Below are 72,089 nucleotides of genomic sequence, written 5' to 3' on the forward strand. Positions count from 1 at the left end.
TATCCCTAAAAATCTAAAAATTTCCTTTTATAAATGTAGTTAATTGTCCAAAATACCCTTTTGCTAAAATTTGTATGATTATATAATACATATTATCCCATTGTAATATCATACATTCTCAAATCATGTCCATTGATTAATTCCATCTGTTGGTCCAGATCTGTGCATTCTGACACACAATAGTTTGTAAAAACAAAATAACATAGACATATATATATATATATATATATATATATATATATATATATATATATATATCATGTTGTTTGATTGTGTTTATTATGGTTTATTCTTTATTTTATAACAAGATGAAGTTCAAAATTTGGTAAATGCTGATGATGTATTACAAACCGAGTCATTTATGAAGATAAGCTTGAAGTTGGTGTGGAGTGCATAGTTCTTGGCCTCATAGTCATGTTATACCAACATAAGGTAACACACATTACTAGGGTTGTAAACGAACTGAACATTCAACAAACTGTTCGTGAAACAAACAGAACGTTCGACGAGAAGTTTGTTTATTTAATAAATTAACGAACATGAACACAAATTCTCGTTCGGTTAGTTAAACGAACAAACATGAAAAATAGTCATGTTCGTTTAATTATGTTCATGAACGTTCATGTATGTTGTTCACTTATGTTCGTTTATGTTTGTTCATATATATAAGTTCATTTTGTGTTCATATATGATTAATTATGTTTGATTACATTACTACATTATATGTTCATATGTTCAATTATGTTTATTTATCTTTGTTCATTTATGTTCGTTCATTTAAGTTCGTTTAACATATTCACGAATATAAATGAACGAACATGAACAATGTAATTTGTTAAATTAACAAACATGAACAAGAAAACTTGTTTGTTTATTCATTCGTGTTCATTCATTTGTTCGGCTAACTTAAACAAACGGACATGAACAAGCCTCCGTTCATATTCGTTATGTTCGTTTATAGCCCTACACATTACTACCGAATACATTATGTGTTTAATGCGATATATGTATTACAAGTTAATAAATACCACTTAATGAAACAAAACCGTAAAAACTTTCAAAATGTATAGTATAATATGGTGAAAATAACCACCGGCCCAGTTTTAAAGGTGGGCAAGAGGTGTAGCCGTACAAGGCCCCGAAAAAAATAGAGCCTGGGTTTTAATTAAGTTATGTATATATATACATATATATATATATATATATAGGGTTAGGTTCATTTGAGACCACCTATATTTTGTGAGACCGTGAGACGCATTTTTTTATTTTTTTATTTTTTTATTTTTATTTTTTTTAGTTAATTCATGTTCCGAAAATAATATTTAAAAAAAGAATTTTTTGATTTTTCCATTTATTTTGCATTTTAAAATTATTTTTAGAATATGTACAGTGTAATATTCTATTTAGAATATTTCACGTATTTTTCAAAAAAAATAGAATTTTTTTTTATTTTTTTATTTTTTTTAGTTAATTCAAGTTCCGAAAATATATTTAAAAAAAGAATTTTTAGATTTTTCCATTAATTTTGCATTTTAAAATTATTTTTTAGAATATGTCAGTGTAATATTCTATTTAGAATATTTCACGTATTTTTCAAAAAAAAAACGGAATTTTTTTTATTTTTTTATATTTTTTTATATTTTTTTAGTTAATTCAAGTTCCAAAAATAATATTTAAAAAAAGAATTTTTGGATTTTTCCATTTATTTTGCATTTTAAAATTATTTTTAAATTTGGTCTCACGGTCTCACAAAATTAGAATGGTTTTAAATGAACCTGAACCTATATATATATATATATATATATATATATATATATATATATATATATATATATATATATATATATATATATATATATATGAATTTATTCAAGGTTTTGCTTAAAAACTTGGTAGCTCAATTAGCATAAACTCATCCTCTCTTTTGAATCAAGCATAGATGGTTGGATTCTTGTGCACAACATTTGATATTTTAATTCAAATTACAGTTTTAACCATTATTTTATGTCAATTGGCATAAGCGCATCCTCTCTTTTGAATCAAGTGTAGGTGGTTCGATTCTTGTGCACAACATTTTGATATTTTAATTTCAAGTTACAGTTTTGATCATTACTTTATCCTATGTTTAAAAAATCAGTTTTCAGAAGTTAAGTAATTAACCGTTCGAACTTTTTATAAAATTCAATATGTTCCTTTTTAATTAATTTATTTACTTTTAAGTTTTACGTAACGATACTTCACCGTTTTAAGTTTGTTTTCCTTATATATCAAAAAATTGTATTGAGGACCCTATTTTTTTTTCTTGCACAAGGTTCTTAAAATCTCTGAACCAGCCCGATAACAACAATCTAAATGTCAAACCATAACCGGCCTTCATAACAAAGATAATTTGATTTGTTTTATTGTACATGAGGTTGCCTGTTTCTTTTCCCTATAACACCAATTTACCAAATTATACTTAAATTAACAAGCACGCTTATCAACGGGTTTTTCCTATATTTTCTTTCCCTCTAACCAACGGGAGTAAACACCAATGCTTCTTTAGGTTTGTACTCGGGTACCCTATGCCCCGCGCCCTACATCAGATCAAACATATAATCAACTTCAAATGAACATATGAGCATTTAGCCTAATTAGCAAGTAGTCCCTCTCCACTGCTTAAATGTTTAATCTCCTCTCATCTTATATTATTTCTAATTTATGTTTCAAACATGCACTTTAGTTCGTTCCAGTGTCATACTGTTTTGCAAAATAGTGTTTACTGTTTTGCAAAAAAAGTGTTTCGGATATATGCTCGGGACGACCTAATAAAGCAAAATGCACTTGGATATGAAAAGCATTCAAATTGCACATCTTCAAACATTTTATTACATGCATCCTAAATTTTGTGTGACAAACCTTGACCGTGAGAAACGTGAGATTTTTATCATATCCTTGTGTGTATCTGCGATGAGGAGAAATATTTAAACATAAATGTATCACTCACATCGTAACAATATACTATATGTTCTCATTTATGTTTAGGAAAGTATTTTTTTTTATTTGGTAAGGAAAAAATACCCTGCTATCTGGTCATCGACCTTCCAACTCCTCCACTCATCGATAACCTTGTAGCCTAACGATCGTGTCCATGCTTCAGTTCCGGTGTAAGGAACACGTAGATCATGATCACCACTGCACGAGTATATGAAATTTATAAATTTTTTATTTTTTTGTTCCATTTTTATGATGTAATATGATGCATGATGGAAAAACTATATAAATACATGAGCGTTACTCTCGTATTCTATACTCGTTTGTTTGTTACACAAGACAAGTCAAAACAAAATAAAACAAAACAAGCTAGACTTGAACTAGCACCTCATGTTAATGGGACGAGATTGTATATGACCTTAGGCTAAGGGCCGTGGTGCATTTTTTACCAATGGTAAAAAGGTGTCACGTAGACGCCATACCAACTTTCATGGTTTTTACAATTTTCACCTATGGACTAGGGTGTGGTAAATGGTTTACCTATGAGTTTTTTTTTTTTATTTATTTATTTATTTATTTATTATATATATATATATATATATATATATATATATATATATATATATATATATATATATATATTTTCAAATTTCAATAAAAAATAATAACTTTTGTAAAACCCATACTAAAAGTAACATAAAATTAAAAATTACATTTTAGAAATCCTAAAAATATAAAATAACATCAAATTAAAAATTACATTAGAAACCTAAAAAAATGAAGTGAAATTTAAAATAAAATAAAAAACCCTAGAAAAAAACACGACATCGAAATTTCATTTGTGGTTTAGTTTATATTTTTCGCAAATCGACTGCTTCACTGCTTTAGCCGCCTCTTGATCTTCGGGGTCGAGATGTCTCACATCTTGCATTAACAACGAATTCTATGTGAGTCAGACGGTTTCAACGATATGCCTCTCCAAAGTTGAATTCAATTGTGCCATTTATGTCATCATTTTTTCCAATCTAACTGACTGCTCGGTTCTGACTAACGAATTTGAAAAGTTACTTTTCTTTTTCCTTTTGCTCGAGCTTTTATTTTGTCACTTCCCATTGGAGGAGGAGGCGGGCATATTTCTTCGATCTCGTTGTTATCATCATTAAGATTAACGCTTACATGACCATCCAATGAGACTTGTTGTGAGCTCGAATATGAAGATGTTCAGCTTCTTTTGCAGGATTAGCAGTTTCTTCATATGTTGCAAGTTCCCTCCACCTAATGTTTCTTTTGACAACTTCCCACACACGAATAAACTTAAAAGACTTTAGCATATCATCTTGGAATGTAGTGTGTGTGTTTTTTTTTCAACAAACTCACTTCACTTTCTCCGCTAGTCCATTGCTTTTCAAAGTTTGTGTAAATTTCATTCCATTGTGTGACGAGTTTGTTCATAAGATCCCATTTGTATTTATATTGGTCAGAGGTCTGATACTTTGGATTTTGACCCATTCACGTACAAAGTTGCTCAGTGATAACCATAATTGATCACGATTTTGACCCTTTTCCGTGCCATCATCTTCGGATATGTCGAGCCATGCCTTTGCTAACTCAATCTTTTCTTTTTGTGTCCATCTTCTTGGATCAGCCTTCCCTTTCTTTTGTTGTTGAGGTTTTTGTTGTTGTTCTTCGTGTTCGGGATAAAAACAATTTCGATTGAAGGTGTGAAAGATAGTTGGGATGAAAATTGGGTTTGAGATGGTTGGGTTTGGGGTTAAGATAGGAAATGGAATTGTTGGGGCATTTGGAATTGTGATTAATAGTTAGAAACACTATCCATTTATGGCTGGTAAGGTGGTGGTGATGATGGATCGTAGCCGAAAAGTACGAAAGAGTTGTTAACATTTTGGTTTGGAACATTTTGTTTGGAAGAGTTTGGATTGTTGGAAGACGTTTTCAATGAAAAATGTTTGTTGAGAGTGTATATAGTATGGTTAAATTTTAAAAAATTGAATTGTATATACAGTAGATTTTTTTTTTCTTAAAAAAAGTCAATTTTGCCAAATAGCCATTGCCACCCGTTTGGTAACGTTCCGTTCTCCCAAACAGTCAAAATTTCGAATCTTCACACCTGGTAGAAAGCCGCCGCCAGTATTTCACCGACGGTAAAACGACCTCACGTCCTAGTTTTCACCGGAGATGAGCGATGAATTATGACACGTCGGATACCGCCAGTAAGCACTTACGACACCTTGTAGCCTTATAGGTTTAAGAGAGATGTGTCAATGATATGACTTAACAAAGATATCTAGTTGATTATCTACATCTAACCTCTCCTTTACCTACGACCTAATGGGAATTGACTTTATAAGATGTGATTTAGGGTTGATGTGGTGAAATATGGCCTTATTGAATGTTCAAGGACTATTCTGTAACTAATTAAATTCGATGTCAAAACTGATCCCAATTAGGTCGTAGGATATATATTAGCGAAGTGGTTGTTTCCTTGTCCTTTTCGTAGGCAATAATGAAGCTATAATGAATCTATAATTGTTAGCCATTCTTGTCCATTTTCATTTGATTATTCCATTCTTCAGTTCTTTGTTTTCTTCCACTGTTACAAGAAATTGCAATCATAAAGAGGGTGGAGGGTTTCAATCAAGAAAGTTTTCTTGTCCCTACTTTCAGTAATCAATCAAAGGGATGAAATATTTTGATCGGGTGACGACTCAAGTTCAACTTTATAGAGGTCATATCAATCAAGACAGAGGGATTAAGAACATGGGTGTGATGTTTTTTCTGGGTTTGTTTTCAATCTATAAGTTGGTAATATTTTGTCCTGATTTTATGGGATTTGTCATTCGTTTCGGTTTGGATTCCACAATTGGGATATCTCTGCAAAAGAATTATGCTTTGGGATTGAGTAGAGAATCAAGCACACAGTTCACATACAAAAAGAAACACAAATTTTTTACCCGGTATTAGCACTAGTGTGTAAAAAACAGAAACGAAATTGTGAAAAATAGTAAAAGGAGGACATGACAGAGTCACTATCCTTAAGGATAAGTAGCTCACACTATTGTATATTTGGGTTAGTCGGGTAAGATCTTCATAAGACCTCCTCGAGTTTAGAGAAGTTATGCAATGATCCCACAATCCCTTCTCATGAACGCAATAAGTTGCATTTTTCTATGATAATCTTAAGGATGTGAAAATGTGATTAACAAAATAAAAGGAAAATAAATGCCTTTATAAACTTAATTCGTGTTAGTATGTTAGTATCTACAGTTTAGGCCCAAAGCCCTTAGGTTTAGGTTAGGCCAAGGGCCCCTTATGTATTCCTATTTATATGAGGTTTAACTCTCACTATTCATCAAACAATCTATTCTATAACATGATATTAGAGCTTTAGGTTAAAACTCTACTGTTGACCATAACCCTTAGCCGTCACCCTCTACCTACGTCAGCATTCTCTCATAGTCATCTGAGGTGCCTTCATTATGCTCTTTATTTTTCCTTTTTTTTTTCTCTCATCCTAAATAATAAAATAGTTATCGGCACCAAACCAGAGCTCTTTCATCGGCTTCTTCAGCTGCCTTGTCTTATGCCTCTTCCTTGAATGGCCCTGGAGCCTTTTGCCTCCTCCTCAACTCGCATCTTCTTCAGATCTCTTTTCTAAGTCAGTCGGAATCGGCTCCATCCACCGCAGCTCGAACCCTCTTTCTGTTCTGTTTTCTTTCGCGCTGCGTCAGACTCCTCTACTCCTTTGTCGCCAATTATCACCATCGTCGTCCCTCTCTTCTTCTATAGCGGAACCGCCACTAGCCGATGCTTCTTCTCTTTCTTTCTCCGAAGAGCAGTCGTTGTTAGCCGCCAGCATTAGAGCTTTGCCAACGTTGTTGATGATGTCTTCATTTATGTTTTTTAATTTTTGTTCTTTTGTTTATTTTCCAGTTTAATTGACTTCTCTCGACCAAAATGTGTGTGTGGGGGGGGTGGGGGGGGGGGGGGGGGGGGTGTTTGTATGTAAGCATCTAGGGTTTAGACCCAAGGCCCTTGGGGTTTCCTATAGGGGGTGGGTTTGCTCTGTAAAATAGCTCGAACCCGGGGTGCTCGTTGAAATATGCGAGTAGGCTTCTGATTAATCATTTGCCGTTTCCAAAAAAAGGCCCTTAGGGTTTAGGTTAGACCAAAAGCATTTATGTATCCCTATTTATATGAGGTTTAATCCTCACTTTTAATTAAACAATCATTCTGTAACAATTCCTAACAACCATAATGGTTTATGAAAAGGTGCAACCTTTCATAAAAAATAAAACCTACCAGAACAGTTTTTCTCTTGAAATCTTGAGTGGAGCTTAAACTAATAAACCCAGTAAAGGTTTCTTCACCCACCTAGGTAGGATTTGTCGCTAGTCATAAAGACTATATTTTCAACATCCAATGTATATCGATGTATAAAATTCTTGGCCTGGGCCGTGGGAAATCAGTGAGTGAAGGGTATTTTTTCAAGGTGTTTTGGGTAGCAAAGAAACAAAGTAATAACCCCTCATGTGATGATATATAAGTTCATCAGTAAGAATAACTTCACTCTATGGAGGAGTAAGATCTCAAAACAAATGGTAAACCACACAACGCCGAACCCACCCCAAGGCCCATAGGTCAATCGATCTCGGAGCACTTGCAATTTTTTGGGCAACCTGGGAACTCCTGTATCGAATATCGCACCTCAACCACTATGCTTCCATCGCAGGGACAAGATTAAGATATTTGTTTGACCAAAACAGTGTTTATGTTATGGCTTCCTTTGCCGGAGATAGTCCCGTAACGTAACTGTGGATAATGGAGGATTTTAAATTTAAACGAGAAGAAAACGTGTATTCTACCATTTTGCTACTTCATTCGGACTAAGTTGACAAAATTTGAGACTGTTCTTCCCGTTGAGAAGGTTCCTCATGATATACTCGACATACAATCTATAAATATAAGGATAAATACAGATTTCTAGTCTATAAAACATGTTACTAAATATTAACAAATAACGACAATAAAAGCATACATATTTTGTTGATTTGATTACCTGGCTAACGCGTATAAGAAAAGCATAGCAAGGTTACACTAGAGATGGGTATACCTGTAAATAAGAGGCTGTAAGTTTTTTGTGGTAGTCAATCACGGTTACAAGTTCTGAATTATATTTTACCCTGCCCGTACATATCTCCCATTTTCCAGCTTTACTAATCTGAAGTATCCATTAAATGTTTAACTTCACTTTCAATCGGCATAATCTAGCTATAAAGGGAAACCTATTATATCTTACCGGGTCGGCGTGAATTGCCTTTGGAACTTCTTCGTTGTTTAGCCATGTAATTGCCACACTATCGTCCTACAAAAGTAGAAAAACACATAAGGCTAACAAATGGGGCCCACTAAAAGTATCTGACTTCATGATTATGTTTGAATGACTTACTGAACATTCGAATTTGTGTGGCGTTGAGAAGCTCCAGCCAAGACGGCGCATAACCAGGCTTCACCGCAGCTTTAAAAGGCCATCGCCCAAACATTCTGGTTCGCACAGGAAGTGGCCTTTCAGTCTCACCCAATTTCCTAAAGCTCAGTCGCAATTTTGTATTTTCATGTCTAATCTTTTTTCCAATAAAGCATGGTTTGATAATGTTATCCACGTTTAGACCATCAAGATGCTGGATATGCACGCGTTCAAATCCAACGTAAACAAGTGTGTCATAGAACACACGTAATTTAATTTTTTTTTTTTAAGAATAAAGAAAGAAAAAGACGATTACTTGGTAAACTTTGTCAAGCTGGAATTCACAATCTAGGCTTGGAGGTTTGTAGAAGTTCCCTTCACACACCTTTGTAACATCCTGTACGTGCTTAGGGTGAAGTTATGATAACAATCTTTAATTAAAAACATTTACACTACTACTAACTTAAAACTGTCACTGTTCTCTAGGTACTTATCACTACCAAGTTCAGGCTATAATCCATATTACATTAATTCCTTACTTCTGTTAGAAATTTCTTGAACATACCTCCAAAGTCAAAGGTGCAACTGAAGAGCGAAGGGTTTGTCTTTTAAAGTCGAAACGACTAGTTCATAACTTCTTTAGTTGATTTGTATATTCTTAAAGTCTTTCCTGGAATTATAAATATATTAACCCTAAACCATTTACTACAAAAAGACCCCATGGATGTCAAATTTTCAACGTAAATCCATGTCAATTTGGAACTTAAAGCATGATAGGTTTGAGCTACGTACAAAGTCAAAGGATCCGTTGTTGGAACATTGGAATATTACCTGATATAATTCATCCGAAATGAGGCCCATCCCATGTGCGAATGGAACAATAGCATTGTGATCAAACACTTCATCGCAAATTCCATTTCCGATAATGTAACCCTGTATAATTATCTAATGAATTTAGGTCAAGGCAATAGCTGAGAGTGTGTATGTGTGTGTGTATCACAACGTTTTTAATGGGAGATGCACCTTGAAGTTGAGAGTGGGTTTATCACCAGCTTCAAGTCCTAAAAAAAATTGAGAAGGGCATTATCATAATTTACTCAGAATAAACCTGGTTTGTGTGGGTCCAATGCACAAATATTTACCTTTCATCACTTGATCAGATAATAGAGGGATGTAAATTCCAGCAAATGCCTCACCCGCGATGAAAAAAGGATTTGAAAGGTATTCAGGATATAACTTGAACCACTAAATTCACACAAACCCCAAATGCAAATATGTTAATATCTGAAAATAGAATACACGTGCTAAAAGGTGCATGTTGTTTTTTTTTTTTTTTTCTCGAGAATACCTCAAGGAGAAATTTGTGGGAATCTAAAGTCGTTATTTTATCACTTGTGATATAGTCGGATCTATTCCTGGAGTAAGACATTCCAACTCCAACAGGAGAGTCCAAAAATATCATACTTGAAACCTTGCAAACACTACTAGAAAACTTGATCAATAGCTACGGCACAATCCGTAGCTATTCCGTAGCAATAAGCGGATAGCTACGGAATTGCTACGGAAAAATGGATGTAGCATAATGGCCCGTGGCTAAATTATAGCTACGGATTAGCTACGGAACCGCTACTGAATAGCTACGGAAAATTCCGTAGCTACCATAGCTACAGAATAGCTACGGAAAAAATAGCTACGGAATTCCTACGGAATAGCTACGGATGCACATAGCTACGGAATAGCTACGGACCTAAATAGCTACGGAATAGCTACGGATGCACATAGCTACGGAATAGCTACGGACCTAAATAGCTACGGAAATCCGTAGCTATTCCGTAGCTAGCTTCGTTTTTATTTTAAAAAAAAATAATTTAAAATCTTCCAATTTTTTTGTCAAATACCACATTCAATTCAGATTTGTCCCAAAAACCATATAAAATACATCAAAAAACATCCCAAATACCAAGTTTGACACATTTTATTCCATTGTCCAAAATACCATACAAAAGTAAGCACAAACAAACAATATCAAGTGTTTACAAATTCAATTGTTCCAAAATACTTATCAATTGTCCTAAGGTGGATTATCGAGGGGAGCATCGGGTTGATTTCCATACATATTCAGCATCCACATAACCATTTCCATTTGTTCTTTCATTTGTTGTTGTTGTTCTATGGTAGAAACTTCTGCACACAACCTATCAACCCAAAAAAATTATAACACAATTCAATACTTAAACAATAATAGCAATGTACTTTAGTTTATTATAACAATGCATTTTTTTATAATACTTATAGCGATATACATAACTTTTAATCTCCAACCTTCATTTGCCTTTTGTTTCGATAATGATGAATTGTAACCACCTACAACACAAGACACAATTCACTTGAAGTTTTTAATTTATTTAAGAGAATGTTAAGATATACCTCTGTCTTTGATTCATAGAATGCTTGCTGCATGCTTTAATATATGTTATATAAACCTGCCAAATATATAATAAAATTGCTTGGTAGATTGTAAAAAATAATAAACTATTGTAAAAAATAATGAACCATTGTATACTCACCTTCAAAATAAAAGAACATTAGTTTGGCACGAAGAAGCAGCTGCAAAAACTCACGGGCTAAAGGAAGCACCTGCCAAAATAACAACCTACTTTTGTATCATCCCTTCCTGTCTAAGAACATATTGGGCAAAGTGCCTCTTCAACTTTGTACAGAAATCAACCAACTTTGTGCGCATTTGTACATCACTCATTGTCTTTATATATCAATATATGTGGTATTCTTTAAATAATTCTAGTTGTCTATTGTACTGTTGATCTTTGTCGCATCCTTTGTGATTTGTTGTTGTTTCTATTATCTCCGTTCCTCCTAATAAATAACACTATGGAGTTATATAAAACCTACAAGATTTACTATTTCTATCATTTACTTTCCATAATATTTTAAAGATTCATCTAATTTTGTTTGTTACTTTGTTTCCTATTTGATATTTACAAACCTTCCGTGTTTGTAGATCATAACGCTATAATTTTCATTTCACCCGGTTTGTAGAATTGTAGTACCTAATGACAATTAAAATATCAATCAAGAAATACCACAATGATAAATACAAGGTATTGCAAATATTAAAATATTAAATTATAATAATAGTTCACCTAATTTCAATTAAATATCAATCTGATTAACATGCAAATGTATATAAATTGATTAAGTTATGACATTAATGAAAAAGCTTGGAATCTAAATCATATTTTCTTGGACTCTAAACCACCACCGGCGATTGGAACTCCTTCGGACACATTCTAGGCAGAATATGAAGTGCCAGCACTTGTTGTCCCGCCGGTGAATCCAAAACCCACAACCGTGGTAGAGATGAGACCACATCCACCGCCAAAATCCCAACACCGCCACTACGCACAATGCATACCCTACCACCACCAGGGGCAATGTGCTCCGCCCCTTTATACACAAAGTAATATATAAAAAAAAATAAAAAATAAAAAATAAAAAATAAAAAAAACTAGGGTTTTACCTTTCTTGGGGAAGAAATCGAGCAAGGAGGCGGTGAGATTAGGAGGGCAGATGCGCCGGCGAGATGGGGAGGGCAGATGGAGATGGCGACACAGACTGTAGATTAGAAAAACGGAGAAGCAGGTCGACGAACGCAACTGCATCTTCGTCGAACAAGGCTATGTGTCCGTGTGTGTCTTCGACTTCGTCTCCTTGCAGCAGCGACTATTCTTCGGAGATGGAGGCAGCAATCGACCGGACGAGCGGTGGTCGCGTTTAAGGAGCGGAGGACGGGAAAAAATGAAGGAGAAAGGAGGAGAAGTCGGAGGCGGAAAAGGGAGAAGAAAGGAGGAGAAGAAAGGACGAGCGGTGCTCCTTTAATCTATTATTATTATTATTATTATTATTATTATTATTATTATTATTATTATTATTATTATTTCTATTATTATTATTATTATTATTATTATTATTATTTCTATTATTATTATTATTATTATTATTATTATTATTATTATTATTATTATAATATTTATTATTATTATTTCCATTATTATTATTATTATTATTATTATTATTATTATTATAATCTTAATTTTTTTTTTTGAGAATTTTTTTTACATATTTAAGACACGAACAGTTAATAGAAGTGTGAAAAAAACGAAGAAAAAACGAACATTGATTTTTTTATTTATGATGATGATGGTGATGGTGATGGTGTTGGTGCTGGTGATGATGGTGGTGATGGTTGTGATATTGATGATGGTGATGATGATGGTGGTGGTGGTGAAGATGGTGATGATGGTGATGATGATGATGATGATGATGAAGGGGGTGATGATGGTAATGATGATGATGGGGGTGATTATAGTGATGATGGTGGTGATGGTGGTGACGGTGATGATGGTGATGGTGGTGATGATGATGGTGATGGTGGTGATGATGATGGTGGTAGTGGTGGTCGTTGTGACGATGATGATGATGATTGTGGTAGTGGTGATGATGATGATGATGATGGTGAAAATGATGTGATGATGATAGTGATGATGGTTGTGATATTGATGATGGCGATGATGGTAATGGTGATGGTGATAGTGATGACGGTGGTGATGGTGATGGTGGTGTGATGATGGTGATAGTGATGATGATGGTGGTAGTGATGGTGATGGTGATGGTGGTGATGGTGGTGATGTTGATGGTGGTGGTGATGGTGATAGTGATGGTGATGGTGATGGTGGTGATGGTGATGGTGGTGTGATGATGGTGATAGTGATGATGGTGGTGGTAGTGATGGTGATGGTGATGGTGGTGATGGTGATGGTGGTGATGGTGGTGATGGTGATGGTGATGGTGATGATGGTGATGGTGATGATGGTGATGGTGATGGTGGTGGTGATGGTGATAGTGATGATGGTGGTGATGGTGATAGTGATGGTGATGGTGATGGTGGTGTGATGATGGTGGTGGTGATGATGGTGGTGATGGTGATGGTGATGGAGATGGTGGTGAATAGGTGGTGATGGTGATAGTGATGGTGGTGTGATGATGGTGGTGGTGATGGTGATGGTGATAGTAATGGTAATGGTGATGGTGGTGTGATGATGGTGGTGGTGATGATGGTGGTGATGGTGATGGTGATGGAGATGGTGGTGAATAGGTGGTGATGGTAGTGGCGGTGGTGGTGGTGGTGGTGATGGTGATGGTGATGGTGATGGTGATGGTGATGGTGATGGTGATGGTGATGGTGATGTTGATATTGATGTTGATGGTAATGGTGATGGTGATGGTGATGGTGATGGTGATGGTGATGATGGTGATGGTGATGGTGATAACGGTGATAGTGATGGTGGTGGTGGTGGTGATGATGATGATGATGATGATGATGATGATGATGGTGGTGATGATGGTGATGATGATGATGATGATGATAGTGATGATGATGTTGATGTTGTTGATGATGATGTATATGAGTTTGTGAGATGTATGTGAACGTATTCATAAGCATTATAGTGTTAAACAACTAAACGAGCAATGAATCTCGTATGTATACACGACTTTATAAATGATATTAATAGCTATAGATTGGTGAAAATATAGATAATCATGTATAATAGAGGTGTGAAAAAAATGGAGCGAAATAAAATGACGTTTGGTGCCCGAAAAATCAAAAATAAGAAAAATCCGTAGCAAATCCGTAGCTAATTAGTTACGGAATAGCTATGGAATTCTAACGGAAAACATATTCTGTAGCTAATCTGTAGGTAATTAACTACGGATTAGCTACGGAATATGGTTTCCGTTAGAATTCCGTAGCTATTCCGTAGCTAATTAGCTACGGATTTGCTACGGATTTTTCTTATTTTTGATTTTTCGGGCACCAAACGTCGTTTTTTTCGCTCCATTTTTTTCACACCTCTATTATACATGATTATCTATATTTTCACCAATTTATAGCTATTAATATCATATATAAAGGCGTGTATATATACGAGATCCATTGCTCGTTTAGTGGTTTAACACTATAATGCTTATGAATACGTTCACATACATCTCACAAACACGTATACATACACATATACACGTACACATATACCACAACTCATTCATGTATATAAATATATATAAAAAAACATAATCCATCAGAAGTTGGTGAAAAATATAGGCATTACAATGTTAAACTGTGAAACGAGTACTTGATCCCGAAAGAGCACACGACTTTATGAACGATATTAATAGCTATAAGTTGGTGAAAATATAGATAATCATCTATAGTAGAGGTGTGAAAAAAACGAAGCGAAAAAAACGACGTTTGGTGCCCGAAAAATCAAAAATAAGAAAAATCCGTAGCTACTTAGCTACGGATTAGCTACGGAGTTCTAACGGAAAGCATACTCCGTAGCTAATCCGTAGGTAAATAGTATTTGTAGGTATCCCGTAGCCATTCCGTAGCTAATTAGCTACGGAATAGCTACGGATTAGCATATGTAGCTATTCCGTAGCAATTCTGTAGCTAATTAGCTACGGAATAGCTACAGACTGACGTCCGTAACTATTTCGTAGCTATTCCGTAGCTATTCCGTTACTAAATTAGGGCATCCCATTCTGTAGCTAATCCGTAGCAATTCCGTAGCTAATTAGCTACGGAAAATTTCCGTAGCTATTTTTCGTAGGAAAACCCTATGTTTTCTAGTAGTGAAATTAGATTCGCAACTAGAATTATAATTTTTGCTGTTGATCAACTTTATGTAATTAGTAACATTATGAAGGGCTAAATTTATGTAATAGCAACATACTTTTATTTATTTTTGTATCATAACATTCCACTTTCATTGTACTTGCATTTTCCTTTTCTTATTTAGGCGTGTTGTACATTGAAAAATCTAACCAACTTTACTATTATACTTAAAAAAAATTTCTGATTTAGACATTACATTTTAAAAAATTCTAACAAATTATGAGTGAAAGTTGCCTTGTATTTGGATAGCATTGCTTTAATTGGATAAATTTTTAATAATACAATGTAGTAGGAAGGAATAAAAGTAGGATACTAAAATAAACTAATCAATGAAAGTGTGTTGCTATTTCTTGCATTCAAACTGATTATCAAATTAGTTTTGATGAGATCGAAAACATTGGTATATATAAACCTTGTTCCATGCATAAGGATTTATATGAAGCTTCGGCATGCTTTCAGTTTTCTCAAAATCAAATGGACCTGCAACACAACATCCCGTTGTTCTTAAGACTGATTAAGCAATCTAACACCCGTGAATAAAGGTTAAATTATTTTAACCTTGTGATGGGATGTATACTATTTTTTTATTTGATTGTTTGATATATTTTTTTGGAAAGGGAACTTCCCTAACAAGGGTTTTGGGTCAGCTTTCGTGCACCGACTAATCCCCCGGTGCAAACATGAGGCTATGCCTCATGCCCTCGAGTCACTGCAGGCGAACCACCATGGCGACAGGGACTAAGTAGTGTCAGGATATGACTGTTGATATTTAATTGAGATTTGTGTGGTAGGTGAATTAAAATAGATTGGAGAGAGACAGAGATTTCTCAAGATAAACATTTAGGTAAGTTAAATTTTAAAGTATTGCTATCTCTGGTGGTACTTGAACCTTTGTTTGAGATAAATGATGAGTCTTGGTGACTTTGAGGAAATTACCACTTCTTGAGGGACGAAAGCTCTATTCAAGAAAGAGATAATTATTTGAATGTTGAACAAATAAAGAGTAAAATTTGTAAAGGATGTGTATAAATACCTATAAGATGATCGCTTAAGGTCTCTAATGGTGATGATGAGGGTTTAAGAGAGACAGGGAGAGCAACACTTGATCTTGGTGAAATTTTGAGTACATGTGGAGTGTAGGGTGAAACCCCTATGTAGGAACCTATTTTTTCATTTATACATAGTTAAGAACTTAGAGAGATTTTTAGGATTTAAGAAGAAAGAGCTTTTTGAAAGGTTTGTATAAATTGTTGATTCTATACATTGTCTGACCCTTGAGTAACTCACTAGACTTTATATCCTAACATACTATTCTGGACATGTGACTCGGGTGCTAGGTTTCGGTGAGATCTTATAGAGATGATGAGATGAGAAGAGTTACAAAGAGAATAAACCTACAGATGGCCTTGGAGATAGTGGACATTCTACTTTTAGTTTGTATTTGATAGGGATTGATACGCATTGTACATTTATTAAAACATTTATTAGCTTAAACATTTTGAGAGATTTAGGATTTTCCACTATTTACAAAGATTTACTCTAAAGTTAAGATATTACTATTTCCCGAACATGCCCTACGAGGGGTGTTTCATGTTCTTTTTGGAGAGACTTTTTGTTGTAAGCCAAATACTTTTTCACAAGAGTTCTAAAGAACTCTCAATTTGTGTGCTTTTTTATAATTCGATTCCTCAAAAGCTACTAACTTGACCAACTATAGGTAAGAGCACCTTTCACTTGAATTATTATGTACACATGTTCCTCCCTTATTTTCATCCTTTCTGCCTTCCAATTATGCCATCATCTATGTGTCTTGTTAACATGACATGGTGTCAACATATCCCTTATCTTTACAAACTTGTAAACTGGATTATAATTATATGAAAATAAATCAAGATAAACATGCTTCTAATAAAACAGTGATGAAAAGTGTAGTATACCTTGTCCGAAAACAAACCCATCAAAACTGGAGCAACCAGGGCCACCATTGAGCCAAAGAACCACTGGATCCTTAGAAGGGTCTCTTTCTGAAAGCACATAATAATAATATAATTTTTTCCCATGGTTTTCATTTAGTGTCACATACCTGTAAACCCATCAAAGATTATGCAAAACGAACAAAAAAACATCAAGAAAGCTCAAATCTTTTCCTAAAAACATCAAGAAAGAAGGGAAGAAAGCAAACATTAAGAGTACCCAGCGTAGTGTTTGGAGGGCAGAATGCCATTAAACCCAGGAACTTGAGATACTATTGCATTCTGAGGGGCAGATTGTGCCAAGAAACTGGTGAATGATAGATAGATTAATAAGAATAGGTGGATTGATGCCAATATCTTAATCATGTTAAGATAGTCAGTTTGAGGGTTTCAAGAAAGAGAAAAGGGGGAAAGACTCTTGAATCTTTTTTGAAGTTTTGTGGGAAACTTTCTCTATTCACACAAAGGCATCCTCCTTATTTTTAGGACCCAAGTTGACAAGTATTGTTTTAAAGTTGATAAAAATAATGGGTTGGATGGGTTAGGTATCGTGTTAAATGAGTTCCAATTACAATCATTTACTTTTATGTTCTAAACTAGGTTAATTTGTTTTGGTTTAAATAGTTTAACAACTTTACAATATGGCAAAATGGATGGGTTGTACCAATCGAGTAATGTATTAAATGAGTTTGCGTTAAAACCGTTTGTTTTAAGTACATATAAAAAGGGTGAGTTTCTTTGTAAAAATATGTTAATTTTGCTTTCTCCTTGTAAAAATAGGGTTGTTTCCAATGTTTTAAAAACCGATTTTTTTAGTTGAACCGGTATGGTGACCGATTCCCGGTTCAACCGCCGGGGCAACTGGTTTCTATAATTTTCATATTTCTTCTTATTTCATACACATACATACATATATAAATCATGAATTTGACGCTTACTAGTTCAAACATTAAAAATATACATAAAATAAGCTGTAGATTAATCCAAATACATTAAAATAACACATAACCATAAGTTTTAGTGTTTTACATCAATCCATATACGTCAAAATATATATATATATATATATATATATATATATATATATATATATATATATATATATATATAATACCAAAACAAAATATAGTTTTAGATGAATAAAACATATAAAAAAAAACATTAGAACATTTACTATATGTTTTTATTTAGAGAAAACTAAATAGATTTGAAAAAAAAAAAATCACCAAAGTTTATTATGCAAATGGTTCTTTCCCATGTTTTTTTTTTTTTTTTTGTGGTTTAACCAGTTCAACCGGTTTATTTTTACCGGTTCAACCAGGTTTTTCTAAAAATCAGCCGTTTCAATCGTTCATAAATCACCATAAAACCGATGATAATTGAACCACCCTCTCCCTCGGTTCCCGATCCAACCTGCTATTCAAACCGATTTCAAAACATTGGTTGTTTCATTTCTCTTTGTAAAAATGGGGTGGTGGCCCCCATCAATCCACCCAACGTTTCAATCTTGTTTTCATTTTCAACCCTTTAGTTTTAAAGTTTTAAACGTTTAACTATAATCTTTATATTACTTTCAGTTTTAATATAAACTAGAGAAGTGTCCCCCACTTTGTGGGTGTCGGAAGCCTTCAATTTTTTTTTGTTATAGTTAATGCAAACTCAATTAGAGTCATTAATGAGCATGACAATACATTGTTGTTTTCAAATTTGGATCCATGAATCACCCAACAAATAACAGTAAGGCTCTTTTGGCAAATGCATTTTATTCACAACATTATTTATTAGGGGAAATGTGAAGGTCCATCTTCCCTGTTCTAAAGTGTTTGGTATTGCACCAATAAACGAAAAGTGCTGCATTAGTAGGAAATAACTATATAATGTGCTTTGATATGGTTTCAATAAAATATAAAATAGTAAAATTATTGGAGATGAGTAATGGATTCCTATAATAGTTAAATACATAAAGGGAGTTTCACTTCAAATGTTACTAAATATATCCGTTGACTCAATGAACGGATAAACCATATATTAACTTATTTACTTAACACATTTTGTTAAGTTGGAACTCTTAAATCCATTTAAATATATATATATATCTAGATCAACTGATTGGTGTCTGTACTATGAATGTACCTTACCATTCTTAAATTTCATTTCATTTGTTTGATTCTTGAATTGATATAGATATATAATCTGCCAATTGCACTTCAGATTTTCACCACCAAAGTTTCACGATTTGTCAACTTTGGTCCCTCAGCTTAGAGTTGGCCCAACTCCTGTTGTTACGCTTAGCATTTGTGACCTAACCTTTGATTACCCTAAACAACAAATTCCATCTTTAGATTCAAAGCACCAGAATGGAATTGGAAAAGTAAATTCAACACACCTTCACAATGTTGATTGAAGAAATCCAAATCTCATTTCATTGCCAGGTAGCCATACAGCTGTCGCTTGCCACCTGGATAAAACAGATTCCGGATGTGATCCCACACATCTCGGTAAAAAGAAGGAAAGTATATGTTTTTCTTGCCTTTTATAGCATTCTATTGGTTTTACAAATGTAGCAAAATAACAAATTGTTTTTTTTAACTATTTTTTATCAAATAGTGTTTTGTTTAGATTTTAATGGTAATCATAAAAAGAAAACCAATGTATTATCACACATTTTAATTCAAGTTGGAACTTATCAGCAAATAAAATGGGGGTAAAATGGTTATTTCAAAAGGTTTAGCATCTGCTTTTCACTATAGGAAACCTATAGTAAGTGTGGAAAAATATAGTAAAGGAGAATCTGGTTCAAGCATTTCATCAAGCAGTTGGGATACATTGTGAAACTCAACTTCAAAACTCAATATCAACCGGTTAGGGCATTATTAAATTTCATGTGTAATTGGAGACCTTTTCTATTAAACTGTAATCAATTGAAAGAGAACAATTAACTTACAATCGGTTTCTTCAGATATCTCTTAAATGAGCCCAATTCCCAAATGTCAAAATTTCTGAAAAAGTTCAGTGATATTGATCAATTTTTCTTACTAGATTCAAATTATATCAGAGATCAGTTGACCTCACTCCTCCCCATCATTCATATATTCTAGCATTTGTACCATAAATCAACAATAAAAAAAATTAGGGTTTCAGTAGAGGAGACGTTAATCAGGAAACTGAAAGTTTTGATGAAGAAGGGAAAAGAAGAGGGAAGCAGCAACCAAAGAAAAAGTAGCGAACAACGCTTACTCTCTGACATCATCGTCTTCTTCGACTGTTAGCCAATTTCTAGATATGTATTTATTGCAATACGCGTCGACATGATGACGAAAGCAGACAGAAAACGTGACATCCAGTTTGTCGGTGATGGAGATGGAGATGGAGATGGTTGCTTTTTCTGAAACTGGAAGGATGGATTGAAGCGGCGATGTGGAGAAAACTAAGATAAGTGGTGGGCACTAATATCTAAAAGACGGTGGAAGGAGCAGAGATAGAAGAAGCTTTGAGGAGGGGTCTTTATTTCAGGCGACAGATAGTTTGAAAAAAAAAATTAAGTGGTCCAATAGAATTAATTCACTGTTCCTTAAGGAACAACAAATTAATATGTATATAAATATTTTATCTTAATTATTATTTATATATACTTTAGCAATTTTGCTTGATATTTATTTTAAATGAACTATACTAAGCCCAAATAGAAAGGGAAAATACTGGCTATAGGCATAAAGTGAGGGGTAAATTAAAAAATTTAGATATGAAAAATTAAAATTTCGGATATAGACATGCGTTCTGCGGAGGATCCTCTGCGGACCACCGCGGAACCATGAATCCTCCGCGGAGAAGGGTAGTTTTGTAATTTCACCCTCATCTTTTTGAAAAAAATCAGACCTCCTCTTTAGTCCCCCCACTGGTCCCCAATTCCGGTTTGGCAAATATATCCCTTCGCATCGATTGTTGATATCGAGGATTCCTGCGACGACTTCAAATCCGGCGACAACGACATCAGACGATGTCATTTGCCGGCGATTGGGTATATTCGACTTAAAATCCAGCACCGATGGAGGGTAATTTCCCCGATATTTTAGCCGATGGATTCGACTCCCGGGTATTTCTCACATTCCCCTCTTTTGATAAATGTCGTATATGATTCAAATTGTTACGAAAACCCAATTGATTATATATATATATATATATATATATATATATATATATATATATATATATATATATATATATATATTTGGGATGTAAAGATTCATAGGTTTGATTTTGGGGAAGATCCATTCTGCTGAGATATACATCATTCCGCAGAGGATTCTCCGAGGAGTGATGTATTCCCTCCGCGGAATGATCTAAGTCACCAAAATTGGGTCTCCGCGGAGGCTAGAGGTCACTCCACAAAGGGTTCTCCACAGAATGACCTCTAGCCTACGCGGAGACCCAATTTTGGTGACTTAGATCATTCCGCGGAGGGAATACATCACTTCACAGAGGGTTCTCCGCAGAATGACCTCCGCCCTCTGCGGAGAGCCATTTTTGGTGACTTAGATCATTCCGCGGGGGGAATACATCACTCTGCGGAGAATCCTCTGCCCTTTTATATCCCTTTATATATATATATATATATATATATATATATATATATATATATATATATGAGGAATTTAGTTATATATAAAAAGTATGTTGCTATTTATTTTCAGTTACTAACGTTTTATATAAAATTAAATGTTATGTTTTGTAGCACGATGATCACAATCAAAAAACGGATTTAACTTTAAAAGGCATGGTGGGTACTATTATTAAAGACTATTTTCTGTGCCTAACACAATCACAACGACTATTATTTGAAGCTTTGCCGTTTGGAATATTCTTAGGAATGCATATCCCACATGGTGGTCCCTTACTAGCGCATTTGATGATGTTGCACGAAGTAAGGTCTCAACAAGTATTTGAAATGAGGAGGTTTCTTTTTGATATACATGGGATGAAGTTGGATTTTGGTGAAACTGAATATATTCTCATTGTGATTTAAAAGTTGGTCCTTATGTGGATTTACTCTATGATGAAAAAGGTGGGTCAAATTCAAATCTTCATGCTCGGTTGTTCACAGACATTTTTGATGCACGTTTACGGCTAAAAGGTTTAGAAGACTACATTATGTCCCCGAATTATTTGTCACTTCGGGATGAAGATGTTGTAATGCTTATCCAGCTTGTTTTTATGTTGAAAGGTCTCCATGGACGGGACTTTAAAACGGGCATTCCCGCGGCAGTATACAAGCTTGCTAATAATATAGATGATTAGAACAGGTATTATATTTAAAGATTGTGTATATATACAATAATAGTAATTATAAAAAATAAATTGAAAATCGCGGGTTTGCATGGGGTACATATTTCTAGACCTATACTTCGCGGTTGATGCATGGAATGTTTAAGAAAATAGAAGAATTTAGACTATTCAAGTTGGTCAATCCTGAATCCAAGAAAGTACACAAGTATATTGTTCCCGGTTTTATGCTTCCGTTTAAGGTTAGTTTCTAATGCATTTAAATAGTTATCATAGTTCTGTTTATGCTTACATTTTTTTTACATAGATATGGATTTTGGATACGTTCCTTGAGGAAACCCAATTTTATATACACACGCAGACATAATTGCCACAGATGAGGTCGTGGAGAAGTAAAACACCGTTAACTTGGGTTCAATGTTGTCGAATAATCAACGTGTCTTTGGTATGCTTTTAATATTAAGGATTATATATATTTACAAATTCCAATGTTTTTCATGTTAAACTAAGAATTTGATTTTTGTAGCCTAACAACCAACATATTTATGTCGTGGCAAACCCGACGGAGCTGATGTTGTTGTTTTATGTTTGCTATGTGAACTGGACTCTTAACCATGAAGAGTCTTCCCCACGGTAACATACTCCGGTCCGAAATAGTCTAGATTCTCCCCCACCGCAACATAGTCCGATCCGAAATAGTCCACCTGTTGTTGCCTTGCCTCCTTGAAGAAAGAAGTACAAGTCAAAAACATCTTTGACTGAATCTGGCACGCATGCTTCTTCCTCGCAACATGTTTATATAGAAAGAACTTATATTTCAACTAACACATCAAAATGGTTGGTAAAGAAGAAGAAGACGAGCACAAAGGAATTAGTGAAGCGTCTACTAGGCGTTGTGGTTGACTTATCTTCTAAAGTAGATCGTGTATTAAAGAAAAAGATGAGCCAGACACAGGGTTTGGAGAGGAAAAGGAAGAGGAGGAAGAAACATATTACCATGGTACACAGTTGAACCATGATGATTTAGGTAGTCATGGTTTGGAGGGGGAAATTAGGTATACTCCTACGCATGTTGAGTTGTCACTCGATGTTGGTGAACATCACACAAAAACAATGACTCTTATTGGTAGGCCACATCGAAAGAGGGGTGTTCCTTGGTATCAGCGGACTCCGTTCATAGCGGTACAAAACTCATATTTTAAATTTGGTATATTTATAAAATATAACATTATTGATAATTATTTAACATGTTAATTTTTTAGATGCAATCTGTCACACCCCCAAACCAGACGGCGGAAACGTCCGGGGGTGGATGACTTCATTTGTGGTATCACAACACATGCATTATAGTAATCAAAGTAAAAACAACCATTGCATTAATAAGTATAAGTTTGACATGTGTTTAATCAATGTATATTGACACCAAAATAGTTATAGCAAAAGACAGAAGACATGACTCAAAACAACTCCATCTTCTCAAAAGCTCGGGGAGTACCCGTTTACTGATTCCCTGAGAATACAAGTAATTTGAAAAGAGAGTACCAACATAAAGTTGAGTGAGTGCATATGCATTTATGTTTGTAAGTATGTTTCCTATTCTTTGAAATGTAAATTATTCCATAGAATCCTATATTTTCTATTGTATATGAAAAGTAGTTTTAATCTCATAAAACCATTATTTTTGTAAACCAATGTTCTGTATTTGTATTTCTTTGTAAAACCTGTAGAAGTGAGTGTGCATGGCTTCACTGATTGTTATTGTATACAGTAATGTAATACTGTAAATTGTATCTTGTAAACTAGTACTTTGAAAATGTACTCATGTTTAGTTAATTATACACTAACGTATTGTTAATATCTTTTTGATGAGTTATTATAACCATACTATGACTAGATGGCCTGAAACAACGCTTTGAAGGCGTCAAAACTGTTGATAACAATTGTAACTCATAGACGTGCATGCCCGACTGTAGCTAGCAGCCCAAGTGCGGGATTGTCAATCCTAATATAGATCCATATACACTTGTTTCGATCCCCGACTGGAGATTCTGGTTATAATATCAGGACTTTAACTATATTGCTTAAATGAATAAACAACCTGAATATATTGCCTTATAAAAAGCATATAAACATTACGTGTATAATAGTAATGAAAACCCAATCATTCTGAAATATATGATTGATAGTATGTTCCTTGTTTAGTATACTTGGAATATATTTCTAAGTTGTACACCCTTGTTTACTGTTGAATCAAATCCTTATTTTTTTCAAATAATATACTCTTGTATACTTGACTTGTGAGTTAGTGTTCTTGAATCATAAATTATACCTATTATAATTTATATGTACTTTCTGTATTGATACTAATTATTCAAGAATGCAACCCCTTGCTCGATATGTTACAAAGGGTATTGAAATTGAATGAAATAACCTTTATATTTATATACATATACAAATATATATAACTAAAATTTAAACGACATTCGGACAAATAACCGATACCCTAAGCCTACATCTAAACAAGGAAAAGGAAATAGAGTGAGTTATCAGTCCTAAGCTCTTTAAATCTTATATATATATATATATATATATATACACACACACACACATATATATATATATATATATATATATGATTTTGGGGGAATAATATAAGTTTATAAAACATTTTTAAAGAATTTAACATTTTGAAATACTATTGGAGACTTGATGTCATTTTAAAACAATTTGAAACCGTGTGATTTAAAGATAATTGAAATCCATTTGTGAAATATTTTGAAACTATTTGTTGGTAACACAAAATCCTTGTGTTAGACTTGTATTTCCCCCCCCCCCCCCCCCTCCCCCCCCCCCCCCTTTAAAACTGTAAAAATTATGAAAATACGGGGGTGTGAACTCACCTTTTAGAGGGTGATTCGATTGATGACTTGATATACGACGTTTATTTCCACAAGTGAAATCTTGTAGCAAAACAAGTCATATATAACAATTTGTATAGTACATATGCTACCAATTAGCTAATATAATCATTGGAATGATTGAAAATTGGACTAATTTGTAAGTATAACTTACAAATATGTGTGTTAGAAGCTAAAATGGAGGATGTATTGAGCTCACGGCCAAGAGGGGTTCATGGCCCATGAAGGTTCACAGCCCTGAATGTGTTCATGCCCCTAATGTTCTTGATGAATGAAGAACACCTGAAGATCTTAAGAAAGTTTCTAAGAAGATTCAAAAGTTTTCAGATGGGTGTTCTTTGCGTGTTCTTCATGAAAACTAGTGAAATCAATGGGTTTCAGCCTAGTATAAGAAGATTGAAGGATGCTCTTGAAATGATAACAAGATCAAGAAATGATACATGTTAGATATTATAATGAACTAGTGATTATCCCTTGAATATGATGAGAAATGATGAATTTAACATGTTCTTGAGGAGAGAGGTTGTTCTTGGTTGATGATACTTGAGAGAAAATGGTTGGAATTTCGTTTGAAAGTGTAGAATGAAGTAAAAGTTGGCTGAAATTTATATATATGCGAGGGCCGTGAACCTCGTTTGCGGTCTGAAGCTGATTATGACCCAAAGCCGTTCACGGCCTCGTTCATGGTCCGAGTTCTCAGTTAATGATCACGGCTACGAGGCTGTTTGTCCGAAGGGAAAAGAAAGAATAGGATGTGAATGTTCTCGGATTTCACTGATTCCCTTCTTAACACTTCATCTTCTCAGGATTTTAACATGCAAAGGTTATTATTCTAACCTTAATAAAAATACAAACAATAAAAAGGACATTAGTTGACGTAAGTTTGACTTTGATTGACTAGGGTTGAGTGTACAAGTATAAAAATAACGGGGTGTTACACAATTCACACCAAAAGTGAAGAAAATCACCAAAACAAGGAAAAAAAAAAGCAATGGACAGTCCTGAAAAAGCAAATAAAGACATTGTGAATGAAGAGAGTAATGATGTTTCAAATCAGCTCTTGTTGGACAGTGTTCATGTTGCCAGTACGCTGAGTTTTTGGAAAGAATGGATAATGATCTCTTCCAACCTCAACACCAAATATAGGATGCATATACTCCCATTGGATGTGGAGTTTTGGTCGAGGTTACTTGTAGTTATTGACTCTCGGTGGTTACTTTATTCGAAACATTCGTTAAATTTAAATTTTAACTACTTTTTTAGATAATAATTTATATAAATAATTGTAACATTTTTATCTTAAAATGTACAACATATTGCGATATGGATTGCCCTGCTCGTGGAAAGACGACCAACGAACGCAAGGTGGACGGTATATCCTCAAGAAATCAATTTGCAACTCAGAAAATCATTTCTTTTTAGGCATGTAGCAAATGGTGTCAGAGGTCGTCATAAATGGAAGGATGTGGATATGGTTAGTTAAGTTTAATAATGATTTATTTATATATTAAATATTACTCAATTTACGACTATTTAATTTATGTATTTTTTGCAGGTTCTATTCCCCATAAATGTTGTTGCTACCCATTGGTTTATGGCAGTGCTATATTTAGATACCTGGAAAGTAGATATTTATGATTCAGCACGATCCATGAATTTCTTTTCAAAATACCTTACTGGTGGAGAATTCAAAAGTTTTGGAGATAGTATTATCTCAGAGTTAGATGTCATTGAGTACTAGAACGATTTCCCCGTTGGACACAAAGACAAAGCAACTGTGGAGTTTATTGATATTGTATACACGCCATAATAGGAATATACTCTTGATAGAGAGAATTGTGGAGTATTCGTATGCATGTTTATGGAAATGATTGTTTCGGGTGTATCGGTGAAAACTGATAAGCCACGTAGAGATGCAGGATTTCTCTACAGAAATAGGATAACAAATATTATTTAGGATACTATATAACTTGATTTTGAGAACTTTGTGTGTGTGTGTGTGTGTATATATGTATACATATATATATATATATATATATATATATATATATATATATATATGAAATACTTGTTTTTAGTAATTTTGTTTAATACAAATATGTGTTTTTTTTTGTTATACATTCAAACAAAATAAACATTACAAATATCATAAACATAAAAACATTACAAATATCGTAAACATAAACATAAAAACATTGCAAATATCATAAACATAAACATTACAACTAACAAACATTACATAAAACCTTAGAAATATGGAAACAGTCGTCTACATGAAAAAAGGTTTATTTTTAACCAGATTACAAACATCCGTATACTTGAAATCAATTCCATCAAACTCGCACAAGTAATATCCGTTCACATCTTTAAGAAGTTCTTCATCATCTGCATCAGAGCGTCGTTTTTTCTCATAATTGTAGCATCGATTGAATCATGTTACTTTAGTCTTTAAATCCATCCATTTACTAACAATATCGGGTTTTAGTCGTTGTTGTCCTTGTCCCACCTCATAGTTGAACAAAGCTATTAGGTGGGACCATTCATCACCAACAAGGAAATTAAAGGGATCCATTACTGGTAGACCCTCGTAAACGGTAATCCAGCATCGTGTTAGGACCAACACCTTTGATGTCGTCCATGGAGATGGACCATTTGTTGGAGTTGACGATTTGGAAGGATTTGCTGCATTCGAAGAAGTTGGTACATTGGACGCTATTTTGTGAAATGATCCCTATTTTCAATTAAAGATGTGAATTTCATATAGATAAAAGGTTTACTATATATAAAAAGATAGGTTATGCGGACTGACAAGTCAGTATCGCGGACTATCAAGTCAGTTATGCAGAGTGACAAGTCAGTTATGCGGACTTTCAAGTTAGTATCACAGACTGACAAGGTTTACTATATATAAAAAGATAGGTTACGCGGACTGACAAATCATTTACGCGTACTTACAAGTCATTTATGCGGACAGACAAGTCAGTTCTGCGGAATAATGTATACTGATTCCTTTTAAATTGGATTAGCATTTTCGATTTTACAAGGTGTCGAAAATTATGAAAATGAGTTCAGTCAGGCAGGGATTAAGAAAAAGTTTCTTTAACCTACTAATTTTTTTTTCCATTATCTGCAAAGAACCAATCCTAACATCTTCACGTACATTGCGAAAGATCAGTACAATCGTTTCAAAATTTGGTTTGTGGCATTGGGATGCGTGGTATGTAATCCCTTATAGTAAATATTTACTTACTTGAAGTTGTTATATGGCTAATAATATCTTCACTGGTAGATTTGTACGTTTCTCACGTCTATGATACCAATCATATTCGTTGGTCAAGTACCTCTAATTGGTAACATCCATGTACATTGCGGTTGCTTTAGATGGAAATCATGAACCACTTCTCATAGAGTTTGCTTTAGGAACCATAAATTGTGATGATTCATGGTTATGGTTCATGAGGAGGCTTAAATAATATTAAGGTGACAATACGGAAGTTGGTTTCATAAGCCATATGTCTGATTCCATAGACTTTGCAGTTCAAAGAGTCTACCCTGATTCATATCATGACTATTGTTGTAAACATATAGCTAAGAAAATACACGTTTCCACCGGAAGCAATACAGTTGTAGAGCAATTGATCTGGAAGACTTGTAAAGCGTATAATACGTCTGATTTTTATGCATGTTTTAACAACTTACAACACGAGATCAATAGGAATGATCTTGATTGGCTTGACAATATTCCCATTGGAAAATGGGTACGAACTTTTTTCCCTAAAGTACGTTTCAATGTTAAATTCATTGATATTCCCGATGTTTTCAATTGGATAAGAACAAACAGGCATGACTTTCCAATAACAACAATCATTGAAATGGTCCATTACTCAATGCAAGCAGTATATGTTCAACGTGCTGCATTCGGAGGTAATTATAAGTTATGCAATCACTCAAATGTTCAAATGATATGTTATTATAAATTATGACATCATAGTTTTTGTTTTATCATTCAGTTCATTTCACAGGGGATTTTCATGGTATTCTAACCCCTTATGCACTAAAGTTGCTACATAAAAGATTTATCCAATTCGATGGTTGTAGGATTAGGCATATTGTTGGCAACACATATGAAGTGAGTAAGTATTTAACCACCGAAACTGTGCAATTAGACTGTAGTATTCGTAGTTGCGGTAAATGGAAAAAATGTGGTATACCTTGTAAGCATGCTATAGCTTCACTACAAAGGCTTGAAATTGTAGAAATCTAGCAAATGGTAAATTTAAAGTTAACTACCGCGGTGTATCGAAATGGTTTTCAAACTGAGCCGGACAATCCTATTCCAACTGTTAGGTATTAGGAAACACCAGTTGAAAGTGTTGTCGTCTTACCTCCACGACAATTGACTTGAACTGAAATGTATGGATCATAACGAATATTAGTTTGTATTCGGTTCTATGTTAACCTTACTTTTGGTCCATTGACGTTTTTTAGTTTTTCATAAATAGTGTTTACCTTTTAATAAATAATTGTATTCCCATAATTGTAAGGTAAGGATGACAATGACTTGACAAGCCGCTCTGTGGACTGGCAAACAGCTCTGCGGACTGACAAACACCACTCTTCGGAGTTGAAGGGCCTATATATTGTCATGGATGATCACTGAATTTTTGTTAAAGAGTTACAAATTACTTTGAAATTTAATATGAGTTCATCTTCAAATTTGTATATTTGCTCGTGCAACGAAGTTGATTGTTTCTATTGTGATCCAATCGAACCTTTTCTTGCCCTATCACCAAACATAAGAGAGTCATATATGTCTGATGATACTTTGCAAAAATTACAATGGGCTGAAGAACAACAAAGAAAATATAAAGAGTCATCTTGGGCTCTCACTGAATGTCGTGACCTCATTGCGGCAAAGTGCAAAGAGGTTGAGGAAAGGATGCATATTGATAAAAAAATCAAAGACCACAAGGAATGGATAAAAAAGACTAAGAAGACTATCAAACTGACTGAAATATGGCTTGCTGAGAAGGAAACAAAAATGATAGATCTTAGGCGGCAAAAGGACCGTTTTGAAGATAAAATAAGAATTAGGGGTGACTATATAACAATGGAGAAAGAAAAGTATCCATTGCAATTCCCTTATGTTAATTACTGTTGTTGTACGTTTATTATGTATATTTGTTTTGTTGTATGTATTATCGTAGAGTTTTAATTATTATTCTACTAGTAATGATGCACTAATATGATCATAATATTACCCATAATCTTTAAAGTAACCAAACCATTTCAAAGTACACAATCAACGTCTTCCAAAACATGACATAATTAATTATAAATACGACATCAATCATTCAAATCAAACGTTGAACAATAGTCTTCTCTTTGTGTCCCTTGCGTCCCGCGCGTCTCTTGTGTCTCGTCCGTCTCTAGCGTCTCGTGAGTCCCTTGTGTCCCTTTCCCTTTCCTTTTTGTGTTACCAACTGATGTCGAGTTACTTTTTCTAGACTTATTTTGCTTCATCGGGACCAATGTCGGACAAGTCACTACATTATGTGTTGTACTATCACATCTACTACACCTTCTTACTATAGATTCCTCACCTTGTAACAGGATATGATTTCTGTTCTTCGGTCTACCAGCTTGACTTGTATCCATTATCGGGGGTTTAACAAACATCATCTTAGCAGGAATCTTCCAATCACACGGTTCACGAAGGGGGTAAACCACCTCCTGATAAGTACTTTGGTACGTTTCCATTTTGTAAGCATCCATAGCCAGATGTCAAAAGTTAGTTTTTTCAAGTGCTTTAAGACCATTATGACATGACCACAAGGCAACCCAGTTCCTTCCAAATATTTGCATGTACAAGTATCTTGCCTCATATCAACTATGTCACCATGTTTGAAATCATGCACTTGATATATTGCATCTGAAACACTAGAAACAGACCATCCTGTCCTACGCTCTTCATTTTTTCTAACTACTTTTTCAGCCAACACTGTTAGTACTGTTGAACGTTGCCCTATAAAGAACATATATATATATATATATATATATATATATATATATATATATATATATATATATATAATGAACTTATTATTTGACATAATTAAAGTCCAAATTAAAGTCATACCTCCATCGATGCGACACTTGTTACACCATTTTTGTGAAAGACGACGGAAGAACTCAAGAAGGGGTACTATAGTCATCTTCCTTGCATCTACAGATAAAGCATTCATGGACTTTGCACTATTCGAGGTCATGTAATCATACCGTTTTGACGGGGAATATGCTCTAGTCCATTTAGCACGTGGAATTTCACTTAGATACGCCGCTACTTGCGGCCTAGTAGTACTAAATCTATACCACAAATCTTCAAAAACATTTCTTTTTATAATCTCTCACAAGCCTCCAAAATAACACTTTTGTTTTATCATTTTTCCCAAACCTATGTACTATGTTTCCTAGTAGCTGAAAAGCATATACGCCATGATGAGCATGTGGAAAACATTTTCAATACTAACCCGAATTGCATCGACCTTATCAGTTACAAACGTCAAATCTCGACAATCACCAACACATTCATACAACTTTTCAAGAAACCATGTCCAAGTAAGACCACTCTCTTTTTTGCAGATTTCGTGCGCAAGGGGTACTATCTGGTTGTTCCCATCCGTAGCGACTGCATGCAATATGGTTCCCTTAAAATCACCCTTCAAATAGGCACCATCCATAATAATAACTTTACAACAAAAAACGTTTGAACGCTCGCATCTGCAATATATGAAAATGGAATACATGAACACTATAAATTTTTTTACAATTAATTATATATTAAATAACAAGTTTTTTGTATTTACCGTGCTCCCAATGGCATAAAAACGACACTCGAAACAATCTTCTGAATCTGTTTGTATATAGGCAACCGTATCGGGATTATGCCTCTTCAAATTGTGAAAATAAATAGGAAGTTTTGAAAAACATTCTTCAGAGGATCCCAACAACAGTTCCATAGCATATTATTTTGCACGCCAAGCTTGTTTGTAATTTACATTTATTTCCAGCAAAGCATTCAAATCCCTTAATATTTCATTAGGCCTCCAAACCTTGGAATGAGTTTTTCCCATAATCCCATGCAATATAGTACCCATGACTTTTTTATTTGCATGCTTATGATTTGGGTGTATCTGTAATGATGAACATGTGTGCACATTGTTGAAAGTCCTGATTTCAAATTCACCAGTGGGATCAATGCGTTTTGCATATAAACACGAAATATAGTTCTCAATTTCACAATATACCTCATAGCGGTTTTTGTTAGAATGTTTTGTCTTAAACTGAAAATTTCTGTGGTTGCTTTAAAACTCAAAGCAAATATTAGTTGTTGTTTGTTATCATACGTTTGACGAACAAACATATCATCATTTGAACCTAAACTGTGAAATGGTCCAGGTTCAACAATAAGATCAGGACAATCATATGTGGGAGGCATACCGTAAAAGATGTCTGAAGCCTTTTTTTCCGTGTGTGAACTCATTTTCTGACCAACCTTGATTTGACTCTTCATCGTCTGACAGAGTTTTGTCACGCAGTCTTCCAAACTCATATAAATTTTCTTATTCCATTGTATTCACTGCCACAATTTCTTCTTGTGAACACTCTTCAACATTATCAGATACAATGTTTTCAACATTGTATGGTACAATCTTGTCAACAGCTTCTGTCTGTTCGACCCTTCCCTCAAACACCTCCAAATACAAATGCATAATCTTCTTCGTTTTCGAAATTACATTTCTAAGTTGATGAACATCTGCTTCGTCTACAATATTATAACATACTCATGAATCGGGTGTTGAAATGACAATGATATATTACTATTGAACGCACTCGCTTTACTTTTGACCAGATCAAACAAAATTTGACGGTCAAAAATTGGTGGAAGTAGTAAACCTAAGTTGGACAACTTTGGTCTAATGTAGGTGTTAATCTCATTACTGATCTGCCAAAAACCCCCTATACGTAAAATAACAAAACTCATATTTTCTTTGAAAAAAAATTTCTAACACTAAAACCGATCTAATATTGCAAATGAATCTAAAAAAATGAAATAAACTGTTTATATCACAAAAAACCATCGCCAAAAGCCTTGCAACCAAACATTCCGCATCGACTTTAAGGCCTTCGCGGAGCACCGCGTCACCTCCTCTGCGGAGGCTTTAATCAACGTCAAAGCAATCCCTCCGTGGAGGACTTAATGTCTCCGCGGAGATATCTATGTGGACCAACATTACATTGAGAAAATAGAACATAATTTAACCTTCCGCGGAGATTTCATGGTTTCGCGGAGGTCCGCAAAGGTTCCTCTGCGGAACACATGTCTATATTTGAAATTTTCATTTTTCATATCCAAAGTTTGAATTTAACTCCTATTTTTTTTTACTATAACCAATATTTTCCTTTTAAAGCCCCAAATAAACTACAACGTATTGCCTTCATTATCTATATTCTCTTAGAAATGGGTATAGGAAATTACGAGGGATTTCCAAATAAAATTAAATTGTGAATTAAAAATGTGTGTAACTAGAATTTAAAGACCCATGTTTGAATCATGTATCGTGCATGTTTTTCCTTGTAGAGTACTTATCAGGTTTTATGTAGAAAAATCTCAGTATTTTAGGAAATTTTTTAATATAGTCTTAAAAGTTTTTTTTTTTTTCTCAAAATAAAAGTCCCGACTGTTTAACATTTTGCTAAAATTAATGAAAAAATAATTTTTAATATTTTAACATGAAATGATAGATTATGTGATTTTTCCAAAATAATATGACTTTTCTTTAAAAAAAAAAAAAAACTTTAAGATTTATTAAAAGTTTTACCAAAATAATGCAATTTTTCCGCATAAAATTTTATTTATATCCTTCGGAAACGTGCAGAAATTTTCAAGAAATATAAATTAAAAATATAAAACATGTGGTGTAGGGTTACTCCTGAATTTTTATTGGAAAACTCGAAATTCTCTCAGAACATTGTAGGAAATTGCTACACATTCGTGTTCCGCGCGTATTTTCATAGGAAAATACAGGAGCCTTTCTAGTAGTGAAAAGACAATTAATATTTTACCATACCAACATTCTATTGTGGTGTAGGGTTCTAGCAAAGTAAGCAGACCCATGGAGGTTGTGTACCATAACAAAATTAATGCATACAAATGAAAATACTCGAAGATGGACTTGGTGGGATTCACTGATTGTTGTGGTTAATTGGTGGGATGCACAAAAATATTGGATGTGCCAATTTTGTGAATCAATATCGCAATTCGGTGATTTGATGTTTGGGAATGATCAATTTGGTGCAACGTTGTTTAAAAGTGAATCGAATGGAATGTAGCCAAGCAATTATATATATGGCCAAGTTATTGAAGAAAAACTAGATTGATTGATGGATATGTCATTAGTATATTATCAACCTAACAAAGTAATACAAGAGGTTAATCTAACTAAAACTTACAATTTACGGTAGTGTCGACTAATCACGGATAATTGTAAAAGGGAATCCCGAACTTTAATTAATTTATCAAATACCACTTAATAAAACAAAAATGTACATGCCATTTGTTATGTTACCTTTCCCTTTTCATAACACCAAATTATTTTCAAAATAACAAGCACGGTAGTATGTTACTAACAACTTCTGAAAACAATTAATGGAGATTTTTCTATATTTTAGTTCCCTCTAACCAACGGGAGTAAAACGCCAACGCTTCTTTGGGTTTGTACTCAGGTACCGTATGCCCCGATCCCTGCATCATATCAAATCTATAATCAGTTTCAAACCAACACACAAGCCCTCGCAAGTTAATACTTAATTAAATGTGTAAATTCGTCTCATCTTACACTATATTCAATTTATGCTTTAAACATGCACTATGCTTCGTTCTAGTGTCATATCGTTTTGCAAAATAGTGTGTCTGATATATGATCGGATGTGGGACCATGTAATAAAGCAAAATTTATGCACTTGGATATGAGAAGCATTCAAATTGAACATCTTAGAACATCATTTCATTACAAGCATCTTAAATATTGAGAGATTGCATATACATTTACGTGTGACAAACCTTGACAGTAAGAAACGTGAGGTTGTTCTCGTATGCTCGTAAGTATCTGCAACAAGTAGAAATATTTCAACATATATATATATATATATATATATATATATATATATATATATATATATATATATATATATATATATATATATATATATATATATATATATAAAAGTTTAATAAAGAACCATTTTAAACTATAGAACCAATGAACTATTATTTTTTCAAATTTTAGATCTTATCGAAAAAAATTCTAAAAATATAGTAATTCATAACTTTTTATCTTCTTTCCATTGATATCAAATTTGAATTTTTTTTTTTTGTTTTTTGTTTTTTACTTTTTTATCTGTTCAAATTCACAATGTAAATCGGCACTACAAATCATTAATTTTGTATAAATTTACTATATGAATCTACACAAATTCACAGTGTGAATAGATTTCACAGGGTGAATCTATACAGATTCACGATGTGAATCTAACCAAATTCATAGTGTGAATCTAAACAAATCAATCTTTTTTTTTTTAATCAAATTTTATATCAATGGATGGAGGATAAAAAGTTATGAATATCTATATCTTTTTTTTGATGAAAATTTTGCTTTAAAAGTTGAGAAAATATTGGTTTCTTGGCTCTCCATCTAGGTGAAGCTTCACGTGAGGAATGGTCATGTTTTGGTATCATATATTTTTTTGGGAAACAAAGACATACCCTGCAACTTGGCCATCAACCTTCCAACTTCTCCACTCTTCGATAACCTTGTAACCTAATGATTGTACCCAAGCTTTAGTTCCGGTGTAAGGAACACACAAATCATGATCCCCGCTGCATGAGTATATGAAATTAATATAACTTTTTATTTTCATTATATTTTGTGTTTCCTATTTACACAAGATAAGAAAAAACAAAACAAAACAAAATATAACAAAACAAAGAAAAACATATTGTAACAAAAGTTGTTGGTGATTTTAGTGTCATCAGACATTTTATATAATTGGAATTAGTATGTGAATTAAAGGGCTTATTATTTGTACTGTATATTATATGTTTGGTGAATGCATGGTTATTAGATTGGCCGATTATATTGTGATAATTTGTATTTTTAGCAACCAAAATTCTTCAACCTTAGTTGCAGATCATCGTCCCTCTCATCTCTTTTTCATGTTCTACGCATTAGATCTCATCTACTACAATGTCAACTCCTCTTCATCATGTTGTTGTTACCGTATCAAACATCAAGTCATGCTTTCCAAGTAATCAATCATATCCTACCTCTTTCTAAAGTCACTCCCTCTTCTACGAGTGAAAAAGATGTTGCTGTCAAGACCAATGAAAAATAGTCCCACCTTAATGCGATTGTTCTGCAATGGATATATGGGACAATATCTAGGGATCTACTCATCACCATCCTCACTCCAGGAGCCACCACAACTAATGTTTGGAAAGCAATAGAGCATATCTTTATCGATAATAAACATGCTAGAGCTCTATACCTTCAACAAAAATTTACCAACACCAAACTTGAAAACTTTGCCAATATAGTTGTTTACTGTCAAGAAGTCAAGAGACTTTCACACCAACTCACTGATGTGGATGCTCCTATTGATCATCAACGTTTGGTGCTACAAATTATCGTTGGCCTTACGGATCAACACGATAGCATTGATACTCTTCTCCAATAATATACACCGCTTCTCGACTTCTACACTACCCGATCAAAATTATGTCTTGAAGAAACCAGAAAATCTCTACAAACACCTACCAACAATGCTCTTACTGCTTCATCGATTACTACTATCACACCGCCATCAGCCAATGTCGCGGCTTCTAGCACTCATGATCGGCGTGATACCTCATATACGCCCTAATCTCCCTAATTTCATCAGCCTCGGTCTTCGATTAGAGGCACCTCTGAGGGTTTTTATCGTGGCGGAGGCAGAGGCATGCGCGGAAAGAGTCGGGGACACGGTCGTGGGCGCGGATAATACACTCAAAAGAAACAACCACCATGGATGAACTGGAATGGCACTAGTTGGAACTCTCCATCCATTCCATACCCCACATCTCCTCATTATCAGTTTCACCAACCAACAACTGCTATCCTAGGTCCACCTCATGCACTTATGCTTCTTTTGAATCTTCATACACTCCAACTAATATCAAAAAGGCCATGCACACGATGACACTGAATATGGACCCCAATTGGTATCTTGACACAGGAACCACCAATCACATGAAAAATACCACACGTAAACTCTCAACTTATGTCAATAATAGTTGACCGAATCGTATTGTCGTTAGTAATGGTTTACATATATCGATCCATGGTTCTGGATACACCATACTTCAACCTCCCTTCCCACCTCTCAAACTCTCAAATATTTTGAATGCTACTAACCTTGTTAAAAACCTTTTGTTTGTCCGTCACCTTACCACTAATAGTTTTGTTACTATTGAATTTGACCATTTTGGATGTCTTATGAAGGATTACCAGACGTAGATTCCTATTCTCCGATGTGATAGCACTGAAGATTTCTACCCTCTTTTACTGCCAAATACACAAGTCACCAGTTCTTCCACATTTGTTGCTTTGTCACAAGATCTTTGGTATCATCGCTTGGAACATCCCGGATCATCTTTACGTGTTTTAAATAAAAACAATTTTATTTATGTTCCTTCCTTTTACAATAAACATATTTTTCAGTCTTGTATATTTAGAAAACATAAAAGCTACCATTTTATGCTTCTACGTCCTTTACATCTTTACCTTTTCATATTGTTCATAGTGATCTATGGACCTCACCGGTTCTTAACTCGGGAGGTCACCGTTATTACATGTTGATTATTGATGATTACATTATTTATTTATGGACTTACCCAATATCCAACAAATCAAAAGTCTTTTCTGTTTTTTCTCAACTTCCATAACCACATAACCACTCAATTTGAACATTTCATAAAATGTTTCTAGTGTGACAATGGCATCGAATATAACAATCGATCCTTTCATAGCTTCTGCACTACTATTGACATGCAGTTTTGTTTTTCTTGTCCTCACAAATCGCCTCAGAATGGAAAAGCATAACAAACCATTCGCACCATCAATAACATGTTTCGCACCCTCCTTGCTCATACATCTCTCCCTACCACCTTTTGACACCATGCCCTTCAAATGGCAACTTATATTCTCATTATTCTTCCTCACAAAACAAAACACTATTTTGCTCATACTTTCCTTCTTTTTCACAAACACCCCACTTATTATCACCTTAAAGTTTTTGGTTGCTTACGCTATCCTCTCACACCTTCCACCCCAATCATAAACTGGAAAACCAATCCTCTCCTTTTATCTTCCTTGGATACCCCACCAATCACATGGGGTATAAATGCTACGATCTTTCCTCTCGTAAGCTCATAATATCCTGACATGTTGTATTCGATGAACATGTTTTCCCTTTTGATAAACTTCACTCGTCCCCTCATGTCTATGATTTCCTTCAACAATCACTCACAATCGAACCACATCCAACCGTCTGGGATTTGAATAACTATCCTACTAGCCAAAGATCTCCTGTCTCTACCCCAACATCTCCCAACTCTTCTCAGATTACCAAGTCAAGTAGCCCCACACCCACCTCCCTAAAGACTCCGCTGCCTACAAATTCCATTACTACCGTCGACGCACCACTTCTCATCCATACTTACTATCATCACCGACAAACCAACACTCAACAGAATATCCCATCACCTCCTACTACCAATGCCTAACTACCCACTCATATTCCAAATCTGCCACTTCCACCTCCACGACCGTGCATATTTACCACCCAGATTATACTCGACATCACTAAACCAAAACAACCTTTATCCTTACATACTTCTACCATCACCACCATTGCTCCACTCCCACACAACCTCGTTGATGCACTATATATACATGAGTAGAACCATGTCATTACTGACGATTTTAACGCTCTTATTGATAATAATACTTGGAATTTAGTACCTTGTCGCTCTAACATGAACATTATTCGATGTATGTGGATTTTTAAACATAAAACAAAGGTTGATGGTGCCCTATAGCGCTATAAAGTGTATTTGGTTTGTGATGGAAGGTCTCAACAGGTGGGTGTCGATTGCGAGGAAACTTTCAGCCCAGTCGATAAACTGGCTACCATCCAGACGGTTCTCAACATTGCTTTATACAAAAAGTGGGAAATCAACCAACTTGACGTCAAAAAATGCCTTCCTTCACGGGTACCTCTCTGAGATAGTTTTTATGCATCAGCCCCTTGGCATTCGAGATTCCATATTTCCGCATTATGTTTGCAGATTAAAATGGTCCTTATACGGCTTGAAAGAAGCACCTCGCGCATGGTACCAACGTTTCACAAACTACGTTACTACTCTTGGTTTTCGATATAGCACATGTGATCACTCTCTATTTGTCTACAACCATGACACCAACACTGCTTATCTCCTCTTATATGTAGACGATATCATCTTCACCGTCTTCTCTTTGGTTCTTCACTAACAACTTATATCATGGATTTTGTCTGAGTTTGCTATGAAGGACTTAGGTTCCTTACATTATTTCCTTGGCATCTCGGTCAAACGTGATGCTACCAACATGCTCTTATCTCAAGCAAAATATGCTTTAGAAATAATAACACGGGCCAAAATAGGAGATTACAACTTGGTACACATGCCAATAGATACAACCGAAAAACTAAGTAGTGAAGCGGGTGACTTAAATGACGATCTGACTACCTACTGAAGCCTTGTTGGGGATCTTCAATACTTAACATTCACCAATAAACTATATATCTTATGTTGTCCAACAAGTTTGCATGCACATGCATGCACATCGATCTGCTCACTGGAACACTCTAAAATGCATCATTTGATACGTTAAGGGCACAATGCATATGAGGTTATACATGAGTGCCAGTTCACCAACCAACCTTATGTCATACATTGATGCAAATTGGGCGGATTGCTCGAACACCCATCGTTCTACCTCATGCTACTATGTTTACTTGGGGGAAAACTTGATTTTCTGGTCATCCAAATGTCAAACAACTATATCTCGATCTAGTGCTGAGGCGGAATACAAAGGGGTTGCTAATGTAGTTGATCTAGCGAGAGCATTACCCAGATTTGTTTGGGTCAGCAGACTTCGAGGACGAAGTCTAGTTCAGGTGGGGGAGATTTGTAACACATGGTTTGAGCATTGGTTGGAAACTTGCCAATGGAGAAGTTTCATGCATGGACTCGGCGAGTTAGGAGCTCAACTCGTCGAGTAGGATCGTATTTCAGGGGCACGAATCGGAAGTGACTCGACGAGTCAGTGTTGTTTAATGAAAACCCTAATTTTGGGGGTTTCCCCTATATAAGCCTCATTAAACGCTCTTGTAGCCTCCCTGAACATTCTAAGAGACTGTGTACGGCTGCAACTCTCTAGTGTGTCAAGTGTGTGCATTTGAGGGCTTGAGTTTGGGAATTTGGGAAAGAATCTAGGTTTGGAGAAGAAGAATCAAGGGGAAAACACTGGATCTAGCATCTAGTTTGTCTTGGGCATCAAATTAAGGTATGAATCGTTTACCTTAAGCCTATATTCTATTTGGGAGTTCATGACCAAACTTTAAGGAAATGGAAGCAAGCCTAGATCTGGACCTATCACAAGGGTATGGTTCCAGATCTAAATCTCATTAGGTCCCAAATATCATAAAGTTGCATGCTTTATAAGCTTATTCCCTCTCCGTGTATGAAAACCTTGTTGGAGGATTAGTTTTGGTGTTTACGGTTATGAAAGGCCCTACATGCATGTAAAGTTTGTAACTTTACGTGAAATCTACAATACGAGATGATGGATCTAAATTTTGGGACCTTAAGTCCCACTAGAAAGTACCGTAATCATGATGAAATTTGGGGGACTCGACGAGTCATGCAAATGACTCAGCGAGTCGAGAGGGTTTTCTCGTTTACGGCCAAGGGTTTACGGCCAAGGGTATACGGTTAAAGGTTTACCGTTGGTGGTTTATGGCCGTAAACAACTAGGAACTCGACGAGTCCCTCGGGTGACTCGGCGAGTCGACGAGTTAAGTAGGGAACCCGGCGAGTGAATGATTGTACTTGGCGAGTCAAGGTCAATATGGACTGTTGACCTTGACTATAGACTTTGACTTCGACCAGGGTTGACCCTAGGGGTATTTATGGGACTATGCTGAGATATGTACTCATTGATTATAAACAGTTTGGGAAGAGAAACACAAGACATACCTGAATCTAGTTTGCTAGTTCAGCCTTTGAGAGGTGAGTTTTCGCACCATACCAATGGGTCTAAGGCACCAAGGCTGGCCCATCTTGTAATAGTTGGTTTACTTGTTACGTAGAGGTGTGATATGTATGTGGTAGAGATAGCCTTTGTGGATAATGGTAGAGATAGCCTTATGGCTAATGGTAGAGACAACCTTTATGGCTGATGGTAGAGATAGCCTTTGTGGCTAACGATAGAGATAACCTTATGGCTAATGGTAGAGATGGCCTTAGGGCTAATGGTCGAGACATCATTTATGGCTGATGACTATGCTATCAATAGCGCGTTATAGCGACGCTATAGCATTACTGCTATTTTGAAATAATGTTTACAAATAGCAGTGACGCTATTAGCGGCTCTATTGACCACTATTTACCGTGAATTTCATCAGCGCTACAGCGGCGCTACACCTGCTTTTACAAATTTGTACATATTAAGCTACTTTGACAAATAAAAAACGATTGTGTGTTATTTCAATATTAAATCCTTATTTTTTTAACTAGTACACTACACTTTTTGTCTTAATAATCCAAATAATAAATATAATTAATTACAAACAACAAGATAACAAATGACAACTTCCTTTTTTCGTCTGGTTTAGTACTTAGAACCCACGAACGACTTGAACTGCGATGACATTTTGACATTTTTTTAGTTTCCATATTACTATATTAGAATATTATATATATATATATACACACACACACACACACACACACACATATATATATATATATATAGATTATGTTATGTTTTTATATGATTTTTTATGATATTAATTCTATATAGTATTAATAATCTAATATAAATTTTTTGTACAAATATATAATATAAATTATACATAATATTAAAAACCCGTTATATCACTGCTATACCACCGCGATAACCGCAATTTCAAATAGCGGCATGTGACCATTAATGAAATTTCGATCGCGATAACTGCTTAGACTGATGGTAGAGATCGCCTTTGTGGTTAACGGTAGAGATAGCTTCATGGCTAATTGACATTTGTTATGTTGTAGAGGTAGCTTTATAGCTAATGTGATATGTGGTTTGTTTGGGGTATGCTCTGGGGGACTCACTAAGCTTTCAGTTTGCCGCATGTGGATTTGTTTCAGGTACTTCGGAGTCCAAGGGAAAAGGCAAGGCGTGATGATGCGGTGTGCACTCTATGTCTCTTTTCCGATCTAGTTTGGGGAACACTTTGATGTTTTGAAAATAATAAAGTTGTAATGTTGATGGTTTTGAAAACAATTATTGGAATCTTTATGATTTATGAAAAATAGTAGACTAATTAAAAATGAAAATTTTCTTTATAAAATTTGGGTTGTTACAAGTTGGTATCAGAGCCTTGGTTTGAGGGATTCGGGCATACTCTCGGGTGTGTCAGGACTTAAACTAAGGAAAGGGTAAATTTGTTTTCAAAAAAATAACATAAAAAGCTTTTGAAGGAAGGAAAAGATGAAAGTGCAACGCGCGTGATTAGCCGAGCCAAGTAAGTATATCCCCAATATGCTAGTCATGCTATTCTGATACTTGAACTTGGATAATCGTATGGAATTTGCTATGTGTATGATTTTAAAATTATACACGGTTAGGAGCTTATAGCCTTAGAATGATCGATTTGGCCTTACTTCCTGTGTCTTGTTTGGTTGTGGTCCTAAGGTAGAATCTTTTATTCGAAAGTCTATTTGATCCTCTTCTGTGTATAATTTGCATGCATAAAGGAAACATGTGATGATTTGTTTGTTTGATGTAGGTAGAGGAAATCTTAGAACAGTCTAGGATGTGGGTTATGCAGTGGTTGGTAGAATATGGTTTATTTGGGACAATTTGGAGTTATCAGGTCGAGCCTTGGGGAAAGGTACAGGTAGGTATGGTAGTTAGTATTGGGAATGTATTAATGGAAGCACATGACATGTACACAAGCCAATGTTAAATCTGAAAACTTCAAGGAGGGCCGATGTGGAGAGATCCGTTTAATGAAAATCCCGATCGTTATGATTTATGATATTCCAGTTCAGCATGGTAGTGACACATTTCGGGGCGGGAGGATCAGGATCGGGATCTGGATCCGAGAATGGATCAGGTGACACTATAGATGACATAGATGAGAGGATGCGTGAGCTTATTGCAGCTGAGGTTACCAAGGGCATCCTTGATGATACCCCAATCATTTTTGGGACGGTCAAGGAGGGCGTAATGGAGATCATGGAGGAGAGACTCAGATCATTCAAGACTGAGATTGTTGCGGGCTAGTTGGGGGCCTGAACTCCCTCGTTTCGGGAGATTAAGGCGTGTGGGGCACCGTAGCTTTTCGGGGTCAGGGGCCCCATTGTCAGTCGACACTAGGTGGCGGATATCGAAAATGCCCAATGCATGAATTCTTGCTCGGATGTGGCAAAGGTTGGGTTAGCTTCTTGCATGCCGAGAGAAAGAGCCATGGATTGGTGGGGCGAGGTTACTAGACAGGTGGGACCAGCCGGGGTGGCTGAGATGACGTGGGCCGAGTTTGTTCGGCGATTTGATCTGGAGCTTGCGCCACCCATTGAGGTGCAATGTTTAGTGCGAGCGTTTCATGATTTGCAGTAGACCACTGAGACTGTGGCGGAAATCACCGCCAAGTTTTGGGAACAAGCTTTATTAATTCTGCAATATGCTACCGATGAGGAAATGAGGCGGACCCAATATAATTCCATGCTGAGGGATGATATTCAGGAGTTTGTGAGCTTTACGGGATGTAAGACCTTAAATGAAATGGTGGAGAAGGCCTGGGAATGGGAATTGGAGCTGGAGTCCCGCACGAAGCAGAAGCCTGAGTATGCTCAAGCAGCAGTAGGATATACTAAGAAGCCTAAGACGACAAACACTTCCAGCAAGGGTCAGCAGGGTCGGGGCCGATGTGCCAAGTGTAGTCGGGTACACAATGGAGCTTGCCGTATTGTAGGTTCGGGATGTTATGCATGTGGCCAACAAGGCCGTATGAGCAGGATTGCCCCGCGAAAGGCTTAATTTGTTCACTGCAACCAGACCGGCCATAAGCGGGTTAACTGTCCGAAGTTGCAGGGAGGAGGAGGAGCGGTGGCAGCGCCTGCACCCACCAATATGAGGATTATCAATGGTTTCCCTGCTAAAGCGGAAGCTCCAATAGTGAAGAGTCGTGCATTTCAGCTGAATACCAAGGAGGCACACGCATCGCTAGATGTCGTGGCTGGTAAGTAATTATTCTTCCCTACTCTAGGTACTCGTTTTGCTTATGCGTATTATATGATTGTATAGGGACCTTTTTGGTCAATGGTATGTATGCTCATGTCTTGTTTGATTCGGGTGCTACCCAATTGTTCGTATCTCTTGCGCTTAGCAAGAAGTTTAGGACGCCCCGAGAACTTTGGATTCCCCGCTCGAGGTGGAGATTGCAGATGACCACACCATTAGTGTTGCGGGGGTGTATCGAGACTGTGTCCTAAGTGTGCTCGGTGAGAGATTTTGTGTCGACCTCATCCCGATACCGTTGCGAGGGCTAAAAGTGATTATCGGAATGGATTGGTTGCCAATTGAGCCATGATTGACTGTGAGCAGTAGTTGGTGAGGGCTCGAACCCCAAGTGGGGGAGAATTGGTAGTACATGGTGATAGAGCATCGTAGGGGCCGAACCTCTGTTCGGCTGCGAGGGCTAGGAGGTTCCTGCAACAGGGTTGTTCGGGATTTATGGCTTATATCTCAGATACAAGGGTGGAGATCACGAAGGATGTGGGCAGTGTGCTGGTTGTTTAGGACTTTCGGGATGTTTTCCCCGAAGAGTTACCAGGAGTGCCTCCGGAGAGGCAGGTGGAGTTTTGCATCAATTTAGTGTTGGGTGTCGCTCTCTTGGCAAAGGCACCATATTGGTTGGCACCACCCAAGATGCATGAGTTATCTACACAGCTTCAGGAGCTCTTAGACCGAGGGTTCATTCGTCCGAGCAATTCCCCGTGGGGAGTACCAATTCTTTTCATGAAAAAGAAGGATGGATCCCACAGGATGTGAACTAAACAAGCTAACAGTGAAGAACCATTATCCGTTGCTAAGGATCGATGATTTGTTCGATCAGCTGCAGGGTGCGTTTTGGTTTTCCAAAATTGATCTTCGGTCGGGATACCATCAGATGAGGATTCAGGATGAAGATATACCGAAGACGGCTTTTAGGACTCGGTATGGGCATTGTGAATTTTTAGTGATGCTGTTTGGGCTCACCAACTCCCCATCAACGTTCATGGATCTTCTGAACAGGGTATGTAGACCGATGCTGGATCGGCCAGTGATTGTTTTTATTGATGATATTTTGATCTATTCTAAGACCAGGGAGTAGCACGGACAGTACTTAAGGGAGGTACTGGAGAGCCTAAGGGTAGAAAAGTTGTATGCCAAGTTCTCAAAGTGCGATTTTTGGCTGTGAGAGGTACAAATTTTGGGGCATATAATCAATCAGAAGGGTATTTTGGTTGATCCAGCCAGGGTTGAGGCTGTGATGCAATAGGAAGTACCAAAGAATGCATAAGAGATTTGTAGCTTCTTGGGTTTAGTGGTTTATTACCAGAGATTTATCCAAGATTGTTGTGTCATTGAGCCGGTTAACCAAGAAGAATGTGACGTTCCGGTGGGGTTCGGATCAACAGGGGGCCTTCGAGACCTTAAGGTAGAAGTTGTAGGAGGCACTAATCCTTGTATTACCCAAGGGATTAGATGATTTAGTGGTGTACTGTGACACATCGATTTCCGGATTGGGCGCAGTACTGATGCAGAGGGGACATGTGATAGCATACGACTCACGACAGTTGAAGCCGCATGAGGCGAATTACCCAACTCACAATCTGGAATTGGGGGCAGTAGTGATTGCCCTCAAGATTTGGAGGCATTACTTGTATGGAGTACAGTGTACCATTTACACCGACCACAAGAGTCTGAAGTATTTGATGGACCAAAAAAACCTCAACATGTGACAAAGAAGGTGGTTGGACATGTTAAAAGACTATTATTGCGAGATCCTATACCACCCAGGGAAGGCCAACGTAGTGGCCGATGCCTTGAGTCGTACGACGGCAGGTTCCTCGATCGGGAATGTATGTTTGAGGATGATGGTGATCTCTCCATTGTTGCAGATAATCAAAGAGGCTCAGGTTGAGGGAGTGAAGATAGAGAATTGGAAGGTAGATAGGATCTGAGGACAATATCATCTATTTGTTAAGGATAGTCGTGGTCTCTTGACGCAGTGTGGCTGAGTATGGGTACCGGTAATTGGGGGAGTGAGACAGAAGTTATTAGAGGAAGCACATAAGTCCAAGTTCTTTATACATCCAGGAGCTACAAAAATGTATAGGGACTTAAGGCTGAGTTACTGGTGGCCATGCATGAAGCGGGAAATTACTTGGTTTGTAGAGCGGTGCTTGACTTGCAGGAAGGTCAAGGTTGAGCATTATCAGCCTCATGGTAAGGTCCAGCCGTTACCCATCTACATGTGGAAGTGGGAGGATATAATAATAGACTTCATTACGAAGTTGCCAAGGATGGCGAGGGCTGTGGATGCCATATGGGTGATTGTGGATAGACTGATGAAGAGTGTCCATTTCATTCCGATATCCGAAAGTATATTCGCAGAGAAGTTGGTAGATATTTACGTGCGTGAGGTGGTGGCTAGACACAGGGTGCCTGTATCGGTAGTTTCTGACCGCGATGTTCGGTTTACATCTAGGTTCTGAAAGAAATTCCACGAGGAGCTGGACACTCACCTACATTTTAGCACGGCGTATCACCCCCAGACCAACGGACAGAGCGAGAGGACAATACAGACACCGGAGGATATGCTGTAGGCATGCGTGTTGGATTTTGGAGGAAGTTGGGATACGTATTTCCCATTGGTAGAGTTTCTGTACAATAACAATTATCATGCCAGTATCGATCGAGCTCCGTTTGAGATATTATATGGTCGGAGGTGTAGAAACCCGGTTTGTAAAGATGAGGTTGGACACCGAGTCACGGGGGAGCAAAAAGGTAGTGCTCAAGACTACGAGACTAATTCAGCAAGTGCGAGACCGACTACGAGTTGCGCAGAGTCGCCAGAATAGTTATGCTGACCGACGACAGTTAGAGTTAGAATTTCAGGTGGGAGATTTGGTGTTATTGAAGGTTTCACCTTGGAAGGGAATCATCAGATTTCGAAAGACGGGTAAGCTAGGACCCCGATATATTGGGCCATTCAGGATATCGACACGAGTGGGTAAAGTAGCCTACCGTTTGGATTTATCGGAAGAGCTTAGCCAAATTCACAACACATTCTATGTGTCGCAGCTTCAGAAGTGTGTCACCGATGAGGCCACGGTCGTCTCTCTAGGCGATATCCAGGTGGATGAGAGTTTGAACTATATTGAGAAACCCGTTGCACTGCTGGATAGGAAAACCAAGGATCTTCGGAATAAAGAAGTAAGACTAGTGAAAGTGCAATGGCAGCATCAGAGAGGCTCCGAATGGACTTGGGAGCCGGAAAAGGAGATGCGAGAGCATTACCAAGATTTGTTTGGGTCAGCAGACTTTGAGGACAAAGTCTAGTTCAAGTGGGATAGATTTGTAACACCTGGTTTGAGCATTGGTTGGAAATTTGACAATGGAGAAGTTTCATGCATGGACTTCGCGAGTTGGGAGCTCAACTCATCGAGTAGGGTAGTATTTCAGGGGCACGAATTGGAAGCGACTCGGCGAGTAAAAGGCTGACTCGACGAGTCAGTGCTGTTTAATGAAAACCCTAATTTTGGAGTTTGCCCCTATATAAGCCTCATTAAACGCTCTTATAGCCTCCCTTAACATCATAAGAGACTGTGTACGGCTGCAAACTCTTCAATGTGTGAAGTGTCTGTATTTGAGAGCTTAACTTTGGGAATTTAGGAAGCAATCCAAGTTTGGAGAAGAAGAATCAAGGGGAAAACAATGGATCTAGCATCTAGTTCGTCTTGGGCATCAAATTGAGGTATGAATCTTTTACCTTAAGCCTAGATTCTATTTGGGAGTTCATGACCAAACTTTGAGGAAATGGAAGCAAGCCTATATTTGGACCTATCACAAGGGTATGGTTCCAGATCTGAACCTCACTAGGTCCCAAATATCATAAAGTTGCATGCTTTATAAGCTTATTCCTCTCCATGTATGAAAACCTTGATGGAGGATTAGTTTTGGTGCTTACAGTTATGAAAGGCCCTGCATACACGTAAAGTTTGTAAATTTACGTGAAATCTACAATAGGAGATGATGGACCTAAAGTTTGGGATCCTAAGTCCCACTAATCATGATGAACTTTGGGGGACTCGACGAGTCGTGCAAGTGACTCGGCGAATTGAGAGGGTTTTCTCGTTTACGACCAACGGTGTACAGCCAAGGGTTTCGGTTAAATGTGTACGGTTGGTGGTTTACGGCCGTAAACACCAAGGAACTCGATGAGTTAAGCAGGGAACCCGATGAGTGAATGATTGTACTCGGCGAGTTAATATGGACTATTGACCTTGATTATAGACTTTGACTTTGACCAGGGTTGACCCTGGGGGTATTTATGGGACTATGTTGAGATATGTACTCATTGATTATAAACAGTTTGGGAAGAGCAGCACATGACATACATTAATCCAGTTTGTGAGTTCAGCCTTTGATAGGTGAGTTTTCTCACCATACCAATGGGTCTAAGGCACCAAGGTCGACCCATCTTGTGATAGTTGGTTTACTTGTTACGTAGAGGTGTGATATGTATGTGTGCATGATATGTGGTAGAGATAACCTTTGTGGCTAACGGTAGAGATAGCCTTATGGCTAATGGTAGAGATGGCCTTAGGACTAATGGTAGAGACAACCTTTATGGTTGATGGTAGAGATAGCCTTTATGGCTAACAGTAGAGATAGCTTTATGGCTAATTGACATGTATTATGTGGTAGATGTAGCTTTATAGCTAATGTGATATGTGGTTTGTGTGGGGTATTCTCTAGGAGACTCACTAAGCTTTCAGCTTACCACCTGTAGATTTGTTTCAGCTACTTCGGAGTCGAAGGGCAAAGGCAAGGCATAATGATGCAGCGTGCACTCTGTCTCTCTTTTCCGATTTGGTTTGGGGAACACTCTAATGTTTTGAAAATAATAAAGTTGTAATATTGATGGTTTTGAAAACAATTATTGGAATCTTTATGATTTATGAAAAATGGTTGACTAAATAAAAATGATTTTTTTTTTTGTAAAATTTGGGTCGTTACATATAAGATCGAGTTATTAGCCGGTACAACAAAATGGTAGGGGTCAAAAAGGTTGCGCCCCCTTGTGGAATCCTAGGGACACTGCCCCAAAAGGTATTCAGAAGTTTGAATTAGTTTAATAGTGGAAAATCCTAGCTCTAGTGGGTAATTATGGTGATATTAACAAATCTCGTCAGTTTTGGAAACCATTTATTATGCCATTAATTCGTGATTTGTTTAATTTATTTGAAGACGGAAACCCTAATTTGTCAAAGTATAAATACAACTCCTCTATTGAGCCATCATTAATGTCTTCTTAGCCCTCTCTCTTCTATAACAAACTCAAAATTCGTCTAGCAATTTGGTTTGTCTTTTTATGTCTGGATTCACAAGTGTTATTTTTATTATCTTAGACTAGGTTTCTTGTAACCATGGCATAGGGTGGAAATATCAGTTCTGAAAGTGACCTTACGCGATCCATACTGAATTCGGTTCTCCACCATCATCCTATTGTTTACCCAACAAAAGCATCATAAGATTGCAATATATAAAGAAGGGTGTACCTGAAAATAAGAGCGTGATAACCCCGATCAATGATTTTTGTGTGGTACTTGATCATGCTTCCCGTGTTATGATGATATCTGAGCCTACCCGTACATGGCTCCCACTCTCCGGCCTCACTAATCTGAAGTATTCATTTAACTTCACATTTTTTTGAAAATCCCATCTGCATAATCTTACTATAAATAGAAACCTATTTTATCTTACCGGGGCGGCATGAATTGCCTTCCGAACTTCTTTTTTGTTTAGCCATATTTTTGCCACATTACGGTCCTACAAAAAAAATAGAAACCATTTCTCCTATCAAAACCCAACAAATGTTTTAAGTTTCTACAACCCAAAATAAAAAATAAATTAATTAATAAATTAAAAAAAAAAGTCAATTGGTCACTCTATCCAAGAAGAATATAATATTTGACTTTAAGGTTGCATTCGTTATAAGAGAAGATCGGGCATCTTTATATTTATGTTTCTGATGTTGAGGTTAAGGGGTGCATTTATGTATTTTGTCAAGAGTGATTCCATTCGGTGGTGAATCCAAAATAGAAAGCACACGGTTCCCTAACCAAGTGCAACTGAATTGGTTCAAGATAAAACCAAGTTTAATAAAAAAAAAAAAAAATAACTGGTTCAACATGTATAAAAACTAGTGGTCAAAAGACTTATCCCAAACTACTCATTTAAAAAAGCTTGACTAACTCCAACTTAAACTTGGAGTAAAGTCATGCCTCAACAAACTTCATAGTGTAGAAATGTGAAAAACACAATATCTATTTATAATGGAAATCCCAACCACTTTCTTCTTAGAACCGTGTGGGACTCTTTCCTACCATCAAATATATTATTTCTTTTATTGTCTATGGTCTATACCTCTCTTTTCCATCATTTTTTCCCAATATTATAAGGTAGGTCCTAAAATTTTCTATATAAATTGGAAATTTAGTTCAAAAAATTAGGTGGGTCCTGGGACCACCTTCTCCATACTTGGATTCTTCCTCGAGCCCTTCGTCCCAATGGGACAATAAATTGCAATTTTCGTATAATATACATCATTCCAAGTCCAATATGAGTCAAGCATACTATATCGTTCTGCTTGTCATATCATATGTAATAAAGGGGGCCCAATAAAAACAGTTGACTAGTAAAAAAATACCCAAAATGACCCCGACAATAAAACAAACGACAAATATTTTGTGATGATCATTGTGTCAGAAAATAAATAAGAAATAGTCATTATGTTTTGAAATGAGTCAATGACTTACTTGACATGGGACACCTCGTGTGTTGTTGAGAAGTATTGTATTGTTGAGAAGCTCTGGCCAAGAAGGCACATAACCAGGCTTCACCTGAGCTTTAAAAGGCCAAGCACGCCCAAACATTCTGGTTCGCACAGGAAATGGTGTATCGGTCTCACCCAATTTCCTGAAGCTCATGGGCAATTTAGTATTCTCATGTTTAATCATACTTTTATCGTGAAAGCACTTGCTGAGAATGTTATATATGTTTAAACCGTCAAAATGCTGGATGTAGGTGTACAAATCCAAGGTAAGCAATTGTGTATTAGAATACTAAATTTTGGAAGAATAAAGAACAATTAATAAAGACAAAACTTCAAAAATGGTCCCTGTGGTTTCCAAAAATATCAAGTTTAGTCCCTAAGTTCAAAAAACCTCACAGATGGTCCCTATGATTTCAAAACTTTTAACAAATGGTCCTTTTCGCTAACTCCGTTAGCTTTTGGCCGTTAAGTAAGGGGTGCTTTTGTCATTTCACTACCTAGGGACCATTTATGAGGTTTTGTATTATTTTTTTTAATTAATTAAATAAATAAATAAAATTTAATATGCAAGGGTCCCACCTCTCTCTCTCTCTCTCTCTCTCTCTCTCTCTCTCTCCCCTTATAATCGCTATTGTAAACCAGCTTCCACATCTTACAGTTTTTGGGCGTTTTGCCTCCATCTTGCCATTAAAAATGGTGTTATTAGTTACAACAGTGAAAAATGCTTATGAAGACCGGAGACGACACAGATTTGACGTGATTGAGAATAATCGTTTATCATCTGTTCTAGTGAACAATTCATACGAACAGAAGAAATGGAAAGACATTCAAGTAGGAGAAATCATTAAATTTTCTGCAAACTAAACAATTTCGTGTGATATCGTTGTGAAAAACCCAATAGAAATATATACGGTTTCTTAGCCAACATAGAGATCGATCAAAATCGCATCTCACTTGGCCTTTCCAACATCGTTCTTCGTGGATGTGTCGTCAAGAACACGAACTGCGCAGTAGGAGTTGTGGTGTACACAGGAATGGAAACCAAAGTCATGCTCAACGATTCAGAAGCCCAATCCAAACAAAGCCATCTTGAAGCTCGCATGAACAGAGATTGGGAACAAAGGGAAGACGAAGAAAACTTGGATAATGGAGGACAATTGCCAACGTCGGTGGTGCTGCTACAACTGCTACTTCGAACTATCAATCTGGTGGATAATGCATCGTCGGCTGTCATGGAAGATCTCGTATCCGGAAGAGGCCATGTTCTGGTGTGTTGGGAGGAGATTGGGGAATTAGGGCACAAAGTTGAACCCCCGTGCATCTGTTCCGATTCGTTTGAGGGAGGTTGGGATTCAATAAAGCTTTGAGAAATTGCTATAGTGGTATCATTATTGGAGCTGAGATTGGTTGATGAGAAGGACAATCCCGTCGATTGCAAGAGTTTAGCAGCATCAGTTACCGATGAACTTGAAGAAGAAGATGAGTGGAGTGTTTTGGGTTAAGTGCTTATAAGAGAGAGAGAGAGAGAGAGAGAGAGAGAGAGAGAGAGAGAGAGAGAGAGAGAGAGAGAGAGAGAGAGAGAGAGAGAGAGAGAGGGTGGGACCCTTTAATTAAATAATTATATATATTTTTTAAATAGAGAAAACCTCATAAATGTCCCTGTGTATTGAAATAACGAAAATGTCCCTCACTTAATGGTAGAAAGTTGACGGAGTTAGGCGGAAGGACCATTTGTTAAAAGTTTTAAAACCACAGGGACCATCTGTAAGGTTTTTTGAACTTAAGGACTAAACTTGATATTTTCATTAATAAATTACTTGGTCAACGAAGTCAAGCTTCATTTCGCATTTTAGGCTTGGAGGTCTGTAAAATGTCCCTTTACACTCCTTGTTAACATCCTGCACATGTTTAGGGTCAATTTTGAAACTAAAACGTGATAGATTTGACCTGAAAAGTCAAAGCATTCATTGTTGGAACGGAGGAATATGATAGGAAGCTCGTACTACCTGAAACATTTTCTCCGAAATGAGTCCCATCCCTCGCCCAAACGGAACAAAAGCATTTCCATCAAACACATCATCACAAACTCCATTTCCGATAATGTAACCCTGTGTTCTAATAAATTTAGATCACAGAAAATTGTTGTGCTCGCAAAGCTGATAATTGATGCTGCACCTTGAAGTTGAGAGTGGGTTTATCATCAGCATCAAGTCCTGAAGAATATTGAGGAGGGCGTTATCGTAATTTACTCAGAATCATGTTTGTTTGGGTTTATATAAGAGAGATAGTTAGTTACCTTTGATCACTTGATCACACAGTGTAGGGATGTAAATTCCAGCAAATGACTCACCGGCGATGAAAAAGGGATTTGAAAGGTATTCGGGATATATCTTGAACCACTAAATTCATACAAAAAAAGAAACTAAAATACGTTAATATTTCAAAATAGATGTGTTTAGTGATAAGCTTTTTTGTTTCTTTAATTTTAAAAATACCTCAAGGAGAAATTTGTGAGAGTCTGAAGCCGTTTTTGTATCGCTGGTGATGTAGTCAGTTCTAGTATTGGAGTAAGACATACCAACTCCAACGGGAGAGTCCAAAAATATCATATTCGAGATCTGAGCAAATGCAAATATGAATCGCAACCAAAATTATAATTCTTACTATTTATCAACGTTATGTAATTAGTAATATTATCAATGTCTAAATACCATATATTAATAACAATGTCTAAATACCATATATTAATAACAATGCTATGTTATATATTTTTGTCTTATAGCATCCCACGTTCATATCTTTCTGTTGTAGCAACATTTTTTTTTCTTATGTAGGCTTTGTACCATGAAAAATCTACCCAACTATAGCATTATACTTTCAAATTTTTTTCAAATCAGAACAATGTACTATGAAATATCAAATATCTAACCAATTGTAGTTGTGAAAATTTTCTTGTATTTGGATAACGGTGCTTTAATTGGATAGATTTTTTAAAATACAATGTTGTAATAGGAAGAAAATAAAATTAGGATGCTATTATTAAAAAAGTCAAAGGAAGTAGGTTGCTATTTCATGCATTTAATTCCATTATCAAATTAGTTTTGATGAAGTAGAAAACATTTGTATTTATAAACCTTGTTCCATGCATATGGATTGAGATGAAGCTTCGGCATGCGCTTGCCTCCGGTTTTCTCAAATTTAAATGGACCTACAACACAATATATATATATATATATATATATATATATATATATATATATATATATATATATATATATATATATATATATATATATATATATATATATATATATATATATAGTTTGTAAGTATGGCTGTTAAAGTCAACAATAGTTCACGGAATTAAGTTAAGTACAAATTCAGCCTCTTGGATCATGCCATAAAGAGTCAACTCTGTAGATCAATCTTAAAAAATTCACCTTCTGGCTTAAATTTTCTCACATATAGACACAGGATTCTAATAAAACAGTGAAGAAAAGTGAAGTATATATACCATGTTCAAAAACAAACCCATCAAAACTGGAGCAACCAGGGCCACCATTGAGCCAAAGAACTACTGGATCCTTAGAAGGATCTCTTTCTGAAAGCACATAGTAATAGAATAATTTCTTGCCATGGTCTACATCTAATGTCACATACCTGTAAACCCCTCAAATATTATGAAAAACAAACAAAAATCCATCAAGAAAGCTCAACTATTTTCTTAATAATAGAGAGAGGAAAAAAAAAAGAAGCAAACATTAAGACGTACCCAGCATAGTGTTTGGAGGGTATAATGCCACTGAAACCAGGAAGTGAAGAAATTATGGCATTCTCAGGGGCGGATTGTGCCAAGAAATTGGTAAATGAGAGATAAATAGATAAGAATAGGTAGATTGAGTTCATTACCTTAATCATGTTAAGATTCTTAATTTTGTAATGTCGAGACAGAAAAGGGGGAAAGATTCTTAGAATCAGTTTTAAAGTTTTGTGGGGAACTTTCTCTATTCACACAAAGGCAGCCCCCCACTTTTTAGGAACCAAGTTGACAAGTATATAATTATTATTATTACGATTTTCAGAAAAAAATTATTTGATAACGTTTTTACTATTCAAATGAAATTACCTATATTGTAACATGCGTGATTTTCCCATGAGTTGATTTACATAGATATAAATTATACAGTAAGAGTATGTGATGATCAAGGACACAAGCGCTAAAGAGGATTGGGGATGCATGATCATGTTAACCACGATATTAAAATGAAGCCATGATATGTGTGTTAGTGTTAGCTTTAGTTGGAGCATTGTGGTTAAGACTTATGTAACAAGTGGAATAGTATTTGGTGTTGCTTAGATACGTACATGTTGCAAGTCCACGAGATAGCTAGGTGTACGTTGTTATTTGCTCTTACACGTGTAAAAAGAACAAGGATGTTTAATTATATATTTTAGAGCATATGACGTACACTTATTACGTGTTGTGATGGGTTGAGGTGTTGTGCTTTATGTCTTTTTTTTTTTTTTTTTTTTTTTGGAAAGGAAAGTTGTGCATGCTTACGAGGTTAAATTACATATTATGTTGGACCTTGAGTTGCTATTTCCATACATTTTTACAGGGTGTTTGTTTCAGTGGACTTGACATGACACAACATATCCCAAATGAATGGTTCAGATCTAAATGAATGATTCAACGACCTCAATTATTTTGATTTGTTCTAAATGAAAACATAGTGTTTAGTTAAGCCCATGATCGTGTTGGACAAAAATACGTTTGAAACATAAAAGACCTATAATTTAGTACTCTTACAGCAGATGTGTTTATTAATGATGACCTCCATTGACTATCATAAAGAATGATCAAATACATCAAAATCTAGAGAATCTAAGAACAAAAAAACGGCCTTCAAATAAGAATTCTTCCATTCATATTTACCGGGTCTGATGAACATCAAAGCATAACAGATCATCCACATAATTCTTCAAACAATGGCCTTCAAAGTATGAATGAATCATTACAAAGATATATAAACATAATCGAACAAAAGATCTATGTGAAATTAGTAGCAAATGCCAAGGGTAAAAATGAAATTACGATTTCTACATGCCATTATCAAAATGTGAATCCAATATTCAAATTAAATTAAAGTTTCAAAAGCTTATCAAATTAAAAGTAATATTGTGCAGACAAATCGAAGTAAAATCAAAGTTCCAAAAGTTAGGGAAAAACCAAGCTCTCAACAAAGGTATATGGGTCAAAGACATTCATTGAAGTTCTGAACCTGACATTGGACAATTCTTGGAATAATACACAACCAATTTCGATCCTAATTGCAGCAAAACTTTCCCATCCTTTAAAATACAGAAAAGGCACATAAAATTGATACCACCCAGGATCAGTAAAAGATGGGTTAGAAACGAATTTAGTCCAAGAATCTTTCATCCGGTATGTTATTATAATTCTGAGTTTAGTAAGTTTTTATTAAGTTTTCATTAATGCACGTTTTAGTAGTTAGCAAGAATAAATCAAAGCCATGTAGGCTATGCAGTCCGGGTCTCATGTTAGGTGGAGTTACTTGCTAATTAGTCGCATTTTCTTGTGTTTAAATAGTTTATGCTTGTGTACGTTGATGATCATCTCCTCCAATTTACTTTTCACTGAATAAAGCATTAAGCTTGTGAAATCCTCTGTTTTCCTTTTCTGGTTTTGTCAATGTTTCATTGAAGTCTTGAAGACACACGTTTGTGAAAAACCTACATTTGGTATCAGAGCTAACCTGGTACATGCCAAAGTATCAACCTCGAAAAGAAGAAATGACAGGAACCAGCAACAACGGAAATGGTGAGAAAGATGGTCAAGTTACACTCCATTATCCTATGCTGACAAGATCGAATTATGGTGCATGGGCGATCAAGATGAGAGTCTTCATGTTGGCACAGGGTGTATGGGAAGCATTTGAGCCCAGAACTGCAAATACCCTTATTGAATCAAAGAAGGATAACACGGCGTTGGCAGCCATTTATCAGGAAATACCTGAAGACCTTCTAATGGTGTTAGCGGAGAAGAAGACGGCGAAATAAGCATGGCAAGCCCTAAAAACAATGTTCGTGGGAGCAGACAGGGTGAAATCAGCTCGAATTCAGCCATTGAAAGTTGAATTTGAAGCATTGACGATGAAAGAGTCAGAAAGTGTGGACGATTTCGCAGGAAAAATCACAAACATTGTAAGTACGTACTATGCGAAAACTAGGTGGGACAGTTCAAGAGTCCTATGTTGTGAAGAAATTAGTTAGGGTAGTCCCAAGAAAATTTCTTCAAATTGCTTCGACTCTCGAACAATTTGGAGATTTAGACAAGATGGTTGTGGAAGAAGTTATCGACCGTCAAAAAGCACATGAAGAGAGAATGATAGGATTTGGAGAAAGTGATGATCGGAAACTTCTCCTGACTCATCGGGAATGGCCAGAGAGAAACAAGAAAAAAGGAGAAGGAGATGCCAAATCCAAATCAAATCGTGGCAGTTCCAATGGTTCTCGAGGCATAGGCAGAGGTCGAGGAAGAAACAACAGTGGTGGTCGCGGCGGTCGTGGCAGAGGTGATCACAATAATCAGAAAAACTCAAACACGCATGGATCAAACAGTTTTGACAAGAGCAAGGTACAATGTTATAATTGTCAAGAGTATGGTCATTATGTTGCTGAATGTAAGAACCCTAGAAAGGAGAGAAGTCATGAAAGTAATTTGATCCATGAAGACAATGAACCTGCTGTAACAACGTGGATTTTCAAAACAAAATTTTCATTTCTTAAAACAAGTTTTCAACCAAATCAAGCCATAAAAATCCAATGTATCATATCATAATACAAAACATATCAAATCCCAAGATCATAAAATAAATCCTCCATCAGTGTGTACACATCACGCCGGTGCCTTCCCACGGTCCTCGCTAGTACCTGAAACACATAGCACAACAACTGTAAGCATAAATGCTTAGTGAGTTCCCCAAAATACTACTTACACACATACACCCTTCCAGGCCATGACCTTCCAGTCCATGTGTCTCAGGGGACTTCTATCCCAACCCGGTAAATCTTCCGGTCCTACCAGCGTCGACCTTCCGGTCCACATCACAATGCCTTCCGGCCCACAACATAATGCCTTCTGGACCATATCAAGCATAGCATACATAGCACATACAAATAGTTAACGTAATCACATACAATGCATACTTCTCATAACATATCCGACCTTCCGGTCACACATAAATACCCTTCTGGGTACAGTATAGTGAGAAGACTCACATCTAAGATCTCGGTAACTCACTGACTCGGTAGGAATGCGATCTAGCCTCCGCCTAAACACATAAGGCAAATATTCCCATAAATATGACTGTAATCTGACCTTTCTTAACATCCTCAGAAGGGTAAAAGACCATTTTACCCCTCTTCTGACTCAAAGGCATCGCTGCTGGCTAAACCCTAAAAGCCAACCAAAGTCAACGGTCAACTTTGACCCGACTCAGTGAGTACACATGGGCAACTCGACGAGTCCACCTGTCTCCTCTTAACTCCTTAGTCCCAATTAACACGTCGAGTCCCTCTCTTTACTCGACGAGTCTCTGAGCATGAATTGCGGGGCTACCTTGACTCAACTCGTCGAGTCCCAAGAACAACTCGGCGAGTCCATGCCATGCACAGATTCTTTTGACCTCCTGAGGTCAGATCTGTTCCTCCATTCCATAGATCTGACCTTTCCAATCAATATAATCACGTAAAGCTCGAAACTTGATGCTTATATAGATACATAATGACATCAAATGGTGATTTAGTCCCAAAAATGGCAACCTAAGTCCAATCACCCCTCAAGGACCCATAAAGCATACTGGTTTGAGGTCTCTGAACCTCTTTGAGTCCAGATCCAGAGCATAGACTCGATAAGGGACCAATTTCTCCACATAAACATTCTCACAAGAGGTTATAAAACCCAAATCTCTAAGTTCAATACCAAAACTGAAGAAGGTTCGAATGAATACCTCAAGTTGGAATCTCTGGACTCTAAAATCACTTGAATCACACCTCCTTCATCCTCCTCTTGCTCTTGATCACCTTCTTTTTTCCAAGCCAAGGAAAGAAAGATCAATAAAGGCTTCTCCTTCCTTTCAAATGATATAGATCACTAAGGGTACTCGATCTCAAGGGACTGGTAGCCGCAATAGGAGGCTACGAGTACCCTTAAATTGGCTCCAACCCCGGAGGATTTAGGGTTTCATTAAACAGTGTGGACTCGCCGAGTCCACTCATGGACTCGCCGAGTCCAATGCGAATCCGGATGAACAATCACGACCCTACTCGGCGAGTCTACGCATCAACTCGCCGAGTTCCCTCTCATAATTCAAAAAAATGAATACTAAATAATATACCTGGGATTCCAGATGTTACAATTCTCGCCCACTAGAATCAGACTTCGTCCTCGAAGTCTCATTCTACAAACAATTCTGGATGCTGCTCCCGCATCTCGCGCTCCGGCTCCCAAGTTAGCTCTGACCCTTTCCTGTGCTGCCACTGTACTTGCACCAAAGGCACTTCCTTGTTCCTCAGAACCTTGATCTTCCGATCCCTAATTGCCACCGGTCTCTCCACATAGTTCAGGCCTGCATCCACCTGAATGTCCTCTAATGGTACTACTGCCGACTCGTCGGAAATACACTTCCTCAACTGCGACACATGAAAGGTGTCGTGAATCTGACTCAGTTCCGCCGGTAGATCCAACCGGTAGGCTACCCTGCCTACTCTTGCGATTACCCTGGAAGGTCCAATATATCGAGGCCCCAACTTGCCTCTCTTCGTGAATCGAATCACTCCTTTCCAAGGAGAGACCTTTAAGAGTACAAGGTCACCAACCTGAAACTCGAGCTCGGACCGACACCTGTCCGCATAACTCTTCTGGCGACTCTGAGCGGTCAACAATCTCTGCCTGACCTGATGTATTTGCTCTGTCGTCTGAAGCACAATCTCCGTACTACCCATTACCCGCTGCCCCACCTCTCCCCAGCAGATGGGGTCCGAAACCTCCTCCCATACAACAACTAAAATGGTGGCATACCATTGCTAGAGTGATGGTTGTTGTTGTACGAAAACTCTACCAAGGGTAAATATGTGTCCCAACTCCCTCCAAAATCCAAAACACAAGCTCGGAGCATATCCTCGAGCGTCTAAATTGTCCGCTCACTCTGCCCGTCCGTCTGTGGGTGGTTTGCGGTACTGAAATGCAGTCTCGTTCCCAACTCCTCGTGAAACTTCTTCCAAAATCTGGAAGTAAATCGTACGTCCCAATCTGAAACGATCTACATTGGGACCCCATGCCGCGATACCACCTCCCTTACATACAACTTTGCCAACCTCTCAGCAGAAGAGCTCTCACTGATAGCAAGAAAATGAGCGCTCTTCGTCAACCTATCCACAATCACCCAAATTGCATCGACCCCTCTCGCAGTCCTTGGCAATTTGGTGATAAAATCCATGGTAATCTGTTCCTACTTCCACTCGGGAATCTCTAGCGGCTGCAGCTTACCATGCGGACGCTGGTGCTCGGCCTTAACCTGGCGACAAGTCAGGCACCTCTCGACGAACCATGCAACATCCCTCTTAATACAAGGCCACCAATACTCCCTCTTTGGATCCAAATACATCTTAGTTGCCACGGGATTGATTGAGAACTTCGATCGATGTGCTTCTTCCATCAAAATGGTATGCGTCCCGCCCACAAACGGTACCCAAATCCGTCCCTGAAATTTCATGAGTCCTCGACTGTCGGTAATGAACTCCGATACCTGCCCGACAACCCGCTCCCTCTTTCAGTTTTTTGGTCTCGCAGCCTCAGCCTAGGCCCCTCGGATGGTGTCCAATACCGGAGTCATCACTGTCAACCTCATACAAACGTCTCGAATCGGGGCGCTCTCCGCCCTCGGCTCAAAGCATCGGCTACGACATTAGCCTTGCCCTGGTGGTACAGGATCTCACAATCATTGTCCTTCACCACATCCAACCATCTCCTCTGGCACATATTCAGGTTTGGCTGATCCATCAAGTACTTCAGACTCTTGTGGTCCGTGTATATGGTACACCGAACCCCATACAGATAGTGCCGCCAGATCTTGAGGGCAAACACCACAACCCCCAGCTCCAGATTGTGGGTGGGATATCTTGACTCAAGAGGCTTCAGCTGCCTCGACGCATAGGCTATAACGTGCCCCCTCTGCATAAGCACTGCCCCTAACCCAGATATTGATGCATCACAATATACTACAAAATCCTCCATCTCTTCCGGGAATGCGAGCATCGGGGCTTCGCACAACTTCTGGCGAAGTGTCTCAAATGAGGACTGCTGCTCCGGACCCCATGAAAATGCAACACCCTTCCGGGTTATCTTGGTAAGTTGCATGGAGATCTTGGAGAAATCCCTAATAAACCTCCGATAATAGCCGGCCAATCCCAGAAAGCTCCTGATCTCAGTGGGTGATCTCGACACCTCCCATCTCATCACCGCCTCAATCTTGGCCGGATCGACCAATATCCCTTTCTGGTTAACAAGATGCCCTAGGAATTGGACCTCTCGTAACTAGAAATCACACTTGGAGAATTTGGCATACAGCCTCTCCGATCTCAGAACTCCAAGGATCTCCCTCAAATGCTCCTCATGCTGCTCTCTAGACCTCGAATATACCAAAATATCATCAATGAATACTATCACCGACCGATCCAGCATCGGCCTGCACACCGTGTTCATGAGATCCATGAATGCAGCTGGGGCATTGGTGAGCCCAAAAGGCATCACCACAAACTCGTAATGTCCATAACGAGTTCTGAATGCAGTCTTCTGGATATCTTCATCCCGAACCCTCATCTGATGATAACCCGACCTCAAGTCTATCTTGGAGAACCAAGATGCCCCGTGCAACTGATCGAACAAATCATCGATCCTAGGTAACGGATATCGGTTCTTGACTGTCAAATTGTTCAACTCCCGGTAATCGATACACATTCGGTGTGAACCATCCTTCTTCTTCACAAAAAGGATCGGCGCTCCCAAAGGTGAGCTACTCGGTCGAATAAACCCCTTTCTCAACAGTTCCCGAAGCTGCGAGGATAACTCTTGCATCTCTGGTGGAGCAAGGCGATAAGGCGCCTTGGCGATAGATGCTGCTCCCGGAACCAAATCGATACGGAACTCCACTTGTCTTTCCGGAGGCATTCCCGGCAGTTCCTCAGGAAAAACATCCGGAAACTCGCACACTACCGGAACCTCATCAATCGAACATGGCCTCCCCGCGGCCACTCGTGTGTCCATCACATAGGCTATGAATCCACTGCAGCCCTACTGCAAACTCTATCTTGCTCTGGCAGCCGAACAAAACGTTGACCCACACCGGGTCCCCTCGCCATACACAGTAAGCACTCCCCCACTAGGGTCTCGTATGGTCACCAGCTATCTCTCGCAGTTAATGACCGCTCCAAACTTACTCAACCAATCCATGCCCATGATGACATAGACATCTCCCATCGCGATAGGAACTAAATCTATAGGGAACTTGACACCAAAAATCTCGAGCACACATTCTCGAATCACATCGGTGGCATATACCGCTTTCTCATCAGCTATGGAAACCCTCAGGGGTCAACTCATCACCTTCCGATCAATACCGATGTGCTGACTAAAAGCCAAAGATACAAAAGACCGACTCGCACCCGAGTCAAATAATACCAAGGTAGGTACATAATTCACAAGAAAAGTACCTACGCATATCATAATATAAGCACAATATCTCAGCATAAAAGTAAATACGTGAAAGAATACATACCAGCCACGACATCCGATGCCGCGCGGACCTCCTCCGCAGTCAACTGAAAAGCTCTCCCACGAGCCTTCGGAACCTTGGCCTTTGCCGGTCGAGTCTTGGTAACCCTAGCAGCAGGCGTAGATCCCTGTGCTGATCCCTGGTGAAGCTGAGGACACTCGGCCTTCCAATGGCCGGTCTGGTTGCAATGGAAGCAAACCATAAATCCCTTGGGGCAATCCCTGGTGATGTGCCCCTCCTTGCCACATTTGTAGCAAGCACCTGATCGACAGACCCCCTCATGACCCTTACCGCACTTTCCGCAAGTGCGGCCCTTCCGATCTCCCATCCTCGAATCGGCGGACTTGGTCCGCTTGGCTGCCGGCTGAGACTGAGCCGATCGCCGATCCACCAGCTGAGACTCAGCCTCCTCTCTAGCCTAAGTCTCCAACTCGATTTCCCTCTTCCGGGCATTTTCCTGGAGCTCAGCAAATTTCCGGTATTTCGAGTTCAATATGAACTCCCGAATGTCCCTCCTCAGAATACCCAAATATCGGCTCATCCGTGCCTGCTTAGTAGACACCTGCTCAGGGCAGAACATCGCCCTCTCATGAAACTTTCGGGTGACCACAACAATTGAATCATTACCGTGCTTGAGGTTCAAGAACTCCTGAATCAATCGTTCCCTCTCCACCGGGGGAACATACCCGTCTCTGAACATGGTAGTGAATCTTTCCCAAGTCACTGCTGAAATCTCTGCAAGAGTGAAGTTCGCCATCACGAACTTCCACCAATCCTTTGCTCCTAGGCGGAGCTGGTTCAAAGCCAACCGTACCCTCAGATGCTCTGGACATGAACACGCATAGAAGCATCCCTCAATGTCAGCAATCCATCTCATCGCAGTGATCGGATCCTGCGTCCCATCAAACTTGGGTGGCTTCGTGTTGCTAAATTCCCGGAATAGCAACGAGTCACCTCCCTGAGGTCTGGTAGCAGCCACAGCTGACGTAGCTTCAGCGGCTGCGGCCTCAGTCACCGCGGCGTACCGCTCATCGAAAGTCTCCAACAGCGTGGTCTTGATAGACCCAAACACCTCTGGAATCTCGGCCCGAATTGCCGTAGCCACCTCATCGTGGATCATCTGACGAAGCTCCTCGTCACTCACACCGCTCGCCCCAGGTCTGTGGCATGTCCCAACCATAATGCCTCTAAAATACAATCATAAAAATATCAGAGACTCAATCGAGCATACTCGAACTCGATAACGCAACCCTACTTGACCTCCGATACCCAAAGGATTCTTACTTGGGCTGCCCACTGATCTGGTGTCTTCAGTAGTACGGGCCATATACTACTGATTACACCGCATCAACATTCACCCCAAGTCCTCCTCCTTGGACCCCGGAACACGAGTACTCTATTCTTTTTATGCATAGGCTACCTACTCGCTCTCAAGGCATCTCCTAGCAGCAGGATTCCCCTAGACTAAGGCATCACAAATTAGGCCACTCTAGTCCTAATATGAATACCTAGTCTACTCTAGCATGCATAACATATCATAACATATCTCATAACACATATTGTAAGGGTATTTTGGGGATTTTACCGTTCGGGCGCTGGCTGACCGTACACATTCTTTCTTCTTTGGTTATCACAAAATCTCTTATAAAATTTTTTGCTTTTATTATTGAAATTTTTTTCTCAAGTCCTCGGTTTGAGTTCAGTTACGCCCGCAGGTGCACCCGAATCCCTCAAACCAAGGCTCTGATACCAACTTGTAACAACGTGGATTTTCAAAACAAAATTTTCATTCCTTAAAACAAGTTTTCAACCAAATCAAGCCATAAAAATCCAATGTATCATATCATAATACAAAACATATCAAATCCCAAGATCATAAAATAAATCCTCTGTCAGTGTGTATAGATCACGCCGGCGCCTTCCCACGGTCCTCGTTAGTACCTGAAACACATAACACAACAACTGTAAGCATAAATGCTTAGTGAGTTCCCCAAAATACTACTTACACACATACGCTCTTCCAGGCCATGACCTTCTGGTCCATGTGTCTCCGGGGACTTCCGTCCCAACCCAGTAAACCTTCCGGTCCTACCAGCATCGACCTTCCGGTCGACATCACAATGCCTTCCGACCCATAACATAACGCCTTCCGGCCCATATCAATCATAGCATACATAGCACATACAAACAGTTAACGTAATCACATACAATGCATACTTCTCATAACATATCCAACCTTCCTGTCACACATAAATACCCTTCCGTGTATAGTATAGTGAGAAGACTCACCTCTGATATCTTGGTAACTCACTGACTCGGTAGGAATGTGATCTTGCCTCCGCCTAAACACATAAGGCAAATATTCCCATAAATATGACTATACTCTGACCTTTCTTGACATCCTCAGAAGGGTAAAAGACCATTTTACCCCTCCTCTGACTCAAAGGTATCGCTGTTGACCAAACCCTAAAAGCCAACCAAAGTCAACGGTCAACTTTGACCTGACTCGGCGAGTGCACATGGGCAACTCGGTGAGTCCACCTGTCTCCTCTTAACTCCTTAGTCCCAATTAACACGTTGAGTCCCTCCCTTTACTCGACGAGTCTCTGAGCATGAATCGCGGGGCTACCTTGACTCAACTCGCCGAGTCCCAAGAACAACTTGGCAAGTACATGCCATGCACAGATTCTTTTGACCTCCTGAGGTCAGATCTGTTCCTTCATTCCATAGATCTGACCTTTCCAATAATTATAATCACGTAAAGCTCGAAACTTGATGCTTATATACATACATAATGGCATCAAATGGTGATTTAGTCCCAAAAATGGGAACCTAATTCCAATCACCCCTCAAGGACCCATAAAGCATACTGGTTTGAGGTCTCTGAACCTCTTTGAGTCCAGATCCAGAGCATAGACTCGATAAGGGACCAATTTCTCCACATAAACATTCTCACAAGATGTTAGAAAACCCTAATCTCTAAGTTCAATACCAAAACTGAAGAAGGTTCGAATGAATACCTCAAGTTGGAATCTCTGGACTCTGAAATCACTTGAATCACACCTCCTTCAGCCTCCTGTTGCTCTTGATCACCTTCTTTTTGCCAATCCAAGGAAAGAAAGATCAATAAAGGCTTCTCCTTCCTTCCAAACGATATAGATCACTAAGGGTACTCGATCTCAACTGGTAGCCGCAATGGGAGGCTAAGAGTACCCTTAAATAGGCTCCAACCCTGAAGGATTTAGGGTTTCATTAAACGGCGTGGACTCGCCGAGTCCAATGCGAATCCGGATGAACAATCACGACCCTACTCGATGAGTCTACGCATCAACTCGCCGAGTTCCCTCTCACAATTCAAAAAAATAAATACTAAATAATATACCTGGGATTCCGGATGTTACACCTGCATTGCTACTCTCGACTATTGATGGAAGTGAAGAGACAAGGGAAGTATTTCTAAATGAAGAAAATCTGAAACCAGAGTTGAAAACAAAGGGTGGTTTCTTGAATCAATTAAAGGTTTGGTATCTTGATTGTGGGGCCAACAATCACATGATTGGTGATAAATCAAAGTTTAAATCTTTGAATGAATCCATCCATGGACAGGTGAAGTGTGGAAATGATTCCTAAGTAAGGATTAATGGAAAAGGCTCGATCGTGTTCAAATGTAAAGATGGTGGAAGTCGAAAACTTGATAATGTATACTATATTCCTGATCTATGTAGTAACATTATCAGTTTAGGTCAACTGGCGGAAGGTAGAGATGAAATAAGGGTCAAGGATCCATTTTTATGGGTGCATGACTTGTCTAGAAAACTACTCATGAAGGTTCGCAAGTCAAGCAACAGACTCTAGAAGATAGAGTTGGAAGCAGTTAGTGCCGTGTGTCTGAACATTGAAGCTGATGAGTCAATGTGGATATTGCATAAGCGACTTGGACACACGAACTTTAACTCCTTGATACAAATGGTTGGCAAAGAGATGATCACCGAAATGATAAATTGATCAAGATTCCTTCATCGCCCTGTGAAGGATGTTTGGTGGGAAAATAGACAAGGAACCCCTTTCCAGCACAAGCATCGTTTAGAGCAAAGAAGAGACTTGATTTAATCCACAGTGACTTGTGTGGACCAGTCTCACCACCCACACCGTCTGGGAATAGGTATTTTATGCTGATTGTTGATGATTTCAGCAGGGTAATGTGGGTGTATCTGATGAAAACTAAAGACAAAGCATTTCAAGTGTTCAAGAATTTCAGAAATAAAGTGGAGACCAAAAGAGGGGAGAAGGTGAAAGTGCTGAGAACAGATAGAGGTGATGAATTCTTGTCGAATGAGTTCACAAGATACTGTAAGGAGACTGGCATGGAGAGACATTACACGTCTCCCTACTCTCCACAACAAAATGGAGTAGTAGAGAGACAAAATCGCACAGTACTGGAGATGGTGAGATGCAATTTGAAGACGGTGACAATGTTAGATAGCTTGTGGGGAGGGCAGTGTCACACTCTGTGTATGTCTTAAACAGAGTTCAAACAAAAGCACTAAAGTAATCAACTCCGTATGAAGCTTGGACTGGGAGGAAACCACAAATCATTCACCTTAGAGTCTTTGGGTGTGTAGCTCACATGAAGATTGCAAAGGGATATCTAAAGAAGCTCGAAGACAGAAGCATGCCATTGGTCCATCTCAGAATCAAAAAAGGTTCGAAAGCATATAGATTACTTGACCTAGATACAGGAAAAATGTATGTGAGTTGAGACGTGGTATTCGAAGAAGAACGAGCTTGGAATTAGGAGAAAAGTGTGAAGATCAAATCAACACCGGGAATGAGTTTCACGGTGGAAGGATTTGAATTCACTGAAGAATTCTTTGAAGACGAAGAAGAATGGGCACCAGACGCTCCAAATCAAGAAAACATGTCTCAAAATTCAAATAATTGGGGAATTGATGACCAATTAAGTGACTCGGGTCACCCGGATCATATTTCCCCAATATCCCCAATAATATCTCCGGTAACTCCCAATTCACCAATTTCCCTAGATTCACATAGCTCTGACTCCAATCCTAACTCTGCATCAAGTTCAACAGGCGGTGGCGCACCAAAACGATACAGATTACTCCCCGATCTGTATGAAAATACAGAGCAAATCCACTTACCCCCTGAAGAATTAATGATGTGGAGTTTCAATGAAGAACCAACATCATATGAAGAAGCTAGTGTAAAGAAGGAATGGCAAGACGCGATGGAGGTGGAATTGGATGCAATTGAAAGAAACAACACACAGAGTCTGGTAGATCTCCTAAAGAATCGAAAGCCAATTGGATTAAAATGGGTATTCAAATTGAGAAGGGATCCGATGGGAAAAATAGTCAAGCACAAAGCGAGACTGGTGGCGAATGGATATGTACAGAAGCAGCACATCGATTACGGCGAGATGTTCGCACCGATGGCTAGAATCGAAAAAATTCGATTGATTCTAGCCCTCGCAACCTCAGATGGATGGAAGGTGCATCAACTAGATGTGAAATCAGCATTTCTAAATGGCGAGTTGGAAGAGGAGGTCTACGTGTCTCAGCCAGATGGCTATCAGAAGAAAGATGAAGCTCACAAGGTACTAAAGCTCTCTAAAGCATTGTACGACTTAAAGCAAGCTCCCAGAGCTTAGAATGCATGTTTAGATAAGTACCTGAAAGATCTGTGATTCAAAAGATGCCTTCAAGAGTATTCAGTCTACACAAGAAAGAAAGGTGAAAGTACACTGATCATTAGGGTTTATGTCGATGATTTGCTAGTGACAGGGAGCTCAACTGAAGAAGTGAAGAAATTCAAGATGGAGATGAACGCAAATTTTTAAATGAGCGACCTTAGGCTTCTAACATACTACCTGGGAATTGAGGTATGTCAACAAAACCAATGCATTACTCTAAAACAAGAGGCCTATGCTAGAGCACTACTAGAAAAGACACGCATGCTTGACTGTAATCCTACAAGATGTCCCATGGACCATAAGTTATCATTAAACAAGGAAGGAGATGGAGACTTGGTGAATCCCACAGAGTATAGGAGCATTGTAGTTGGACTCAGATACTTGACCCATACAAGACCAGACCTGTCCTTTGTTGTGGGTGTGGTTAGTCGTTTAATGGAAACACCCACCAATGTCCACCTGCAAACTGTAAAAGGAATACTAAGGTACATCAAAGGAACTTCGGACCATGGTTTGATCTACACATAGGGAGAGAAAAAGATCACAATCATAGGATTTTCAGATGGTGATCATGCAAAGGAAGTAAATGATAGGAGGAGTACAAGGGGGATGGTTTTCTATGTGAATGGGAACATGGTCACATTGTCATCAAAAAAACAAAGATGTGTATCTTTGTCTTCATGTGAGGCTGAGTTCATGGCAGCCACTATGACAACATGACAAGGTATTTGGCTAAGAAGATTGCTAATATAGATAAAAGGTCAAAATATTCCTCTAGTAAGGATGTTTGTTGATAATAAATCAGCCCTAGAACTTATGAAGAATCCTATGTTTCATGGTAAGAGTAAACACATAGATGTGAGGTTTCATTTCATCATGGAGTGTGTTGAAAATGGGGAAATTGAAGTTACACATGTAGATGGGAAGGAACAAAAGGCATACATGCTTACCAAGCCACTAGCCAGGGTGAAGCATGATGAAATGTGCAGGATGATTGGCATCAAGAATTTTGGAGCTCATAATTAAGGGGGAAAATGCTATTATAATTATGAGTTTAGTAAGTTTTTATTAAGATTTCATTAAAGCACATTTTAATAGTTAGCAAGAATAAATCAATGCCATGTAGGCTATGTAGTCCGGGTCTCATGTTAGGTGGAGTTAGTTGTTAATTAGTCGCATTTTCTTGTGTTTAAATAGCTTATGCTTGTGTACGTTGAGGATCATCTCCGCCAATTTACTTTTCACTGAATAAACCATTAAGTATGTGAAATCCTCTATTTTCCTTTTCCATTTTGTCACTATTTCATTGAAGTATTGAAGATACAGGTTTGTGAAAAACGTACACGGTTCATTGTAGAGAGCTCCCTGGTTTCATGTAAAGACATGATGTGGTTCGGGATGTTCTCTTTGATGCTTGTGAGTGTGATGATAATTCTATAAAGAAAGAAGCGCCAATGAACTTTTTGACAGACTCACAAGATCGAAGGTCCACACTTAGACCGGCTAACATTTTGGTCTTTAGGTGGATAGGAGGGAAGAATGTGTGCGTGGATCTTACTGGGGTCTCTCCTCTCGTTGGTTTGGGGAGAAGGGGTTTCACAGCTCGGCATGCCGCTTTGAAAGCCACTGCGTGCAAAATGGTAAAGCACAAGAATGCATATATAGAAAATCAACATGTGTTTGTACCTTTTGCATTCAATACATTTGGTTTTCTCACATCAGAGGCGGTGGAGCTCCTCAACAGATTCCAACAAGTCATGCATTCTAATGTCATATCTCCTAGATCCACAAATGTTGTTTTCAAAAGAATTGGTTTTGCCATCCAAAAAGGGTTAACGATGCAGCTTGTTGCCAGTTTGCCTTCAATCAATATGTCTTGAACTATATTAATGATATTTGAATCCTTTCATATTTGAAAGTTTGAAATTTGATTTCAGATTTCAATTATTAGTTACAGAAAATTGATTTCAGAGATGAACAGAGAAACTTACCGATTTGCCGGAGGAGGGTGACGCTAGCGGAAAGGAGGCCCTTGGAACTTACAAATTTCAATTACATTGTTTGTATAGATTTATGTGAGGTGATTGTTGCCTATGGGTAGGGGAGAAGTGAGAAAAACCGAAACCATAACGGAAACCAATAGAAACTGAAAATTTTGGTTTGGGTTTGGTTTTAGATATGGTAAAACCAATAGAAACCGAAACCGAAACCGATTTTAAAAATGTTTATAAAATCATATATTTTATCTACATAATATTAATAATTTGTGCGTAACTAGAATACAACGGAGTGCTGGTCAAGTGGTTTAATTTCTTGAACCTTGTGCAAGAGCTTGTAGGAGAGATTTTCGGCACCTCCTTTTTCCAATTTTCCAAGACCATATTACCTATATCCCACATCGCTAGAGGAATGTAATCCATCTACCTTGCGATGTGTATATAACAATTTCTTATTTCTATTATGTCCCGATTCATCCCACATCGGTAATAGGATGGAAAAACGAATCCATTGGTTTGGGTTTGGGTTCGCATTATTAAAACCGAAATTAGCAGGTTGGGTTCGATTTTAGCCTAAAACTGACCCAACCCGATCCATGTACACCTCTAGTGGTGGTGGTTTGGGGGGGGGGG

General features: G+C 37.6%; 2 protein-coding genes and 2 long non-coding RNA genes across 14 annotated transcripts; all 4 read right to left on the minus strand.

Annotated features, from left to right (window-relative positions):
• Window positions 1-2,421: 2,421 nt before the first annotated feature.
• Window positions 2,422-12,350, minus strand: LOC145048426 (serine carboxypeptidase 1-like). Of its 11 annotated transcripts, XM_078996903.1 has the most exons (15): window positions 11,997-12,350; window positions 11,026-11,095; window positions 10,886-10,941; window positions 10,781-10,822; window positions 9,807-10,653; window positions 9,601-9,703; window positions 9,482-9,519; window positions 9,290-9,403; window positions 8,775-8,855; window positions 8,441-8,672; window positions 8,291-8,356; window positions 8,105-8,212; window positions 3,061-3,174; window positions 2,899-2,944; window positions 2,422-2,576 (listed from the first exon to the last, which is right to left on the minus strand). In XM_078996903.1, exons 5-11 carry the CDS (start codon window positions 9,918-9,920, stop codon window positions 8,349-8,351), a joined length of 690 nt encoding a protein of 229 aa, XP_078853029.1. In that variant the 5' UTR covers window positions 9,921-10,653; window positions 10,781-10,822; window positions 10,886-10,941; window positions 11,026-11,095; window positions 11,997-12,350; the 3' UTR covers window positions 2,422-2,576; window positions 2,899-2,944; window positions 3,061-3,174; window positions 8,105-8,212; window positions 8,291-8,348. The 11 variants fall into 11 exon arrangements, with proteins under 11 accessions (XP_078853029.1, XP_078853032.1, XP_078853031.1 ...); XM_078996906.1 differs by lacking the exons at window positions 2,422-2,576; window positions 2,899-2,944; window positions 3,061-3,174 and adding an exon at window positions 7,333-8,104 and having other exon boundaries at window positions 8,174-8,212; XM_078996905.1 differs by lacking the exons at window positions 2,422-2,576; window positions 2,899-2,944; window positions 3,061-3,174 and adding an exon at window positions 11,463-11,526 and having other exon boundaries at window positions 7,333-8,212.
• A 4,060-nt stretch (window positions 12,351-16,410) lies between these two features.
• Window positions 16,411-17,661, minus strand: LOC145048427 (uncharacterized). Its single transcript, XR_013682867.1, has 3 exons — window positions 17,403-17,661; window positions 17,147-17,292; window positions 16,411-17,071 (listed from the first exon to the last, which is right to left on the minus strand). It is a non-coding gene; the product is annotated as an uncharacterized LOC145048427 (long non-coding RNA).
• A 1,418-nt stretch (window positions 17,662-19,079) lies between these two features.
• LOC144998503 (uncharacterized) lies at window positions 19,080-20,669 on the minus strand. The gene is made up of 4 exons (XR_013660352.1): window positions 20,420-20,669; window positions 20,127-20,181; window positions 19,569-19,640; window positions 19,080-19,500 (listed from the first exon to the last, which is right to left on the minus strand). It is a non-coding gene; the product is annotated as an uncharacterized LOC144998503 (long non-coding RNA).
• Window positions 20,670-34,945: 14,276 nt separating this feature from the next.
• LOC144998506 (serine carboxypeptidase-like 20) lies at window positions 34,946-55,835 on the minus strand. Its single transcript, XM_078958252.1, has 14 exons — window positions 55,667-55,835; window positions 55,409-55,554; window positions 55,029-55,102; window positions 54,390-54,512; window positions 54,191-54,293; window positions 54,070-54,107; window positions 53,901-54,002; window positions 53,712-53,792; window positions 51,878-52,135; window positions 50,823-50,888; window positions 50,618-50,739; window positions 36,206-36,319; window positions 35,504-35,549; window positions 34,946-35,185 (listed from the first exon to the last, which is right to left on the minus strand). Exons 1-14 carry the CDS (start codon window positions 55,810-55,812, stop codon window positions 35,102-35,104), a joined length of 1,503 nt encoding a protein of 500 aa, XP_078814378.1. The 5' UTR covers window positions 55,813-55,835; the 3' UTR covers window positions 34,946-35,101.
• Window positions 55,836-72,089: the final 16,254 nt, after the last annotated feature.

This window comes from Lactuca saligna, chromosome 5 (genome assembly GCF_052625555.1).
Source record: "Lactuca saligna cultivar CGN05327 chromosome 5, ASM5262555v1, whole genome shotgun sequence".
Lineage (NCBI taxonomy): Eukaryota > Viridiplantae > Streptophyta > Magnoliopsida > Asterales > Asteraceae > Lactuca > Lactuca saligna.

What these genes read in the sequence shown, in the direction of transcription:
- LOC145048426 (XM_078996903.1), bottom strand. Translation starts at nt 9,920, where the DNA reads ATGATATTTTTGGACTCTCCTGTTGGAGTTGGAATGTCTTACTCCAGG. An exon ending in CCCACAAATTTCTCCTTGAG is followed by an intron (nt 9,704 to 9,806) that starts GTATTCTCGAGA and finishes GTGTGAATTTAG; the next exon opens with TGGTTCAAGTTATATCCTGA. An exon ending in ATCTGATCAAGTGATGAAAG is followed by an intron (nt 9,520 to 9,600) that starts GTAAATATTTGT and finishes AATTTTTTTTAG; the next exon opens with GACTTGAAGCTGGTGATAAA.
- LOC144998506 (XM_078958252.1), bottom strand. Translation starts at nt 55,812, where the DNA reads ATGATTAAGGTAATGAACTCAATCTACCTATTCTTATCTATTTATCTC. An exon ending in CCCTCCAAACACTATGCTGG is followed by an intron (nt 55,555 to 55,666) that starts GTACGTCTTAAT and finishes AGGGGTTTACAG; the next exon opens with GTATGTGACATTAGATGTAG. An exon ending in TCACGTTTCTTACTGTCAAG is followed by an intron (nt 35,186 to 35,503) that starts GTTTGTCACACG and finishes GATATGATGCAG; the next exon opens with GGATCGGGGCATACGGTACC.